The 72,089-nt window shown below is 43.2% G+C and overlaps 2 protein-coding genes and 1 pseudogene across 30 annotated transcripts in view; 1 reads left to right on the top strand and 2 right to left on the bottom strand.

Annotated features, from left to right (window-relative positions):
- Window positions 1–5,896, top strand: part of Ttc1 (tetratricopeptide repeat domain 1) — a 25,082-nt gene extending 19,186 nt beyond the window's left edge. Inside the window, exon 8 of the mRNA NM_001005529.1 lies at window positions 5,299–5,896. Coding sequence (NP_001005529.1) covers window positions 5,299–5,432 — 134 coding nt within the window. The 3' untranslated portion in view covers window positions 5,433–5,896. The remainder of the gene's footprint in view (window positions 1–5,298) is intronic.
- A 7,098-nt stretch (window positions 5,897–12,994) lies between these two features.
- On the bottom strand, window positions 12,995–52,701 carry Pwwp2a (PWWP domain containing 2A). 29 transcript variants are annotated; one of them, XM_087571604.1, is made up of 5 exons: window positions 52,638–52,701; window positions 52,080–52,245; window positions 28,652–29,595; window positions 17,949–18,068; window positions 12,995–15,207 (listed from the first exon to the last, which is right to left on the bottom strand). In XM_087571604.1, the coding sequence occupies exons 2-5, from the start codon at window positions 52,094–52,096 to the stop codon at window positions 15,194–15,196; spliced, it is 1,095 nt and encodes a 364-aa protein (XP_087427730.1). In that variant the 5' UTR covers window positions 52,097–52,245; window positions 52,638–52,701; the 3' UTR covers window positions 12,995–15,193.
- A 9,631-nt stretch (window positions 52,702–62,332) lies between these two features.
- On the bottom strand, window positions 62,333–63,174 carry Rps2-ps35 (ribosomal protein S2, pseudogene 35; annotated as a pseudogene).
- Window positions 63,175–72,089: the final 8,915 nt, after the last annotated feature.

Genomic DNA, 72,089 nt, shown 5'->3' with positions numbered 1-72,089 from the left:
TAAAAAAAAAAAAAAAATGCTAGGCAGGGTGGAATACATCTGTAACCCTAGCAGTGGGGAGATGGAGACAGGAGGATCCCTTGACCTCTGGCCTGCTGCTCTTACCGAATTGGAAAGTGAGACAGGAATAGAGGACACCCAGTGTTGACCTCTGCAGGCCTATGCACATGCACACAAAATGGGGCAAGGGGGGATTCACTTATCTCAGAGTTGCCAGAGCGGTTCCTAGCTGCAGTCAGAGCCTCTTGCTTCCTTTCTGCTTTACTAAGAACCTGTGGGGTTCCTAGACAGTTCTTGTCTCTGTGTCACCTTTCTCATGTCCCTGCTCCAAAGCTGCTGCACCTTCCTGATGAATACATTCTAAATCTTTGATGTGCATTGCAAGGGCATGGTCCTAAAAGAAAATGAATGTAAAATACATTGTGTGGTCATCTGTGGTTTGACATCAGTGTCTAGAGAATGTGCACAGACTTGCCAGTAGGTCACTCAGGTAGATAAATTAATGCACTTTTTCCACTCTTAACCTCTTTTTGCCCATAAAATTTTTACTTGATCCTATGCGTACAGATAGGTATATATTCAATCAAATATATATTCAGACATTCATGGGCTGGAGAGATGGCTCAGCAGTTAAGAACACTGACTGCTCTTCCAGAGGTCCTGAGTTTAGTTCCCAGCAACCACATGGTAGCTCACAACCATCTGTAATGGGATCCGATGCCTTCTTCTGGTGTGTCTGAAGATAGCTGCAGTGTACTCATACATGTACATAAAGTGCATAAATATTTTTTTTAAAAATTCATTGATAACAAATCATAAGTTTTATTTGAAGTAACTGTTTAAGGGGCAAGAGAGATGACTCAGCAGTTAAGAACATGTATTGATCTTGCAAAGAGCTGGGTTTACCTATATGGCAACTAACAGCCATTTCACCTTCAAAGGATCCAATGCTTCTGTGACCTCTTTGGACTCTTCCATGCATATGGTGCATATACATACACTCAGACATACATAATGTAAAATAAAGTTAATATTCTAAAAATGGTAATTCTTTACAAATTTGTGAGCAAATCTGAGGCAATTTGTGTGAGAAAGGCATTTTTACATAAAGAAACAAGCCCAGGCTGGATATCTGATGCTGCAGAACATAAAGCATATTCATCGTTTTCAGAGTTGCTTGATATTTTGGTTTTATGATTATGGATGCTGAGTTCGACACCTGACATACATACATGCTACAGAGTGTCAGGAGTATGTTTACTGCCATTGGGAAATTTTGCCCTAATCTCAAACCAAAATGATTTTTTTTTTTTAAAGTGAAAATCAAGTCAGCACCATAGGGTTTTGGTTTGGTTTTTTTTTTTTTAAGATTTACTTATTATGGGGCTGGGGATTTAGCTCAGTGGTAGAGCACTTACCTAGGAAGCGCAAGGCCCTGGGTTCGGTCCCCAGCTCCGAAAAAAAAAAAAAAAAAAAGATTTACTTATTATGTATATAGCATTCTGCCTGCATGTACACCTGTATACCAGAAGAGGGCACCAGATCCCATTTTAGATGGTTGTGAGCCACCATGTGGTTGCTGGGAATTGAACTCAGGACCTCTGGAAGAGCAGACAGTGCTCTTAACCACTGAGCCATCTCTCCAGCCCAGCACCATAGTTTTTTAAATTAAACATTATAATACAACAAAAGATAAACAGATCTGCTACTTACATTCTTAGACATGACAGTAGGAAAGTATTAAAAATTAAAGGAAATTTAACTATTGTTTTAGAAAGCAAAAAGCTTTAGCTCATAACATATGATAACTGAGTCTGCGTCTGTTTTCATGCCACATAGACATTTAGACATACATATTCTTGTAGTCAAAAATTAAATGCATTTATTTTACAAATAAATAAAAGTGAAATTGTCAGACATTTCAGGATTCTTGAAGCTCAGCTCTAGGAGGATAAGGATAAATTCCTAGCATTACTTCCCAGCTTTAGGTAGCTTGGTAAGCAAGACTCTCATTCCACATGCAGGATTTGTCGATGCGAGCCATTCTTAGCAGCTTACTGAGAGGGTAAGATGTGTGTACTTAGTGACCAATGATGTGAACGTGAGTCTCAGAACTATCTGATTAGAAGTAGACCTTTGTCATCGTCCGTCAAGTGCTTTATCCTAAGCTGTTCAGCCAGAGAACCTGAAGACTAGAGCTGTATGCTCTCGTGCTTCTCCCTGGACCCCATGTTCTATCAGTTATCTGGGCTCTGAGATACTCTGTTCCTCTCCTTACCAGAGATGGGTGGTTACAGGTAGTTTTTCAACAGTAACCAACTGCGAAAGGAAGTTGCCTTTGGAGACCGTTTCTTAAGACTTAATATACAGACCATGATCCCTGAAGAGTGGCCAAGGTGTTGCGCCCCAGACGCACTGAAGTGCGATTGGAGGTGAACCCAGCAGCCCAAGTTATGTTCACTGACCCTACTTGGGAATGTGGCTGCACTGTGAGGAGAGTTAGATGTGTAGGGGTGGAGGCAGCTCACATGGGAGGGTTGGGGCCAAAGTAGGATGTGGCCATACCACAGAATGGCCAAGGAGGGAAATGTGGTTCAGCTGAGAGGAATCTCCTAAACAGCAGGTCAGTCACTGGGTTTCATCTTTCCTTCTTTGTGCTGAAGCCACAGCAAAGAAAGGCATTCCTGCTTATCCTTGGGGGAAACGTCTCACACAGGGTCAGGTTCCTCAAAGAGATGTTTACATAATGAACCACTTAGAATGTTGCTTTAAGTCAGAGAAACTAAGATTAATCAGAGCTAGATCTCTAGTCCTTTAACAGCCTTGACAGTGCAAGCAGGTTTGAACTCTGCACTGCTGTAGGATCCTGATGTGATAGGTTCCACCTTCCAAGGGACTTGTTGTCATGTTTGTTTAGGATGCCAAGTTTGCTACAGGAGGGACTAAGAAAATCTTATTGCTGTCAAGGTAGGGAGATAGCATTAGCAGCCTGAGACAAGTATGACAGATAGGCTGCCTTGAAATGAGGGAGCTGCTTCAGCCTCTGAACATTGATACTGGCCTAAACAGCAGCAGGAAAGTGTGTCTGATTGTGTTTGAACACTGTCTTCACAGAAGTTGACTGCTTCTCTGCCGTCATCACAGACAGCAATAAGTGACTTTTTCAGACACTAAATCCTGAGTCTTTGAGTTTCCATTGGCTGGACTATGGCTTCAGACTCTTCACCAAGCATCATAGAGATGTTTGCTCCATGAATAAATGGCCTCTTGCACAATGCCATGAAACTGTAACTTCCAGAGCACCCTTAAGCTTTCCCCTTTGGTACATCACTGTCAGTGGGTTCCTGTGGCATAACAGCCATAGGACACCAGGCCTGGCTCAGCCTCCTGTCTTCTTCCTTGGAAGTGTGGCTCACTCTGCCTGTTTTGTCTTCCAGCAAATTCTCAATTTACATCTCTGTAGACCACGTTGTGTGTACTACAAAAGGAGCTGCACGTATGCTCACCATCCTTGTTAAGTGAAGTAATCCGTCTGAAGGTCTTGGATTTTTTTTTTCCTACGGAGAAATTTGACCTTGTGCTCAGTTCTGTGTTCTCCACAGGAGGGTCTCCCGCTGCAGCTTCAGCAAAGCCACTGGGAGCCAGGGCAGCCTCCCCTCATCAATCCCTACACGTCTAGGCAGCCCATGGGTGGGCCGATAGACTTTAGTTTTCTCTGCATTTTGAGAAGCATTGGAGTTCAGAGATCTTTATGCAAGCAAGTCCTTCCCCTAGCTGGGCAAAGTGAGGATCTAGGGAGGTCTGAATGTTTCACTTTAGCTTGGGGTGGTCTTTGAGCACCCACAGAACACTTTTCCTTTTGTACAGATCAGCCTAAAACACTGCACTGTGAAGCATGATGGCGTGCCCTTAGCTCACTTGGTCATCCGCATTATGGCGTGCCCTTAGCTCACTTGGTCGTCCGGGCTAGCTTGAACTCATGGCAGTTCTCCACCTCAGCCTCCTTAGTGCTGGAATCCCAGGCATGCATCAGCATACCTGTGCCCGTCATCACAGGATATTGTGTTTATGTGGCTCTTTTCTCCAAGCCCTCTCTTATCAGCTCTAGAATAGGCTGTGGGGCTATTTGTGACTCAGGTTCCCCAGGGCTGCCTGCTTCAGTTTTGTATGCTGTGATGCCCACCTGGACATCTGTCCCTGTGCCTGAGCTTCGGGGCTTGTGTCTACTTGGGGGTGCAGGTGCTCAAGGACAGCAGCAGTGAGCATGTGTGGGCTGGATTTTAGTTTGGGAGACCTACAAGAGTGATCACCCAGGTTCTGGGAGCTGCCTCCAAGAATGGATGTTTTCTTCAAACATGTTAAGTCTTCCTGGACAAGATCTCCAGATGAAGTCCAGAAGCTTCCATTGTGAAGACATGCAACTTGACTTCACTTGGTCTTTTCCTCTAGTGGGGTGACTCAGAGTGGCGAATGTTGCCAGCAAGGAACACGGAGGAGAATGTTACTGTGAGGCCTGTCTCTTCCCATCTTACCCTCCTGCTTATCTCCATTGGAAGCAGACCTGGAAGAAAGTTGATGCAGTTTAGAAAGCACTGAAACTTTATTCTCCCATCCCAGTCAAAAATTTCCAAAACATTGTTTTATAAATTCTGTCCACTACTCCATAAATCCCAAAATCTCTTGGGAGTTCCACATCAGCACACAAACTCCAAGGGCCTCTTATGTCTTAGAACAGCATAAGAATCCTTATTTTTGGTATATCTTCATTACTTGAGTGATGAATGAGTAAAGCTTGAAGCGGGAGCAGGGAACCCTGAATTATTGGGGTTGAAGACACTACACAAATGAACGAGATCTCATCTCCCCCAAAAATAACAGGAACGTTGTAAAGACTGAGTTGGGGGCCAAGAGTGCACTTGTGAGTGAGGGTGGCTCAATAGAAGTGCGCCTTGTTGGGTTGATGGCTACTGTTGTTTTCCTTAAAACAGATGGGTTAAAGAGCCACTGTCCTCCCATCCAGGAAGGCCAGCCTTGGCCAAATGCCTTCACCCAGCGCTTGGGATGGAAGTCCCTGTCCTTTGTAATTCTAGCCAGCCGGGCAGGAGATTTTCATCTCCGTGGAGGATCCTGAAGGACTGTGAGCTCCAGTGTCACTCAGGCAGTGGAGTGACAACACCCGAGAGGAAAGAGGCTGAAAAGCCTCCCAGGTGTCAGTCAGGTTCCTGACAACAAAGCCAACTGACTAGTGTGTCCTGCCTCTTTGTCCCAGCATTCACCTGAGTTGTTTTTATGTTGCAGGTAAACTAAAAGATCTTGGCAACTTGGTTCTGCGACCTTTTGGGCTCTCCACAGAAAATTTCCAGATCAAGCAGGATTCTTCTACTGGCTCCTATTCCATCAATTTTGTTCAAAATCCAAATAATAATAGATAACAAATAACAGTAGTCCTAAAGGCTGACTGGGAGGCCATGAGCGGTTCACAGCGAGCATGCTCTGCAGGTGTTCAGTGTAAAAGCATCTTATCTAAATAGACTATGCAGTAGAACCAGAGCCGCCCGCCTTCTTGCTCTTGTTTTATGATCAGGGTGGAATGTGCGTCCTGATGTGATGAGCCTCATTAAGTTCCATTTTAAGGTGGTGTCTGTGCAGCTGTTGTCCCTGGTTCTGGCTGTTCTTTGTCTGATGGAGAAGCCTGCTTGTCAAAGCTGACCTCTTGGAGCCACACAAATGTGCTAGCCACCAAAAACCTCCCCTAACCATGTAAGCCTGTCAGTTGAGTGGTGACCATTCATACTGGACAGGGCCCCTCCTGCTCACACTCGCTCAGATGCTGCAGGGCAGGGCTTCAGCAGGCTTTTGAGTTCCTCTGTGTCAATAAAAACATCCCGTGACAGTTGGGGGCTGTGTTGTTAATTTTGTTCCCATAACAGCAGCTGAAGCAGATTTTATATGACATGTGGAACCAGTTCTGGTTTCAATCAAGGTCACTGATTCTGAATCCCACAAAGTTAAAGTTTTTGCTGCTAGGCTTTCTTGAATAAATGATCAGTGAGTGGGAACTCGGAAATCCTGTTTCACAAGCCATGTAAGTCAATCTTCAGTTTTGTGAAGGTTGTGAAATTAGTGGTTCTGACCAAGTGTCAGTGCTAATCTCAGCTTAAAATCTCATTCCAAATGGTATGTTTGTCCCCAAACAGAACCTGGTAGGCTGCATAAAGGCAGAAGTTTCCAGGAGGGGTTCTTTTTACCTAGGCATCTGTTGATGGTAGTTTGGTTTTCAGTTAGTGGTTGAGTGTCACAGTGACAGGTCGGCTGTATTTTGGAGATGACCTGCCGTGTTATTTTGTGATGTGTGTGACAACTGCCCTGGAACTTACTCGATAGCCTCATTTGGCCAAAAGTGCCTAACACCAAGTGGATTTTAGCCAAAGTTTCTGTACAACTTGTGGTTTGTTTGATTTTCCTCTATACATACTCTTCTCAAGGAAACTAGATGCCAGATTGAACGTGTAGACCGCAAGGCTGAGTGTTGTAGCTAATACCTGTAAACCCTAGCACTTAGGATGTGGGGGCAGAAGGATTGCCACAAACTCCAGACTGATTAAATCTCAATCTAGAACACAGGCTGGGCAAACCAGTCAGCACTGCACACCTTCCCCTCCTAAGTTCCCAGGCTTTCAGGAAGCAAGCCCAAGGTTCCTACAAAATAGGCCCTCAAGTTCTGTGTGTATGTGTATGCTTGTGTGAGTTTATATACACTATGTGCACGCAGAAACTTACCTCAGAGGCCAGAAAGTGGAGTCATAGGAGCCACCACATGGTTGCTAACAGCCAAACCTGGGTCCTCTGCAAGAGCAATATGCACTCTTAACTGATGGGTCATTTCTTCAGCCCATTCTGAAGGATTTCTGGCCCAAAGAACCGGGAATGATATTGCCAGCTACATTACCTGATAGATGTTGCTGCAGGGTGTGGAGGTATCCTTTTGTGAATGCATGTGTACATGCAAGTGTGTGGAGGCCAGAAGTTGACTTCAGGTATCGTCCTCAATCACTAAGTAGTTCCTACTGGCCTACAACCGAGTAGACCATGCTAGTCTCGGAGAGATTTACCTGCCTGTGCCTCATGCATGCTGGGTACTTTACTGAACCATCTCCTGAGTCTAGGTGTTGGAGGTTTAGAACCCCTCTCCCTTCCTCCGGTCCACAACCTGTTAGAGAATGGGAAGGGAAGCCAGCATCGCGTGTACCAGGCAACAGCCATGGGCTTGCATAAAGGAAAGGGGGATGGGGCTGGAGAGATGGCTCAGCGGTTAAGAGCACCGTCTGCTCTTCCAGAGGTCCTGAGTTCAATTCCCAGCAACCCGTGGTGGCTCACAACCATCTGTAATCAGGTCTGGTGCTCTCTTCTGGCCTGCAGGCGCATACACGCAGGCAGAAAGCTGTATGATGTATATATACATAATAAATGTTTCTTAAAAAAAAGAAAGGGGGAGTCATGTGGCTGCCCAGATGTCCACAAGCCAGCCCCAAATCTAAGATTTTGAAAATGTTTAGCAATAGCAAAATCCTACGGAGGAACTGGGGTATGTGGGGAGCTGGCTCACGGCGCTCTGCCGCTGCTTCCTAACGATTTGAAAATCCTGTGATTGCTTCAAATGGCGCACACCTGCATTTACTTCTTTGGGAATGTTGGATTGAGAGCTACAGCCCAGTCCCCAGAGTTTTCATTCAATAATAAGGTAATAGGTTTTTTGTTGTTGGTTGGTTGGTTGTTTGTTTGTTTGTTTGTTTTGGAGACAGGGTCTGTTATGGCTAGGCTGGCCTCCCAAAGTACATTACATTACAGGCATGTAGCGTACAGCTCACCCAGTGACATGTATTCTAATTCTAGCAACATTGCAGAAGGTAAAACAAATAACTTTCAGTCTCCTTTTTAGAATCGTTTTGAAACAACCCAATACAGTGGTACATGCCCATGGTAACCAAGCACTTGGGAAGGGAAGATAGACCGTTGTTAACTGCATAAGAGTCAGGCAGTAAAACTCTTTGTGGGGAGACATTCTCCACAGTAAGCTGAATGGGGCTACTGCTCAGTGATAGAGTAAATGTGTGAGCCATGGGTTTGACTCCCAGCACTGGAGGAGGCAGGCTGGGATCTGTTTCTCACACTGATTCCTAGATTCTTAGCACCTGGAGATTCCAGAAGAGACGCTAACAGTGTGAATCCAAAGGTCTTCAGGGTGTGTCCATTAGTGTCTATTTGGGGTTGTTTCCTTTTTAAGATTTAGTTTATGAGTATACTAGTTTTCTTCAGACACACCAGAAGAGGACATCAGATTCCATTACAAATGGTTGTAAGCCACTGTGTGGTTGCTATGTAGGTTATCTACAAAACTTTCTTGAGACTTTCAGAAGTTCCTGTCTGCCGTGGAATTTCAGTGTTTCCACCCCACTGGCTATATTTCCACCATTTCATGTATCTACACCCACACCATATGGTGACTTTCACCTGGGTGATTTTCCACTGGTGGGAGTGTCTCCAGAGGCTTGGCCATACTTAGGGCTATTATACAGTAAATTTATACTCTTGTGATTCTGTATACCGTTCACCATAGATTAATTTTACATACATTGTGGACTTACACCATTCTTATATTCACCTTTCACTCTTAGAATCCTGACTGCCTACATTCTGTGCTAGGAATTTAACTCAGGCCTTGGGCATACTAGGCAAGAGCTCCACCACTGAGTTATAGACCTAAAGCCCTTGTGTCTTGGGCAGCTTAGACTTCTATAGCCCAGCCTAACAATTTGTGATCTTCCTTTTGCAGCCTCAGTTGACAGACGTGAACACCAGGGATGGTTCAAATCTGTTTCCTCTTTCTGCATGTGCCTGTTCTCACAGCACTGCAGCCAGTAAGGCTGGTAGTGCTTGTACTGTTAGCCAGTACCTGTACTTCATCCCGTCTCTCCAAAATGCCACACAGCTGTGCTTCTGAGTAAAGAACATTACACTATGTCCAGATACAGAAGTTAGGCAGCTGCTTGCTAAGCCTGCCTAGTGACTCATGTTACAGTAGTGGGCCTACTCTCAGCTTTAGCAGAATGCTCAGACATTGTTATTTCAAGGTTACTCAGGTACAAGACATCTGTGGAGGATAAAGTAGAGGGACGCTTTAATGTTGGCTGGGCTGACAGATTTGTTTGTTTGATGCTATGAGTCTCTGATCTTGCCACTAAAACCACCAGCACCACTTCACACAGTATTCAAGTCTCCAGGGCGATACAGGAAGACCAGACAAGGGCTTTTCAGTGCCGTTCTGAATAGACAGCAGGGTGTGAGCTAAAAGTAAGTGTTAAACATAAACCTGAAAGATGTGTTTCCGCCAGAGGCTACATATTCCCAAGTGCTAAGCTGGCCTGAAAACCCTGCCTTTCACAAGCTTAGCAGGGTCTAGGATGTCAAAATGGAAGAGTACGTAGGATAGGAGCCCAAGAACCAGACTGTTGAGACAGCTGTGTGAGGTAATGGTAGCTTTGTTGCCGGGGGTAAGGGTGAGCTTTTTTTGAGAGGGTCTCATGTATCCCAGACTTGTGTTGAACTTGGTATGTAACTAGGATGACCTGGCATTTTCTGTTGAGCTTTCTTTTCAGACAGTAGCTTCTATTGTAGCCCAGGCTGGCCTCAAACTCAAGATCATCCTGTTTCAGTCTCCTGAGTGCTGGGACCTGAGTGGAAGCTTTCCAGGGAGATTGTTCCAGTTCCTTCTAAGACCACAGTTCAGATCAAATATTGTACCACAGTTGTAAGCCTCTGTTCTTTCCTCTTACCGAGGCTTCCCTCTGGGGTTGTCCTTGGGACCAAAAGCACAGCCAGAGTTGCTGGGGTTCTACAGAGCTGTTCCAGTACCTACATGCACAGGCAGCAGCCAAGCCTGGATCTCTCTGTTCCTTTACCCTGCCTCGTCTCTTTTTTTTTTTTCCCCCCCCCCGGGGCTGGGGACCAAACCCAGGGCCTTGCGCTTGCTAGGCAAGCACTCTACCACTGAGCTAAATCCCCAACCCCAGCCTCTTCTCATCAGACGAGACCTTCCTATGTAGTCCTGGCTGGCTCAGAATTCACTATGAAGACCAGATTAGTCTCGAGCTCAGAGATCTGCCCCCCAAATGCTCAGTCATGTGACCTCATACCCAGTGTTCAGCTCTTTATGCTAAATTATGTGACAGTCCTATGTATGTATGTTTTGTGCAAATCTCCCAGAATTAATTTCAGTTTGGTGGTTGTGATCTTTCTCAGCCTGTCACTTCCACCGTCGATCAGCTCAATTCTAACATTTGGGTCCCCTTTGAAAACGGAAGTTGAAGGCTGAACTTGGTAGCACACCTTTAGTCCTAGCACTCAGGAGGCAAAGACAGGGAGATGTGTTCATTTGTAGCCACCCTGGCCTACAGGGGTCCAGAACAGCCAAAGCAACACTGTTTTATTTATGTCGAAGGAAGTTGTGAGGCAGTGCTGGAGAGATGGCTCAGTAAAGAGCACTTGTTGAACTTGGTGACGACCCAAGTTCAAGTCCCAGAACCTACATGACAGCTCACATCCATTCAGAACTCCAGAACCTACATGACAGCTCACATCCATTCAGAACTCCAGTTCCCAGAACTCAAGTCCCAGAACCTACATGACAGCTCACATCCATTCATAACTCCAGTTTGGGGAATTTAATGCCTTTTGACTTCTATGGAATCCAGGCATGCATGTATGGCTCAAATATACATATACACATATGTATCATTCACATTTAAAATTTAAAAATGTTTAATGGCCTGGCATGGTAGCATATGCCTTTTATCCCAGCACTCAGGAAGCAGGCAGACTGAACTGAGCTGAGGGCAGCCTAGTCTACATAATGAGATCCTGCCTCAAAAAATAAATGAATAAATAAAATCTAAGAAATTAAAGTTTGTGTTAGAACTACCGCTCTGTAGCAGGCTTGCCTAGTAGGTATGAGGTCCCATGGTCAGATTGAATATAACAAACGCTGTGTGTATGTGCCACTATACACACATACATACATGCATGCATACATACATGCATACATACAATAGAACCTTACCTGGACATATGGCTGTTACTGTTATCCTAAAACTTAGAAGACTGAAGGTACAGTGAACTCCTGACTTACTGCTCTAGAAAGTGGCTGGGATTCTGTCTCCAGTACACTGTACAGGGAACAGTATATTAACTGCTTCTAATCCCTTCCTGTTTAAGCTGCCCATGAGCCCACTCCAGACTTCATAAGTGGTCCTGAAAAATGGACTACTTGAGACCAAGAATCTGGTCTGAGCTAGCCAGAATCACTACATAAAAACCTCCAAGAGCTAAAATACCTTTTATATTTCAAAGCATCAAGAACTTCAATATCCTTGGTCATGAGCTGGTAACTGCTATAGCTAGGAATGATTTTTTTTTTAAGTTACCTTCTTTAAAATTACATTTATGTACAAGTGTATGCCCATGCCTGCCTGCAATAGTATAATTTCTCTCCCTCAACCATGTGGGTATTACAAATCAAACAAAAAGGCTGAGTAACAAGGGGATTCCCCTGCTGAGTCATGTGTCTCCGCAGTCTCTACATTTACAATTCTTTTGGGATCGTTATAATTTTTTTAAGATTACTTTCAATTTTTTTTTTACTTTCAATTTTGTACTCCTCCAAGACCTATAAGCTATGAATAAAGCCCATGCAGCAGCTTCCCAAGGCAAAACTTAAACACATCCCCTGCTTCCTCCCCCCTTTCACTCTGGGCACAGCAGGGCCTACTGCTCCCCCCAGTACCTGCCAAGGCAGCCTACAGAGAACAGGTGGTGGTGGTGACTGTCAGCAGGTCACTCCTCAGACACAAGTACAAGTTCCCCTTGCTAGAACTGCTATCAAGCACTGGGAGTCATAGGCCATTTGGTCATCACAACAGCCGTGAAGGAAACATCGGCACTGGGAGAGGACACTATCCTGCTATGGATGTAGTTCTGTGCTAGCACCCAGACTGGGCCATAACCTGGGCACACGCTTGGCACATCATGAGCAACAAGACACAGCTTCCAGCCGCACGGTGCCTTCACTCTGAAGCCAGAAATCCACTAAGGACTTGAAACAAGTGAACAGCTGTCTTCACTGACCAAGGATACAGGGACAGAATGAGGTAAAGAGGTAGTTAGGTGTTGAGGATATCTGTCTGTGGGATATGCAAGCACAGTCTGACCACCCCAGAATGATGTGCTATTGACAGCTCTGCCTGCCTCAAACTGACCCAGACTCCAGTGGCTTCTTTAATGGATAATTAGGTAAACTGAATCAAGCAGTGTTTAACATCGGAGATTCTACAGATCCTCTGCAGTGCCAGGAAGTCTTCAAATTGCTTTACTGAAATAGAGCAGTTTCTATGTTAGTCACCAAAAAACCTAACAAACAAAAAGAAAAACCCTCAATTGCCTGATCGGCTTTCATAAACTGATTTTCTTCCTAATGACAAAGCACTGGTGGTTCACAGTCAATCCTATAAACTATGGCACCAAGCAGTCTGTCTAGGTCGGAAAGAAGTTGGTATGTGTAGGATGACCTGGAACTACAGCCTTGAACGCTGAGATTACGACCCTATGTGCCATCATACCCAGCCAGCTATGGACTCCTTAAGAGTTAAAACCAAAGGAACCTACCTAGTTGTATAGTCAGTCAATTCTAAAGACAGGCTGCTTAAACCAGAAAAGCAATCTGTTGTGTACAGGGTCCTAATCAGACTATGTAGCCTGCCGGCCTCTCCCTCTACTCAGAAGAAATCCCATAAGACCTTAGTGACCAAAACCTGTAGGTCTTTCTTAGAAAGCATCACTACTTACCCAAACACAAAACTGGGTTGGATTTTAAAATTTAAAGAAAATATAAAAACCACTTTTTAAAGGTAACCAACCCCTACACAGTAAAACAGTTCTTAAATAAATTTAAAAAAAAATCAAAGACTTTATTGGATAACACTTTACACAACATTCTTTAACATTTAACTCCAAGCAGATGGAAGGGAGAAACAATTCAAGTCTACAAATGAAATAGGCCTGTGAAGATTTTAATACAGACAAAAGGTAGCATGAAGCAGAGCTTAAATATTAAGCAACTAAAGCAATAAAAAATGAAGTTGTAACATGGTAGGCCTAGATTTTAAATACCACCAAGTGTCCTTTCTTTTTTAATGAAAATCTAATTTGTAATAAAAGGCCTTTAAGGATTTGCCATAAGGGAAAAAAAAATACGTAAATTCTTAAAACCTGATCTCTCCCAGTGCTTTTGCCTTTTTAATATTATTTTTTGGTCAATTCCATCACTCTACAAATAAAGATTTCTAAAGCTTAAAGGTCTTCCTGATACAATCCATGCATAATTCCACATGGCTTGGGAGACACCTGGTTCCTGAGTGAGCATGAAAGGTACTGCTGGTGTTGGGGCCTAAGACGGGCCCCAGAGCCTGGAGCTGTGATTCAGGGCCTCCCCACAGCTCCCTGCTGTTAGAGTTCCTGAGCCCATTTGGTAAGATGACGTCATGGTGTGGAAGTCTCCGAAGAGATCATTGTAAAATGCAGTCAGGACTTCCCAGCACTTGCAGTGTGTTAGGATCTGAATTAAGCTCACTAGACTCCAGACTACCCGGCTTTTCTTCTTGAGTTACAAATCAAATCACAGTCAGGTATAGCAAATGATCTAAAAGTCCCACCCAGAGCATTTCCTAGTCCTGAGCAGTGGGCTGTTGGGTGCTGTCACCCACAGAGAAAGCTCACAGGCAGTGAGCTCTTGAGCCAAGTGCCCACTCGTCACTCGTGTTGCTTTGATGAGTACTGTGAGTTAGTTCTTTTCTTTTGGCTTTTTTTCTTCTTTTTTTTTTTTCTTTTTGTAGTAAGTAATCAATATGATGTTATCTTTCTGGTTTAAAAAATAAATCAGTATTGCCACTAAAAATCTTCAGTTTTATTATTAAAATTACGGCACCATCAAATATAAAATGCTTTAAAAATGTAGTACTAACAGGTCCATCTGATTTTCTCATGTGTTCTCCATTCATTAAACAAGAAAAATTAAGGGGTTTCATAGTATATATTTAGCAAAGACAAGGAAAATCTGTGGTCTCTGTCAAGAATTCATGTTCCATGCACCAAAAGTTTAGGCTGTTTCCATGGATCTGTTCTGCCACTTGTTCCCCAGGGCCAAGTCCTCCCTGACACCTGTGAGAATCTCCTGCACTGAGAAGTAGGGGTTCTTGCTGTGGAAAGTGGTCCAGATCAACACTGATGCTGCCACCTTTTCTGAACAGCACCACTCAGTAAGGGGAGAGGCAACAATAAAATCCTGCCCAGCTCAGAGTCTGAGCTGGTTCTTGGGAGTGGATGATTTCATTCCAAGCTCAACACTAGCCTATCCACTTGGGAGTCAAAATAGGAAAAGGTACGATGTAGTTATGAAAATGTGCACAAAATGTTAAATACTAGTGGCAAATAAATACATCTTAATATGTTCTAACAAGCAAACATATATTCAAGATAACACAGCCCTGTTTTATTAAAAGATCCACAGTTTACTTGTGGGTGGGGCGGGGCACTTAGCCATCCTTTCAGCAGGATGTCAGCTCCTCTTCCTCTCGTTTCTGCTGGCACCCGAAGGAAACACTGGCCTTAGCACACGTGACCATTGCTGTTTCACTGGAGCGCCATTTTAAACACACCTCTGCTCACTTCTGAACTGATAACCATAATCCTTGGGGAAAGCACAAAGGTTAGGTATGCGAACAGTTCTGACTTTCCGCACCATCCTCTGCCTCGTAGGCCTGTCCAAACTATCGTTCACATTCAACAGAAGCTACTGTCAGTGATTCCTCCGCACCACTCAGTGCGTCCTGCACATTGCTCAGACCACTTCCTCCTCACCTCATGCATAATTTATTGCAGCAGTTTGTTTCTTCTATATATAGAAAATATTCCCTAATACCTTCCTTCCATTCAGTCTACCTTGCAACTGCCCTTGTGTAGAGGACTGGTTTTGGTCACTGCCTTTACATAGACTTCTTAGTGCAGCTTAAAACTCCAATCTTATTCAGTCCTGTTGCTCTGTTGCTCTGTCACTGTGGTACACATCCAAGAAACCAGCAGTCGGCTAATGTCTTTGTGCTGAAATACAATAAACAAAAGGAAGAAAATGTAGTTAGTCATAGGTAACAGGAGAAAAAGAAGTCTTTGTTGTTTAAGCCCTACAGATCATGGGATTGCACTGCATTTCTTTTAAAACAAATATTTGACTTTTTAAAAGACAGCTTACTGCCACTGTAGACCAGTGGAAGCATTGTCTAATTTACCTGAGCACATCTGACCAAATTCCAACACACATGGCTATCACCTGAGTCCTTTTCTTCTGAATATTTGCCTAATAGCAGGAGAATTATGGCTTTGTCTTTATGTTACTTCTAAGTTAAAATACATCAAAGTAGCAGAAATAGACTCTTAGGAAACACCAGCCTTATCACCAGGCTTATCCTAGCCTTATCCCAGCACAGTTAACCTGCAGATTTAAAATGTTCTTTTAGACAGAGTCTCAACATGTAACTCTGGCTGGCCTGGATTTCATGAAGAACTGCCTACCTGTGCTTTCTATGTTGGGATTAAAGGTGTGAGCCTCCAAACCCAGCCTTACCCCAATTCCTCCCCTTTTTTGAGTCTCTTGTAGCCCAGGATGACCTCAAACTGACCTTGAACTCCTGATCTTTCTTGCCTCCATCTCTGAGTTCTGTGATTAAGGTGTACATCATCAAAGCTAACTGGGTAGATCACGGTGTGCTACTTGCAGAGCTAAGGGGACTGGAGGGAGCCTCCCCAGAGTCAGAGCCATTGGAGGGCACTGAGAGTGCCGTTTTATCACTAGACACTTCAGTGCATTGACCAGTGTGCCCTCATTACACCTGACCACCAACATGACAATCTTTAGTAGCCTTTTGAGCAAAGGCAGGGCCCAGGCACGACGGGCAGACAGTGTGACTTACGGAAAACACTTTGAAGCAGCAGAGCCAGTCTGCCCAGGGTTAGCAAACAGCGAGTACACAAATTAGTGGGAGCCCAGTACCACTCAGTTCCTAGCTGTGCCCTCCACACGGGAGCTTGAGACCCAAGAAAGACGATCTTTGAATTAAATATATTATTAAACCGAAGATAATGCTATTTCAGTGGAATAATAAAACACACAAAGAATGCAGAAGGAAGAAAAAGCACTTATCTTTCCCAATATTTAAAACTTCGAAGTCTGTCTGTATCTTTCTCATGGTTTGACAGAGCTAATTTTTTTTCTTAAGATTTATTTATTTCATGTTTGTGAGTACACTGTAGCTGTCTTCAGACACACCAGAAGAGGGCATCAGATCTCATTACAGATGGTTGTGAGTCACCATGTGGTTGCTGAGAATTGAACTCAGGACCTCGGAAACAGCAGCCAGTGCTCTTGACTGCTGAGCCATCTCTCCAGCTGCAAACCCACATTGTAATGTGAGGCCCACTGAAGCTCAGCTGAAGACCAGAACCAGAACGCCACGGACCACAGAAGTATAGGAAGCCAAGCCTCTCTCCCCAGATGGTTACAGTAAGGTGGCTACCATCCCTATTTAGCTACAAGTCCAAAATTTTGACACAGTATTCAATGCAAAATGTTTGATTTTGAACCTGTATCAAAGTTTACATGCAATGATAAAATTCTCTAGGAGCTGCACACACAGCAGGTCAAATAGCCCTAGTGCATTCCCTGTCCCAGAAGACCAAAGACTTTTCAAATAAAAGGCACATTCAGGAGCTAGAGACATAGCTCAGAGGTTAAGGAAACACTACTGCTCTTGCATAGGAGTATCATTTCCAACATCCACATCAAGGACTGGATGCCTGTAATTCCAGTCCAAAGGACATGTGCCCTCTTCTGGCTTCCAAGGTCACCTACCTGGCATATCCTCTCTCTCTCTCTCTCTCTCTCTCTCTCTCTCTCTCTCTCTCTCTCACACACACACACACACAAATGAAAATAAATGTAAAAAAGATAAGTTCAAGAGGAACAACCCAAATCTCTAAACGTTTCCCACCAAGTAAGAGTCCAAAGTCAATGCTGCACATTATCCATTAAGTCACACACAATTGCAAGCAGAGTTTGGACCTATCTATCGTACCACCTCTAGAGTCTCACTCACCGTATACAAATGACAATGAGTTTTAAGATTTACTTCCTACGTATTCACGTACACGTGCATCTCTTTTTCTTTTTGGAGACAGGGTCTCACTTTGTAGACCTGGTTTTCCTGTCACTCCCTATGTAGACTAGGCTGGCCTCTGCTTCCTTTAAAGCCATGCACCACCATACTAGACCTCACATACATATCTTACGCATTTCCTCAGACTCACTAGGATAAGGAGGATGATCTTGAGCTTCTAACCTTCCTGCCTCCACCTCCTGAGTGCTGGGATTGGCAGGCATGTGTCACCACGCCTGCCTGGCTTACTCAGTGCTGCGGATGCACTCAGAGCTTTGTGCACTCTGCCAACTGAGCCACGTTCCTATCACCTATACAGTGATACATAACAAAGAATTTAAATGACTAATATTAGTGAGAGATTGAAACTGAAAAAATAAGCCAGTCCCTGATTTCCAGGCAGCTAACATAAGCTTACAATGTAACACCTGACTCCACAAGGCTGCTCTCAATACAGACACTCACAGGATACCTACTCTAGAAAAGTTGTTCTTGGTTCCTGGAAGTTACTGACAACTACCAAGGTCAATGAAAACTAACGAGTTTCTGAAGGCTAGCCTAATCTACTTCAGGGATGTTAAGTGACAATGTAGTGCCCTTTTCACTTCATGGCAGGGCTTAAGACAGACAGACCTGCCCGCTTCACTGTTAACTTCAATGCTCCCAGTCTGAATCCACAGTGGTCTGTCAGACACTGTAAGGGAGCAGCAGGACTCGTCACTGTCTGATGTAATAGCTGCCATTTGTTGAGACCTATGGTAGAAAAAACCAAGTTAACAAAAATAGAGCAGACAGTTGCGTTCTTTTTAATCCAGCTTAATGAGAAAAAGAGAAGAAAAGTTTAAATAAAACCAAAATTAATTTGAATTTTCCTAACGAGTTTATTCTGGGTAACTTGCCAGTTTCAGACTACAGTGTTGGTAACAGAGAGCCTGGAAAGCCATGTGGGTAACCCAACAATGGCCAAGAAAGGCATTCTTACATGTTATTATTATCTTACATCCCATAAGATGCAGTATGTAACCTGGCAAGGTGTCTGCCTTCCAATAAGCCCATAAATGAAAGAGGAAGTGCTAATTCACAATAGGTCCCTAAGCGAAAAGGAGAAAAATGAAAAAAATTAAAAAAAAAAAAGTTACCATCTAACACTAGCTAGTTCTTGGAGGGGTCCTGATCTAGATGGTCCATAGGGCTCAAGTTTTCACCCCACCCTTACCACATTATTCAGGAGCTCAAAGACCATCAAAATCCCTTTGTCTCTGAATGTTAACGATCCATCCATCACCCTTACTTAGCTTCAGGTTCTAACCAGCTGAGAGCATTTTTTTTTAAGCTTTTTCTCACTTAGGCTTTCTGTTCTGAACAGAACCTAAAGTGTTGAGCATAATTCAATGATAAGACTATTTTTAGAAGGTTCCTGTTCTGCTTGAGGCAGGGTCTTACACCACAGCCTGTAGCTGGTCTAGAACTCTCTGTAGCCCAGCCTAGCCTCAAACTCCTGCCTTCATTTTCTGGGTGCTAGGACAGGTGTGAGTCAGCACATCCTCCTTTACATTTTATTTCTAAACATATTTGGTTGCATACCTACTTCCCTAGTTTTAGTGTAAACAATTCTCTTATCATCAGCACAGCTAGCTCTGGGATCACCAATCAGGCAAATGCCAGGCATTGGTGCTGGCATGCCTTTAATCTTAGCACTCAGAAGACAGAGGCAAGCAAATCTCTGAATTCAAGGACAGCGTGGTCTACAGTGAGTTCCAGGACATCGAGAGCTATAGAGAGAGATGTCGTCTTGAAAAACAAAACAAGCAAATCACAATCAGGCATGCCTTTAATCTCAGCAGAAGCAGAGATTAAAGCAGGTAGATTTCTGCATTCCAGGCAAGCTTGGTCTACAAAGCAAGTTGTAGGAAAGCCAGAGCTGTATTATAAGGCCTTATCTCACTAAATTAATTAAAATACCAAACCAGAAGCAGTAGAGTAGTAAATAAAACTTTTAAAGTAAGTTATCCTGACATTATAAGCACAATCACCTCTGAATTCTAGGTGAGAAAAGTAACTCTTTAAAACGAGGTTCAGTAGTAAGGTTTTACACAGGCCTCTAGGTGTATTGTTACCAGAGGCAACTGCAACCACACAGGACAGAAAAGGAGCCAGTGCACTAACGGCTGCTTTGGGGAACTTCCATCAGACTTCCCTCTCACCCTCCAGCCACAATGGCTGAGGGAGTTAGTCAGTTTTCTTTTTTCTTTCTTTGTCTGTTTCTTGAGGCAAAGTTTCTATGTGTCTTTGGCTATTCTGGAACTTGCTATGTAGACTAGGCTTGCTCAGAACTCAAGATATGACTGTTTCTGCCTCGCAAGTGCTGGAATTAAAGGTGTACACCACCATGCTAAACACAGTCAGGTAGGTCAATCATGATCCACTGAGTGAACACCAAGGGTTATAATAATAAATTTAAAAAGAGGGCATGAAGTTGGTAGATGACTCTGAGAGTAGTTGGGGTTAGAAGGGAATGAATGAGACCAAAACAGATGAACAAACTCAAACATTTTTGTGATGAGTACTGTTACTGCACAAATGTGCACCATCTGACCGCCTAGTGCCCAAGGAAGTCAAAAGGCAGTATTGGAACCCCTAGAACTGGAGATACAAATGGGTGCTAAGAACCAAACCCAGGCCATCTACAAGAGTAACCAGAGCTCTTAACCATACTAAGCTATCTCTCCAGCCCCAAATAAATGTACTTTTAAAAAAGAACGCCTGGGATGTGCTCACCTTTCCTGTTCATTTTTCTTCACTACAACTCTTAAAATGCTGCATAAAACCTCAGCCTGTCAGTCAATACAGAGGCTGACTGGAGCTGGGTGTTAATGCTGAAGATGAGCTTCCCCTGGATATGTCACGTTTTCTTTGGAAACTTATCCCCCACCCACCCAATACAGGATGTCTACCATGAAGAGCTAAGGACCCTGTCTGAGATGCGGTAAAGGCAAGGATCCCCCATGGAAAGGCAGAGGTCTCAAGCTCAGTGAAGTTACATGTCCTCTAAGATAAAGCCCAAATGTGACAATAGTGCTCTCCTACAGGCAGCAAGGATCAGGGGCCAATCAGAAGAGAGTAGTACATAATAATCTCCCTGGTAGAGTCAATGAAAGGATGAAATAGTGCAAAGCCCAGAATGAAAAAGTGAAAGATTCTGACTGTATGCATGTACCTATGATTCCACTAAAGACTCATAAACTCCAATGTGTATGATGCAATGTGAGCAAGAAGGAAACGTAGAGGCGAAGTCTCATTTGTACATTCTGGTTTCTAACCTGTTACTGATTACATGTCTGAGTTTTAGACTAACCCACACAAGTTCTTCCCAGGATACTCAGGACAGTGCCAGTCCCAGACACTAAAGTGGAGGGAGAAGGACTGGCCATACAGTTGTAGCCAACAGCATCTCAAAATGAGCCATGGGTAACAGTGACTATCTGGGAAATAAGACCACACACACACGGATTAAAGCCAAGTATCTCCCTCCTAAGTCTCCCATCAATACACATGCAAACAGATTCCACTCTTTGCCATTAGATGAAATGTCAAGGCCCAAGAGCATACAGAAACTGTGCAAACTGGCCAACTTACAAGATGACAAGTACAGCTGATAGCTTCTAACAGGCTTCTGCTGTAGAGACCCAAGCTCAGATTCTCCTCCAAGCTCTGGAAAGGATTTGGGATATGCAGATTTGGAGGTGGTGACTAACAACATGCCTGAGTCAGTCTTCCTCATTTGTTTATAAGAAGATGACCATTTCTTTTGTATGCACACATAAGAGCCTATGTTTGGAGATCAGAGGACAATTTAAAGTTGTCAGTTCTCTCCTTCTACCTTATTCCCAGAGACCAAAGTCAGATCGTCAGGCTTGGCAACAAGCTTCTCTACCTAGCTCACCATCTCACCAGCTCTAGATGAACATTTCTACTTACACCTATGCTTGCTCTGAGCAGAATGGGAGAATACTAGGTAGTCTTCTAAGTACGTGAAGTTAAATATGAAACTATAATAAACTTTAATCGTGGTTTCTATATCCCATACACAATTCCCATGACCTCCAATAGTTAGCCTCTATAAATACCAGCTAAAACCAGCCAATTTACCCAGACATGGAGGCAAAAAAAATGGTAATTTCAGAAGTCAGTGAAGTAAAAAGCAGGATCAACAGTTTGAGGCCAATCTCAAAACAAAACAGAAGTCACCTAAACCCCAGGGACTTTATGCTACCTCTAGATATGTGTGGCTAATAGTGTTACTATTGAACAGAGAGTATCAAAACTACAAAACCAGTTTCTCTGCTACACATAAGTAGCTGGTAACATGAGCACTATTTACACAGGCTTATGCCAGGCACTCTTCTATTGCTCTAAAGTTTACCCTCTGAGGCGGCACTTCCACTCTCTCCATTTTGCAGATGATGCCATGAGGTAACAGCCTACACTGAGAACACTATCAGGCCACACTACCTGTAAGGAGCAGATCAGAGTCAGACTAGGGCATCTGGATCAAGAGCTCATACTTTCAAACACATGCCTAAAACGTGAAAGACAATATTCTTTGCTTGATAAAAGCCTGCTGTTAAGCAAGGCCGATGCAAAACTGCTAATGCTCCCCTGCATCTTGTGCTCTCATCTGGATGGTACTCTTACCTTTCCACATAAACGATCTCTTTAAACTACCAAAAACTTCCATTTCGTTTTTCCAGAGGGAAAAGTATGCTTCTCAGGCTTTCAACAGTTTGGTTTTGTTTTGCTTTATGGGGGAACATAAAGTCAGTCTACTATACAACCTGGGCTAGCCTCAGATCAGGATCAGAGTTCCACACTAGACTTCTTCAATAGCTTCTAAGAAAATCTTACCTGAGCGTTAAGAGACACCAATGGATGCAAAATACCTTGAACAGTTTGAAAGGACACACTTGCTAAAATTTACGATGCACTGTAATTTTGATCCCCTCCCTCTGGACAGGGTTTTCTTTATGTATCCTTGGCCACCGTAGAACACATCTGTAGAGCAGGTTGACCTAGAACTGGCAGGGCCATCTGTCTCTGCTTCCCAAGTTCTGGGGTTAAAATCCTGTGCCCCCACTGCCCAGCATGAGCTTACTTCTTTTTTTAAAAAAAGCCTAACCAAAAAAGCCAAAGACTGGAGACCTAGAGGGACAAATGACAGGAAACGGAGTCTGAGTCAGAAACAAGAGGATGTCAGGTTTGAAGCCAGCCTCGGTTACATGAGACCTGGTCTCAAAACAGCAGCAAAACCCTAACATACTTATACATACCTACACACACTGGGTGGGAGGGTGGCACTAATACTTCAGCTATGAAGGACTTGGCGTTTCTTTCCTTACAGACATGGATACCAGTATAAAAACTATGAGTTTCCCCTTTTTAAGACAGGATCCATGTAGCCCAAGCTGGCCTCAAACCTGTTATCTACCCAATGCTGACCTTCCTGATTGATCTTTCTTTTCACAAAACTTTTACAAAACATTGTAAAGATTTTGTCTTTACACTATGCCTTTAGAGCTGGGTGGGTATAGTGGTGCAGATCTAGAATCCTGACACTTCAGAGGTCAGAAGTCAGTCCGGTATCCTGGAACTAGAGTTACAGGCTGTTAGGAGCCACCTAGGCTGAAGTAGATGTTGGGTACAATACAGTATGCACTTACATCTGTTGACCCATCTGTCCAGCCTCCATTATTATCAAACTAATTTAAATGGCTCCATTATTCACAAAAAAAAATATCTGAGCAATTATTACTATTGAAAGATTGTTGTAGTCAATGTAGTCAAATTAATTCACCTAGAACTAAGGGGTGGTGGACAGCTGTGGTTCTCAAGTATAAAGCATTGCTTAGTGCTGCTATCTAGAGACTCTCTCCATACAGGACACAGCAAGGAATCCTGGAAGCGAACATTCCTGGTACCAATTCTCAGTAAATGTAAAACTCTATAAAAATACTGATTACAATGATTATAAGTCACTCTTGCAATCCCAGCATGTGGGAGGCTAAGGCAAGACTGTCCTGGGCTAGAAACCAGACTTGGGTTAGAGTGACCTAATTTCAAAAAAACAAAATTGGGGGGTGGGAGGGGGGCAAAGCAAAGCATCCATATTACAAATAGACAGTGGTACTATATAAACACACTTAACACCTTTAAAGTGGACAACTGGGGACTGGAGAGATGGCTCAGGGCTCCAAAAGCTTCAGGCTCTTATTTTGCAGCACCTAAATCAGGTGGCTCACAATGGCCTAGCACACCAGCTGCAGACGATCTAATATCATCTTTTAGTCTCTGAAGGCATTTATACATGAGGCACGCAGGTGCCCCGACACACACACACACACACACACACACACATCAGGGCTTTTTAATTGTACAATTAAAATTGATTTTAAGATGGTAGGCAAGGGCCAGCCTGGTCTACATATCATGGCTACACAGTATGACCCTGTCTAATTTTTTTAAAAAGACAAAACTTTACACTGGCTATGGTGGCACATGGCTACGATCCCAATATTAAGTGGCTGAGGTAGAAGGATCACTACATGTCCAGACAGCCTCATCCATACAACAAAATCCTCTGAGATTCAAATATGCCCCCGCAATGGCAAAATTTAGGTCATATCTAAGTATGCATAAAATTATAATTCACTTTAATACAACAAAGTCAATATTATTTTTAACTAAAGACACAGGGAAAGTAAAGGAGGTAAAGTCCTTTGAATATCACAGCTGGGGAGTGCTACAACAGCAAGCACCACAAAACCAAATTTTAATGGTGTCCCTTTTTGAGGATAGATTAAACTTAGAATCAATTATGGCAAAACTTACCCAGATTCTCTGCAAAAGCTATAATAAACCATTTACCAGTGTGCAACTGTGGTTCAATGAAGGCCTGAGTACAGTAATATACACAACCTGTGGAAACACAGTGAGAGCCTTTTACGTCAGAACCGGGCCGAAGTAAACAGACTGGCTGCTTACTGTCCCCTGGGGTGAGATGGCTCCAGCCCAACTTTGGTTCTCGATTCCAGATTCTTACGTTAAAGTGTTAATAGCTATATTAGCACAGCTGCAAAACAAAAACTGAATCTGCCCCTCCTTAGAAAATGATCTTTACTGACTGGCTAGTTCCCTATTTGAAACCATCAGTGAACATAAATCTTTGAATTAAAACCTTCATTATGAACTTTTCTAGACATGTCAGTGTGCCACTGACTACAGAACATTCACAACTTAAATGAGAAAAAAAAAATCTAACTTTAAATGTATGCTATAAATTTCTGATTTTCAGATTCTCAATTCAGTTATTCTGTATAAAGGAAAACTGGCCACTCTCCAAATGTCTGAACATGTGTTTCCTTCAATAACTTTAGAAAGTTAACAGTCTCTCTTAATGGGATAACATCCAGACCCTAGATGTCTACCTAAGCTGATTTTAGTGTCAGCTCTGTTGTCTACCAACGAAAGATTCCTGTTTGCTCCACATAGTACTAAGCTACAGTAACAACCATTAACATTTTGTTCCCAGCCACGTGTTGTAGTATGCCTATGCCTATAATACCAGCACAGAAAAACCCAAGGTTAGCCTGGGCTACATAGAGTTATGGGGCATCCTGGGCTATGTAGTAAGATCCTGCCCAAAACTTGGGGGAAAAAAAAAAACAACAAAAACAAAAATATCAAAACCACTTAGGAGGAGACTGGGGATGGATGCCAATCTGTTTGTATAGTGCCTTGCTAACACAAAGAAAAAACTGGGTCCATTCCTCATCATCACAAACTGGGTGTGGTGGAATCTCGGCATGAGAGGTGGAGGCAGGAGGCGCAGAAGCTCAGGTAGATTGTACATAGGCTAGCTTGGGGACACACCATTAAGCCTGACTGTAGAGAGTGAATCCTATACAGGTCTTCTGTTCTGTGGGAATAAACTAGAATCTGAAAAACCTTTCTTCTAAAAGACCAGTCCACCTGCTGATTTCTAAGCTCTAAAAATGAAGAGGGAAACATGAGGTTGTAAATTTCTCAAGTCGCTGCTTGACATCTTTCTCATTTGGCTTCTGCCCTTGCTGATCCTTGTGTTTAGCTACTTTTCAGACATTGGAAATTTGTCTAAGTCAATTTTCTCTCTGAAAAGAGAAACCAAACAAAGAGAAAAAAGCCCATTTGGTTCATTACCATACAAAGAGTGTCTTTTACCTTCTCAAAGAAAACTTTGCATCTCCAGATGCAGTAAGTATCAGATGGTCACCTTGCTTGGAAAATACTGGAATATTTTTAAAAATAGTATCTCACTACATAGCGCTGGCTGGCCTCAAAGTCAGAGAACATGCTAGGTGTAAAAGCATGTACACGGAGCTAAATACATCTTTATTTTCTGGACAGGAATTCATTATGTACCCTGGTCCATCTCAAGGTCACTCAATCCTCCCAAATGATGGATCACTAGAACACACCATCATGCCTGGCTGAAAGTTATTTACATACCCCACAATCACAGATTATATTTTCCCATGTAGGTTCTGAAATAGGACAAATAGTTTATGCCACAAAGATACATTTTTGCTAAAGCATCTGACTGTATTAGCAACACCCACTTTCAAAGTCACTCTACAACATCCCAGATCACACACTTCAAATTATTTTTTAGACAACTCTTGTATAAATCGATTTTTCAAAGATAAAGTACTCTAATCTGAACCAGTTACTCAGAAAACCTAGAAAGAGATCTCCCTAAGCCCCCCATCACACTGTGAGCTTTCAGCCTGTCATAATCACATTAGTTTCTGTTTGCAGGAAAGAATATGCATCTTTTTCTTTTATTGTGTGTTTATTAAAATCAAAAAGCATTGACTAAGTTCCCCAAGAAGAGATTCTATTTTCCCCCCAGAAATAATCAGGTATCAAGCTTCAAGAAGCTCATTTCCTAATTTTATTAATCTTATTTTTTTAATTAATCTTATTAATTACGTAGCAACTAACATTTATCTCAACTGGATTATTTTAGAAATCCACAAAAGTCTTATCTTTTGTATCTCAAGTACCAAACTGAAACTATCAAATTTAAGAAATCAAAAAGCTTGGAAGCAACTTAATTGTGGAGATCACCTTGCCTCTGCCTGCACTCAGGAGGCAGTGGCAGAGGCAGGCAAGGCTCTGAGCTTGAAGTCAGCCTGGCCAGCCAAAGTGACAGTGAGACTCTTAAAAAACATCATAGGGATGGGTGGACCATGTAGAACAGGAAGTTAGATTACTAGTCCCAAAAGCAGTGATAGCTGAGGCAGAAGACCACAGAGCAAACCAACTACAACTACCTAATTTTTTAAAGCATGACAATTTATCAAAGTGGTTGATAGGAACTAAAGTTCTATCAGATGGTATTACTATAGAGCCTCACTGTACCTCCTGCTATCTGAATTTTACCTATTCTCCAATGTTTTCCCTGACAGGGCAAATAAAAATAAGTTTGATTTCTCACCTTTTCTAATCACTGATACAAAGACTAATTTTCTATTTTGAAACTGTTCAAAGCTTTTTGAGAAACACACACAAATAATTTGGATTTAGTTGATTTTATTTACAGCTTTTTTTGTTTTTTTTTACATTTCAATGCATTATACAATTACATTTCTCATTTTCTGACCTGCAAACAGATTACCTTAACTGGAAAATGCTTCTTAAAAACTATCAAATTAGGTACATCCAAAATGCAACAATTACACATGACATTAATTCACAAAGTGTTAATTACTAGGACCTGTCCTAAGAATTTAGGAACAGCCAGTCAGGAGAAATCTGACTAAATTTTCACTCAACTATTTATATACGCCAAATAAAACCTATCGAAATGTCCCAACTAAGTATCTGTTTTACAACCTAACCGGACAAGAGAGTGCTGACTCGAACTTGTCTAGTCTTAATAGTTTTAATCCCATACTGGGCGATGTGTACAGCCTGGTCAGCTATTACTAAACAGCAAGCATCCCAATGTGTCACAGCAAGCACCTATCTGTCAAATACCCAGGACCAAGCTTTTACACCATTATGTGCATAGAGAGTCTAAGTGTTCACTGTTATAAAACAAGTAATCATTGAGTAGCCACCGTTCCCCAAGCTCCAGCCCTTACTAAAACCCCAAATATTGCAACCTGTGTCACATGGTGACAGACAATAGTTTATACATGTGTATGTATGTAGGTGTGTTGTTGTGTGTATGTACATGTATTTATATGCACACACACACATACACTAGCTACAAATGGCAATTAACAGTCCCTGCAACAACTGTTTCATTTGAAGCTATGGCTTCTATGCCTTAGGATGGTTTTCAATTTCAAAACTGGAAAATATTCTTAAAATCCTACTTCTTGAAGAGGAAATTTGAAGCATGTTTCAGTTTTAAGCTTCTTAGTCTAAAAATGGCTATATATTACATATAAAAAGCCAAGTGAGTGCAATTTCTCTCCAGTTTGGCTAAGCTAGCTAGTGGAAACGACTCCTAACTAGCCAGGGATCTGCAGCAGCTCCAGTGGTTCTTGCCTACCTTACTGTCCATGTTCATGTTTCAAATTGTGTCAACAAAGCCCGCACTTCAGGGGTCAGCTGCTTAGCAGCCTTAGCCGCCTCTGTGATAGCCCTGCGATACAGACCCTTTCTCTTCTTATTAAACCGTAACTGGAAGTTTTCTAGAAAGGGGGAGAGTTGTGACAGAGCAAGGAAAGATGTTGTTGGAGATGCAAACCATGAAATACGGGCCTCCTGCCGGGCTAAAAGGCCGTTATCTCTCCGGCTCACAGTTATAGTAAGAATACGGGCTGGCCACCATGGGAAGCCATATATCTTGGCCCAAACAATGTCCCCTACGCATATGGTCCTGCCATCTGGTGTGATACATTTAGAGACGTTTTTGGAAAAGATTTTCATTTTCAAGGAATTACTGAGGCCCTCCTCTTCCTTTGAAGAGGAGGAAGTAGAAGTGGAAGAGGCAGAGGGTGCGTGCATACAGCCGGGAGGAAAAACGCAGCTCTCAGAGGAGCTACACTCAGAGTTGGAGGATTTCAAATCATCCATGCTATCAATGCTACACACTGAAGCACTGGAAGAGTCAGATTTCTCTTGGTTTATGGTCAGGTAAACAGATATACTGCTTTTGCTGCCCTTTTTGCCCAACGTCCGCAGCTCCTCCTGCTCCCCAGGCACATGCACTTTGCTTGTGTCCTGAACCTCACTGGGGGACTCTTCTGGGCCTTCTGAGGGGCTCTGTGTTTCTGAAGGGGCCTCACCTGCTGAGCGGGTGGAGGTACATCGAGACTGCGGCTTAGGGGCCAGCTTGCCACTCCGAATTTTCTCCAGTCCCGTCTTCAGAGAAGAGTCGTTTTCTTCATTCCTGTACCGTTGTGGTTTTAAGCGCACTCGAGGTGGGAGAGAACCTGAGCTAGGATTCTGATACCGGCGTGTGAAATGGACTTTCGAGTGCGCATTTTTGGAAGTGGAGGTTTCACTTTGCTTCTTCTGTGCCTTTTCTTTGGCAATTTTCAATACTTCCCGAGCTTTTGCGTGATCCATGTTCTTGCTCTGAAGCACTTTCTTGGTATTTAACTGAGCTTTTGATGTATTTGCCTGAGCAGAAACCTTGACTACTCTGCCCCTGCTATGAGGGATACTGGAAACCCTCACCACAGCATTCCTTCTCTGGCTTTCGTTTTGGTTTTTCCCATCCACTTTATGGTCAGTTTTCAGTTTTTTGTTCACAGTAGCTACACTATCGTTTCTCCGTTTTTTATCTTCATACCTAGAAGAGTCACTGCTACCTTTCCTAATTTCCTTCTTTTCTGCAACAACACTGTTTTTACACTTATCACACAGGACTTGCCTGGGACGTAGCTTTATCGCATTCATTATTGAAGTGGGTTCTTCCCTGTACATTTTTCGTTTGGGTCGCTTAATTTTCCGGGGAGGAGGCTGAGGTATTGATTGGTTATATGTGTCCCTGATAAACAAGGGGGGAGGATAAGGTGCTCCTTCATGGAAGAGAGGAGGTGGTTTGGAAGTCCACAGGCAATCAGGAGGAGGGACTGGAGAAAGGGCATCGGGAATAGCACCATTCACTTCCCGCTTGACTTCTATCCCTTCTTGGAATGTGTTACTTTGAAGCTGCATGGCGTCCGGTTTGTCCTTACATTCCCTTTTGGGAAATACTGTCACAGGGATCCCATGGGGCCCAAACCTTTGAAGAAAAGGGAAAAACAAAAGGAAGCTAGTGAGTTGATATCTGTACCTCAACATCTTAAATATAAACAACTTCATATGCATCTATACAACAAGAATCTAAAATATGCTACTGCTGTCTCCAAAATATCAAAACTCTCCACTTCTTTTGGTTTTATATTTTAGAGAAAATTAGAAATAACCTAAATGGTTGCCCTAGACAATACTAGACTAACTGGAATAACTAGTACTAACTTACTTAAAATGGATCTTTCTGTTACCAGACTAATATGAGATGCCATGTGGTAATAGACTCACTGAACCATGTACATTTTTCAGTAAATGCACCCATATATTAAATGTAATCATTTTCCTCTGGTCATAACATCTTTCAAACATTTAATAAAATGCAGGGTAGTAGTACCTGTCTGTAATCTCTGCACTCAAAGCTAAGACAGCAAGACTTCAAGTTCCAGGTCAGTTTGAACAGCACGGAATTCAGATGTTCAAACTATTTCCAATGCTGATAAGAATAGAGCTTTGTGGTTTCAATGTTTTTTATTACTATGTATATACTGGTGTTTTGGCTCCATGAATATCATCTATCTGTATCTTGAGTGCGATGCCTTTAGAAGTCAGAAGAGAATCCGTGGGACTGGAGTTACAGACTATTGTGATCTGCTATGTCAGTGCTGGGGGCTGAACACAATTCTAGAAGAGAACTGATGCTCTTAACTGCTGACTCATCGCTTCAGTGTCCCTGAGTTTCAAACTTTTTAAAATCACATACTACATTCAGAAACCATTTCAGCTAGCACGGATCTGCAGTGGCAGTACCCAGGAGGGTGTGACAAAGGATTCTGAGTTCAAAGCCAATTTGTACAACAGAGCCAAAGCCTCTTGTCTCAAAGAGAAAAAGCAAAGAATAAAGGAAAAATTTTCAAGTGTAATCCAATTTAAAACTAGTTTTATATCCAGTAAGCATGTATAGATAAATCTCAGCTCCAGTAGGAAGCGGAATGAGCTGAAAATAAGAACTGTTTCTCAGACAAACCTAGAAATATAACTGGCTTAATGTAACTTGGTTGAAATAAAGAAACTTTAAGCTAAATTTGTTGTGTTCATTCCTTTACATAGAAACAAAAGCATATTCCAAGTATCTTAGTGTATGCCACATTCTTATTTTAGAACACTGAGATGGCAGCATCTAGCACAGGACAGTGCCAATGCCAGTCTCATAAGGCAGAGTTACAGAGAACCCAAGGTCAGCAGCAGGCTGTCAGGCCAGGCAGAACCTATGAATTGGAAGAGAATGTTTTCTATACATCAGTTTTCACAAAGAACAAGTTTTTGGGTTTTTGCTCATTTGTTTCTGTGTTTTATGTTCATGTTCTCCAAAAGGTTCAGAATTACTTGTTAAAAATAAATTTTTGGACAGTTGTGGTGGCTCATGCCTTTAGTCTAATCTTAGCAATCAGGAGGCAGAGACAAGAGGATCTTTGTGAGTTCAGGGCTAGCCTGATCTACGAATCAAATTCTAGGACAGCCAAGACTGTAGAGAGAAGTCCTGTATCAAAAAAACCAAAAAAAAAAAAAAAAAAAAACAAAACAAAAACAAAAACAAAAACAAAAAACAAACAAACAAAAAGGATCCTCTCATGTTTATCACCTAATAAATCTGTAGGCTGGAGAATTTAAGACATAATAATATTTTTTTCCGGGGCTGGGGACCGAACCCAGGACCTTGTGCTTCCTAGGTAAGCGCTCTACCACTGAGCCAAATCCCCAACCCCAAGACATAATAATCTTAATGACTTGGTTTACTTTTCGAAATCATGTTTCGCTATGTATTTTAGGCTAGCTTAGAAGTTGCTATGTAATACACACTGGCCTTAAACTCAAATCCTCTTGCCTTTGCATCACAAATGCTGGGATGACAGACATGTCCCACCACACCCAGTCAATCTACAGCGAAGTTCTCAGAGTTCTTACCAACTGTAAATATTAGTTTAGCATGTATAAAATAATGTTAGTTTCCAGTTCATGGATTCAGGTAATCCTCAACAAACTCATCAACAAATATTAGGCATAAATTTTCCCTCATTTCAATAGTTTTAGACTTTAGTTATGTCTGGACGGAACTGACTTTAAAGCGGAGGGTGGAGGCAATGCACACACGCGTGTTGGTGTCTGAGCAGGACAGGTCTCAGACACCCTGGAGCTGGAGCAGCAGAAAGTTTTTTTTTTTTTTTTTTTTTTTTTGGAGCTGGGGATCGAACCCAGGGCCTTGCGCTTCCTAGGTAAGCGCTCTACCACTGAGCTAAATCCCCAGCCCCGCAGCAGAAAGTTTTAAGCAACCTAATCTGGGCTTTAAGGAACCAAACTCAGGTCCACTGGAATAGCTCTTAATCACTGAAACATCTCCCTGACCCCCAAAATATTTAAATAACTACAAAATTACCTCAAGGAACCAGAAAAATAAATGACTTTTAGAAAAGAGAGATGATACATTCTCAGTCATCATGTTGCCACCTCACATGAGCAGTGAGACATGAACTTATGAAACCAATTTCAACAGTTACACTCTGATTACATCAACATCGGTATCTAAAAACAATGAGATAACTACAGTATATCTGTTCATGTATACATAGATAACCAGACATGAGTATTTCTTCTTGGGAGGTGAAGATACCTGAGACCCCCTTCCCTGTACAGACACATACATATTTTTAACTAAACCTAAGTTTGAAAACCATTAACCTAAGACACCAAAACATTAATTTGCAACACTAAGCTAGGCACGTGTAGTCCTAGCAGTATCAAGGCTGAGGCCAGCCTGGAACACATAGTGAGATCCTGTGTCAATGAGCAAAGGATAGGGTATACTGTGTAGGGCCCCGACCTCGAGTTTGATCCCCAGCACTGCCAAAGAAAAGGAAAGCAGCAACATGATCACAATCAAGTTTAGTCAATGAAGAACTTCATCCCAATCCCCTGGAGGACCTGAAAACAGAATCCTGCTCTGTGCCATGGCACTAAGTCTTCTCTAAACATAACTATAATCTGAACTTTGTATAAGCACAGTTCCTTGGGTTTTTCTAAAGCAGTTATTTATGACCCACATCAATGATCAATAAGGACCACCTCAGCAGAGGGAAATGAGCAGGGTGCAAATGAGAGGTGGGAAGGAATCTCTTGCATGAGCTTCTTCTTAAAGAACTGCTTGCAAACGCTCCAAGAACTAGGTGGTATGCTGAGTATCTTCTCCATGTGTGGCACAGCACTTAGACATTGGTGACTCATTCTAACCCATCTCATCTTTCGTCTTTAATTACCACAGAAAGATTCTGACAGGGGCACAGCTGAATGGCGGAGTATTTGCTAGGCCCAAGGGCTTCAATCTTCAGCTCAAAAAAAAAAAAAAAAAATCTGTCAGATATGATGGTACATAGTGGGGGCTAAGATAGGAGAATCTAGATTCTAAGACATCTTAGGCTATATTGCAAGTTTCTATCCACCCCCCCACCCCCCCCCACACACACACGGCATAGGTTATAGATCACTGCTTGCCTGGCATAGATCCCCAGCACCACACAAAATAAGTAAATAAAAATCATTTGTGAAGGAAAAGTAGATAATGATCCAAGAGACCTCTATACCAACTTTGCACTTCCTGTGGCTACAATTATTTTCAAATTGTTTTCAAAACTCTTTCGAACAAGTAGCAAGCACCAAAGTTAAAGGAGGAAATGAACCTTGGTGTTTAACACTTTTTTTTGCTTAGGACTAGGACATCGGTGAAGCAGCACAGTCTAGGAGTTTAGGGATGTAGCTCAGTTAGCAGAGAACTTCTGTAGCATGATCAAAGTCCTGGGTTCAAGTCCCTGCAATGCAAACACTGGGCATGGTAAAACGTGCCTGGCTTACACTAGTAACCCTAGCCTATTTGGGACACGAAGGCAGGAGGGTCCAACATTCATTAAAGACCCTGTCAAACAAACCAATAAGCAAACAATCCCTATCACTTCTGTGAGTAAATGACAGTGTCAAAGTGACATGAACTGTGAATGAAAACATCAGTTACCCCAGACTAGGTCAGGCTGAGGCAGGAAGATCTTCTGGGGTCTGCGTGGGCTACATAGTGAGACCCTGTCTCCAAAATCCAAAAGAAATGGTTTATTTCATTCTAGGTTTTGAACCCCATTTAAGATAAAGGTATTATTCATGATTTTGCTCATAATTTCTAATATTGCTAATCAGTCTTATACTTTTTTGCTTCCTGGATTAAGCTCAGAAACATAATCAAAATTACTTTCCAGGAGAATGCTTGAAACCTAACTGAAATGTTTACCAATAACTACCTATTTTAAACCAGGTATATTTCTCGGTTTATCTTTATAATTTTGGGTTTTTTAAGGCTGACTCTTGTACCCCAGGTTTACCTGGGACTTACCATGTAGCTGAAACTGTCTTTTAACACATGGACTTCTCAGTGCTGAATTCCAGGCATGTGTCACAATGCTCACTTCAGAGTAGGAAAGTTCAGTTTATTCCTTTTTATGATGGCAGTGTTAATCTGCATGAACTTACCAGCACCCTCAATCAACTCATTTCTGACCTCAAATTAACTATTTTCCCTCTATGTAGAACACTTCAGCAGAGTACAACTGATTCTCCTTTGTTTCTCGCCAATTCTTTTTGCTAAGAAGTACATGTAGGAAGGGATTCTTTTAAAAATTATACACAAAAATACAAAATGGAAAAGTATTATCTATAGGCAAGCATGGGAGTTAGAAGACACTAATGACTCAGTGAGAGTTAGTTGAGAAGGCCTAAGCACTCTAGATATATCAAACTACCCTCAGCAAAGAGGTCAAGAGAAGAGAAAAATGAAGACCCCCTGCACACACACACACACACACACACACACACACACACACACACACAAAACAGGAAAAAACAGTTTAACCACTTGGAAAATAATATCCAGATTTATTTTATTTCAAGCAGATGTGTTCAGATACTACCTCTCAGGTACTGAGATGATAGCTCAGTCAGTAAACCAAGACTACAGAAACATGAGGGCCTGAGTTCAATCTCTATCACCATAGAAAACACTGGGTGTGATGGTATATATATAATCCAAACTCGGGAGAAGATGGGTAGATCCCTGGATAGATCTCGTTCAGCTGCTAGCCTAGCCGAATTAGTGAGTCTTGGGTCTAGTGAAACCCTGTCTCAAAAGGCAAGATAGGAAAGAAAGAAAAAATAAATAAAAACAAGGTCAATGGCTCCTGAGGGTGACCTCTGCAACTACACACACACACACTTCTTCTTAAAATCAGTGACAGGCTAGGTTATAAAGACAGGAAAGTGTGAAGCAAGCTTGTTTTGTTTCACATTTCTTTGTAAGATTTTACTTAGATCAATATTTAATCAGGACCAATGAAATTAATTCAACAGCACCTAAATGCAATAGAAAGTTTTACCAACAAAATTGCATCCATTCCCTTTAAAACAGAATTACCAGTTGGATATAGGAGCACATGCCTAAAACCTGTCTCAAAAAACAACACAACACCATAAATCATGTCACTTCCCTACACCATGTGGGCCTCAAGGAGATACTTAAGTCCACTTATAGGATGTCTGTAAGTACAGCAGCCTCCCATACCTAGGTGACTTTCCAGTTTCAGTGCTCCATATAATAATTTTGTTACAGTATATTGTCCTAGTTATGGTAAGTCTTTACTTTCTCAAATGTAAAATATATCTATTATAATTGTAGGCTAAACACGGTACACATGCCTATAATCAAATCCCAAAACTTGTGATGTAGAATCAAGAGGACCAGGTTGGGGTTGGAGAGATGGCTCAGTGGTTAAGAACATTACTGCCCTTCTAAGAGAACCAGAATCTGAGTGTCAGTTCCCATGTTAAGTGACTCACAACCTACTAGGAGATCCTACTGCTCTGGCCTCAGTGGGCACTTACTCACACAGCAACATACAACTACAGGATCAAATATTAGACAGGGGATCGGAGAGTCACAAGACAGTGGCAGCATAGCAAGCTGGGCAAGTGAGTGCTAAGCAAACTGGAGTGGGGGAACATGGGGGTGGTTGGCACCATCAGGCTGCAGAAACAGCTAGTGTACAAGTTACTATTAAGTACAACCAATGGAAGTCACAGTACAGGACAGACATGAAAAAAGTAGCTGTTGTACCTTAGCAGAGTCAGATATGCCAAATGAAGTCAATATTGATGATGAACTGTTGGAATTGGACAGTCAAGAGGAAAGAAGATGCAAAATCCAGGGGCTCTTGGAGTACTACACAAATCCAACAGAGGGCATCATCCAGGAGCTGCTGGCCAAGCTGCACGGCATGCATAAGCAACCACAGCCCAGCCAATCAGATGACTATAGCCCAAGTCCCTGCCAGGACTGGACACACACTGCCCCACCCTGATTGTTGCCTGCATCTCTCCATTCCCAACCCCCTCCCCAAATCCATATTGTTATTAATGGCTCTGTAACAGTGTTATTTTTATTTAATGGTTCTGTAACAGAAAAATAAAAGCACACATACACACATAAACATTCACACATATACACACACACATGTTGGCTACATGAGCTCAAGATTAGCTTGTGCTACCTAGACTTTGTCTCAGTAGCAGCAGCAGTAGTACTAATAGTAATAATAATAACAATAATAATAAACCCTAAGTAACCATTAATTTCCAGAGAAGTCTAAGAGGTAGAAAACTATAAGCTAGCACATTTTAGAATCCTGTGCATCTCAGCTTGCTGAGATGTGCATTACAGCATTATCTGTTTTCTCACAGACCAACTTTATAGTTCACCAAGTGTCTAATCAACAGATCCAAAGGCCTTTCATTCTTTGTAGAAATGAACTACATTTATGAACTTTGTAGAAATGAACTGCATGTAGCTTTGAACTGATGTTCAATAATTAACATTTTAGCATTTGTATGTTTAATAAATACCTGCTACCTAATATAGTATGAAATTAAATAAGTTATCAAAAAGACTTATGAAAACCACTTGTAGCATTGAGATGTCAGAAGTGATAATTAGAGGGACTAAGTGTAACCACTCAGTGATGAGGCCCAATACACATATGGCCCTGTTTGTCAACATCCCCCAAAACAAGTAAGTACTTTATTTAGAACTACATCTACAAACGTCTTGATTTTTAAAACTTCAGAGTATCTAAAAATTAGAGCTTGTAAATAGCTTCTCACTATATAACCTAAGCCTACTTTGAATTCATGATCCTCCAGCCTCAGGAGTTCTGGAATTACAGGCACATGCCACCTAGAACTCTGTGCTGTTAAATAGTAAATAATTACAAGCTTAGTTAATGCCCAAAGCAGAATAAAACTGATTAAGTTACACTTAATAGTGACAACTATGAAGACAAACCTATTTTTAACTTCAAATTAGCTAGTTACCAAAGAGTTTTTAATCATATAAACTTGAAAGACTTTTGGGTCACTACCCAAAAACAACAAACTTATTAAGTGTACAGAGGGAAAAAAGCCAATTTACATGGGCTTCAGTTTCAGGCTTCCAGAATGTGGTGCTTTGAAAAATGAATGGCCCCATAGGCTCATATAGGTATGGCCTTGTTGGAGAAGTACATTGATGAGGGGTGGGCTTTGAGGTTTCAAAAGCCCATCAGGCCCCCCCATGACTCTCTGCCTGCTGACCTGGATGTAGCTTTCAGCTTTCAGCTACTATTGCAGCACATACCTGCATGCCCTATGCTGATATTGGACTAAACCTCTAAAATTATAAGCAAGCTTCTTTCACCACAGTTGCCCTGGTCACTTCATAACAGAACACCAAGATATAAGTTGATGCCAGGGACTGGAGTACTGCTATGACAGGTCTGATCATGCGGTTTGCTGGGAAAATAAGTAAAACTCTTGTACTTTAGAACACCAGGTTGAATGCTCTTGAGAGGGGCTTATTGGGCCATCCTAGTAGAAGCATGGAAGGTGGTAATGCTTACAATGACTTGAACTGTGGGGACCACTAAAAGTTTCAGAGGGGAAGAATATTAATAAGTAGCCTGGAGACCATTCTTGTGCTATCTGGCAATAAATGTGGCTGCTTTTTGTCCTTGCTGTGAAAATCTGCGTGACACTAAATTGAAGAGTTTTAGATTAATAGCACTGGCAGAGGAGATTCAAGACAGCCTAGCATTGATTGTGTCATGTGGTCATTAGTAATCACTTACACAGACCTACAATGAAAAGGAACACTTGAAGCAAAGAGATATATAAAAGGTACAGCTTTTGAAGAAAAGGAACAACAGGAAATGTTTTGCTGGTCAAGTCTTATGCTCCAGGAAATAAAAAGTTTAAAGACAAGCCTGATGCTAAACGGAATAAAGGGCATGATGGTAACCTCAGGACAAGACTACCCCACCCCAAGCTAAGCTTCCAACTTGTGAAAAAAAAAAAGATTAAAAGGCTTAAGCAGTGAAGAGACCCATCAATAGAAAGCTGAATGTAAGTGTCATTGAAAGTGGGGGGCCAAGTTCCAGTGTCAGCAAGCATCAGAACTTGACTGCTTTGGCCATGACCACGAGGCCACTTTACAGCTTTTACCAAGATACAAGGAGTTTATAATCTCTTTTTTGCTCATCAAAGTTGCTGAGGCCAGAATATGTTAGAGGTATCTCAGCATGGGAGCCCAGAGAGGCTATTACATGATGCTGTGAAAGTGAGGCATGGACTGTGTTGGGAGATCCCAAGATGTGGGAAACCAGCCTAAGAGAGAGGAGTGTGTTGCAGTCAACTGAAAGGACCTGGAGATCTTTTTTTTTTAAAAAGATTTATTTATTTATATTATGTATAGGAGTACACTGTCGCTGTCTTCAGACACACCAGAAGAGGGCATCGGATCGCATTACAGATGGTTGTGAGCCACCATGTGGTTGTTGGGAATTGACTCAGGACCGCTGGAAGAGCAGTCGATGCTCCATCTCTCCAGCCCAGAGCTGGAGATCTTAAGAGACTTTTGACATCAGACATGCAGATGTAAAATTTGTGGAGTTTGCCCTGCTGGGTTTTGGTCTCGCTTGGGTCCATTGCTCCCTTTCCTCTCTTTTGAAATGGTCCTTTATATTCCATGGCACTGTATGTTGGAAGTATGTGATGCACCTTTTGACTTTGATCTTACAGGAGATTAGAGGTAAAGAGATTGTCATGAGTCTCAATAAAGATTTTGGACTTTTAAACAGTGCTGAGATTATAATAGACTACAGGAACTTTCAAAGTTGGACTGAGTGCATTTGAGCATTATGATGTAACTGGCTACAAAAGCCTATGAGGGCTAGGAGTGCAATGTAGTAGTTTGAATGAGGATGGCCCACAAAGGCTTATTAGGTGTGTCTCTGAGAAGTACCTAAGATAATTGGAGAACTTGAAAAATATCCCCCATAGATAGAGGGGATTACTCTACTTAAATAAAAAACAAGCAGAAGCAGAGTAGACATAGTGGTTGCCAGGCAGGTTCTGGGGAAGGAAAACAGGGTATCTGTTGTCTAGCCAGTTTTAATTTGCAAGACGGGAGTAATGCTCCAACAAGGTAAACATGTTTAACATCACTCAACTACACACCCAATGGCTAAGATCCTAAACTCTGTATGCAATTTTTACATTAAAAAACAATTAATTTGAAGCCAGGTTGGTGGCTCAATTAGTACTGAGGAATCTGAAGCAGGACTGCTTCAATCTAATCTAAGTAGTGAATTCCAAGCAAGCCTTGCCTGTAAGTATGAGACTTGGTGTCAAAGAACAGAACAAGAGCTGAGAATGTATTCAGTGACAGTGCTTACCTAGCATGCACAAAGCCCTGGGCTTGTTCCTCAGCACAGCGAATATCAAATATGTTGGTGTATGCCTGTAACAGCACTTAGGAAATGGAGGCAGAGGGATCAGTTCAAGGCCATCTCTAATAGAGTAAATTCAAGGATACCACTGGCCATGAGACCTCATGAGGAGACCCCATCTCTAAAAGCAAACAAATAAAACAGACACATGTAGAATCTACCTAGATATAGAAGATACAGTGAAAACTATCATACTTGTAATTATTAGTATATGAAAAATAATTTCTCAGTGGAAAAAAAAAAGATGGCATCTGGTAGCTTTAAGTGTAGAACTCTGAAAACATTATTTTCTTTATAAAACTCCGATTAAGTAAATTGGACAAACTCAAGTTGAGAAACAGGTCCTATAATTTATGGATCAGATTGCAACTAAATATATAATGATGATTTGGAGGATGGAATAAAGGAAACTTAAGCTATTCCCTTTTTTTTTTTTTTTTTTTTTTTTGGCAGCAGGGCAGGGGGAATTGTTGGTTTGTTTGTTTCAAGACAAGATTTCTTTATGTAACATCCCTGAAAGTCCTGGAACTTGCTTTATAGACCAGGCTGGCCTCAAACGTACAGAGATCTGCCTGCCTCTGCCTCCCAAGTGCTGGGATTGAAGAGTGCCATCATGCCCTGCAGTGAAGTTAATTTAAAAACAATGAAAGGGGATAGCATACTTGTTATTAGAGGCTTCAGCCAGCAACTGATAGGAGTAGATGCAGATACCCACAGCAAACCACTCAGTAGATGGAGGAATCAGAGAAGTGGAAGAACTACTGTAGGAGCCAGAGGACTCAAGGACACCACAGAACAACCCACAGTATCAACTGACCAGGGTCACAGCTGCTCAAAGACTAAACCTATAATCAGGGCACCTTTATGGGCCTGCCCTAGGCCCTATGCACATATGTTATGGTTGTGTACTTTGGTTTTCTTGTGAAATTCCTAACAATGGAAGTAGAGGCTGTCTCTGAATCTTTTGCCAGCTTTTGGGACCCTTTTACTCCTATTGGGCTACCTCATCCAGCCCTAATATCAGGGAGGTGCCTAGTCTTACTACAACTTTATATGCTGTACTTGGTTGATATCCATGGGAGGCCTGCCCTTTTCTCAAAGGAAAGGAAGGAAAGTGAGTGGGGGTGTAGGGCAAGGAGGGGAGAAGGGAGGAGAAACTGCAGTCAGGGTGTAATATATGGGAAAAATAAATATTTTCCTTTAAATTACAAAACAAACTAAAGGGAGAGAGGGAGGGAGGGAGGAAGGGCGGGCGGGAATGCAAAAAGAGAAAGAGAAAAGAAAGGCAAGGCAGGCAGGCAAGCCTATAGAGATGGCTCAGTGGTTAAGAGCACTGGTTGCGGGGTTGGGGATTTAGCTCAGTAGTAGAGCGCTTGCCTAGCAAACGCAAGGCCCTGGGTTCGGTCCCCAGTTCCGAAAAAAAAAAAAAAAGAGTACTGGTTGCTCTTACAGAAGCCCTGGGTTTGATTCCCAGCACATGGTGGTTTCCAACCATCCCTAACATACCCCTTCCAGGGGTATCTGTGCTCAGACACATGCAAGCAAAACAATCACACATAACATAAAATAAATAAATGTAATTTAAAAATTGGCTCAGCGAGTAAAGTGTTTGCCATCATCCAAATCTGACAATGTGAATTTAATCTCTGGAAGCCAAGGTAGAAAGGAGGAAAGAATGAACTCCTCAAAATTATCCTTTGACGTCCACACATGTACTGTGGAACACATGAGCACTCATACAGAGGCACACATATTATACCTAACAACAATAAAATGTTAAAAAAATAAATAAAAATGAGTTAAAAATCTGGGGTGTGTGGTGTGTTATATGTATGCATAAAACACATCTGAGAATGCTGAAACATTTAGGGAAAGATGTTTATATCAATAATGATAAAAACAGGGGCTAGAGAGGTGGCTCAAAGGTTAAGAATGTGTGCTGTTTTTTCCAGAGGACCAGTTTGTACATTACCCTTATCCAGCTGCTCACAACTTCGTGAACTCCAGCTCCAGGGGGAGTTCACACTTCTGGTCTCCTTAGGCAGCTGCACACACATGCATACACCCACACTAGATATACTTTTTTCCCCATCTTTTTTCCCCCCAAGACAGGGTTTCTCTATGTAGTCTCAGTTGTCCTGGAACTCACTCTGTAGACCAGACTGGCCTCAAACTCATAGAGATCCACCTGCCTCTACCTCCCAAGTGCAGAGATTAAAGATATGCACCATAGCTGTCCAGCCTATACACATAATTTTTAATAATAAAAATAAAAAAATTTAAATGGTAAAACAGGATGGAGAAATGGCTCAGTGGTTAAGAGCATCTTGCAGCTCTTATAGAGTACCCGGGTTCAGATACTGAGTGGTTGCTTACATATATCTAAGGAGCTCCAATGGCTACTTCTAGACTCCTCAGCACAAATCATGCACATGGTAAACATACATACATGCAGGCAAACATTTATACACATAAAATTTTTTAAAAATTTAAACAAAGATTGATAAAACAAAAAATTAAGGATAAAGCAATGCGGCAAAGTTTTAAAAATTATTGACTATCAGGGTATAGTGATGCATGTCTATAATATTAGCAGAGGTGATTCAGTGCAGTCATCCTTAGGTACATATGTTCCAAGCCAACCTGAGCTATTAGGCAAGAGACACACACAAATTTAAAAACCCCAAGTAAAAACTTTACAATAGAGTTTTCTACAATGATTGAAAATTTCACAATAAGCCAGACAAAGTGGCACAAGTCTTTAATCCCAGTATTTGCAGATGTCTTTTAATTTGAGACCATCCTGGTCTACTAGGGAGCTCCAGACAGCTAAGAGCTATAATATAGTAAGACCCTGTCTCAAAAACAAAAACAAAAAAGGAAAAGAAAGTTAACTGCAAAAATACGGTTTGGGGGCTGGAGAGATGGCTCAGCGGTTAAGAGCACCCAACTGCTCTTCCAGAGGTCCTGAGTTCAATTCCCAGCAACCACATGGTGGCTCACAACCATCTGTAAAGAGATCCGATGCCCTCTTCTGGTGTGTCTGAAGACAGCTACAGTGTACTTATATATAATAAATGAATAAATCTTAAAAAAAAAAAAAACACGGTTTGGGGACACTCAAGTAGATGAAGTGCTGCCTTACCAATAAGAGAACATAGTTTGATCCCCAGAACCATTTGTGATCCCAGCATTGGGGAAATGGAGGCAAACAGATCTCTGGAGCTCACTAGCTAACCACCCTGGTCTGAACTGCAAGCACCCAGTCCCACTGAGAAAAACTGTCTCAAAAAGCAAGGCAGGTGACTAGAAGATGGCACTTGCTGCTCCTCCAGAGGACCCGAGCTCAGTTCTCAGCATCCACGCCAAGTGGCTCAACAACAATCTGAATTCTAGTTCCAGAGGATCTAACATCTCTGGCCTATACTGTCACCTGCACTTGTGTGCAGACACATACATGAAAATATAATTGAACATGAAGCTAAAACTTTTAAACAAGATAAACAGTTCATGAAAAATGACACCTGAAGTTGTGATCTGGCCTCCACATGCACCTGCAAGCACACGTGTGCATGTATGCAGGCATATGCTCTCTTGTAGCCATGTGAACACATCCCATCATTTACATAGCACTGTAGGGAAAATAGTTTGCAATTAACACACCATTTAGATACCCAACTCCCAAAAATAATTAAAAATAGGTTTTTAAAACTATCTCATCTTTGGACTAGAGAAATGGCTCAAGATTTAAGAGCCCAGATTGCTCCCTCCAGAAGACCAGCATTTCATTTCCAGCACTCACTTACACCTACTTATAACTCGAATCCCTGATGATCCAACACCCTCTGTTGGCCTCCATGGGAATCAGTCACACAAATGGTACACAGACATATATGCAGGCAAAACACTTAAACACATAAAGTAAAACATAAAGATTAAAAGATACTACCTTAAGCTAGAAATATAATCATGATATGTACTCAATATGTCTAAGACCCTAAACACAATCCTTAAAGCCACACACACACACACACACACACACACACACACACACACTTTTTTTTCTTGAGGGGGTGATGGCTGGCCCAGGACAGGGCTTCTCTCTGTAGCCCTGGCTGTCTTGGAAGTTTCTCTGTGACCAGGCTGGCCTAGAAGTCACAGAAATCCAACTGCCTCTGCCTCCTGAATGCTGGGTCTAAATGTTTACACCACCTACACTACCTATACCACCTATACCACCTATACCACCTATACCACCTATACCACCTATACCACCACCACCACCACCACCACCACCACCACCACCACCACCAGGCCAAAGAAATAATCTTAATCTTAAACCAAAACCATTCTTTTTCTTTTTGACAGGTTCTCCTTATAGATAGCCCTGGCAGGCCAGAAACTAGCTCTATCTGACTATACCAAAGCTCTTGAAGGAAATAAAACAATTTGAATTGAAGCTTATCTAGCAAATCTGACAACCTGGATTTGGTCCCCAAGACTCACAGTAGGAGAGAACAGAATCCCAGAATTTGTTCTTTGACTGACACACAAACCATGGCATGCACATACATGCATGCACGTGCTTACATGCACATGAGCACCCACAGCTACTAAAGTAAATAAAAGTAAGTTTTTTTGAAAAGGGGCTCAGGATGTAGGCCAATTGGCATGCAGACAACTTTGGATATGCAGAATAACTCAAACTGGGTATGGTGGTGCTCTCCTGCAATCCCAAGGTTTGGGAGTTAGAAGACAGATGATAGGGAATTCAAGATTCACTTCCCACAGCTACTAGAGAACTTTAGGGAGACTAGGATAAATGAGACCCTATTATTTTTTATTTTAATATTTATTTATTATATGTAAGTACACTGTAGCTGTCTTCAGACACACCAGAAGAAGTCATCAGATCCCATTACAGATGGTTGTGAGCCACCATGTGGTTGCTGGGAATTGAACTCAGGATCTCTGGAAGAGCAGTCAGTGCTCTTAACCACTGAGCCATCTCTCCAGCCCCAGATCCTATTCTGTAAAAATAAAAAAAAATTAAAAAAAAAAAAGGAGGAGGGGGAAGAGAAGAAAGTCACAGCATACTGTGATGGCACAGGCCATTAATCCCAACACTTGGGAGGCTCAGCAAAGCAGATCTTTATGAGTTACAGGCCAGCCTGGTCTTCACAATGAGTTCCAAACTAGCCAAAGGTAAACTTAACTAAACCTTGTTCCCACCCCCCTAAAAATACCCATACATAAACAAACACAAAAAGGGTCAAGCAAGGTGGTTCACAGTTCAGTGGGTAAAGGTGCTGGCCACCAAGCCAACAACCTGAACTTAACCGCCATGGTAGAAAAAAACAAATCCTGCAAGTTGTCCTTTGGCTTAGTCTCAAAACACACTATCAAGAAAAAAAAAAAGCGGGATTGGGGATTTAGCTCAGTGGTAGAGCGTTTGCCTAGCAAGTGCAAGGCCCTGGGTTCGGTCCCCAGCTCCGAAAAAAAAAAAAAGAAAAAAAAAAAAAAGAAAAAAAAAGAAAAAAAAAAAAAAAGCGCAGGGTTAGTAGGCTGCATTGTGGCTACTGGGGTTAGTGCCAGTAACTGGTTAGGATAGAGCAGGAGAACCCTAAGTTACAGGTTAACCTAGGCAACACACTGTCAGTGACAAAATAGTCAGTGACAGGGTGCTCCTCTCCTCTGATGTGCACGCAGCCCTGGATTCAAACCCCAGCACTGGGCACAAAGAAAATCACCTGGGGACCAGAGCATATGTCTGCCATCTCAGCCCTTACGAATTAAAAGCAGGAGGTTCAGGACTTCTAAACCAGACTCAGCTGTCAAGTTTGAGGTAAGGCTAGACTTTATGAGACCCAGCCTCAATAAAGAATAAAAGAAATAAATTTTCAAAAAGAAAATAAATAAAAGAAACAACAAATAAATAAATGATAAATGTAGAAGAAATAAAAGTTCTGTAATGCCAGAACTTAGAAGGCTAAGACAAGGCCAGCCAAGGTAAAGGTCCCTGCTTCATTAAATAACAACACCTTACATATTCCTACTAACATTTACCATTTGTAATTTTAATCAATTTACTTAATCTGGCACTATGTCTACAAATTTAACACTGAAAACCCTTTCAGAGTGAAATGAAACAATGTACACAACACAGAAATGGCAACTGTAGGAGCTTGTGAAGTAGCCCAATTGATTAAGTGCTTACCAAGCACAGGTGAAACCTGGACTGCATCCTCAACCTCTAAAAATAAGAGGTGGTAGCATGCCATCTATAATTGTAGCACTCAAGAGACAAAAGCAGGAGGACTGAAAGTTTGTGGTCATCCTCAACTACACAGTAATTGAAGCCTACTTAAACGAAAGACCCTGTTCTCAAGAAATTAAGAAAATAAAAATAAATAAATGACAAATGCAGTGTAATTATTAAATTGAGAAAGTAAAGCTTGGCAGCTCTGTTAGGTAACAAAAATATGAGGAGAGAAGGGAACTACAGTTTGGCAACTAAAAAAGTTGATTAAAAGAGATAAAGATTAAAAGTTACAGACAACTTACATGGGCAATGGGTAGCTAAAGTTAAGAAACCACTTCCAAGTGTACATACCAGCTTTTCAACAAGAATCTGGATACGCTACCCAAGTTGTATACCTTCCAAATGCATTGCTTAGTTTGCAAATTATTACTATAATTTTATAAAAATATAATATATATTATGTATTAATTATATATATAATTTTTATAAAAAGTTAAAATGACTTTTTGTAATAGGATTATGAAATTTTGCTTGAAGTAAACTCTCCCTAAAAACCGGTGTCTCCTAAATGGTCCTGCATCAGAATCACACTGAGTGAAAGTAAAACTGATGGGGACAAGGTGAAAAGTTTGTGCACTTTAAAAAATATTTTATATGTAGGGGTGTTTTGCCTGCATGTAGACTTCATGCATACAGTGCCCTTGGAGATCAGAAAGTTGGATCCCCTGGAGCAGGAGTCAGACAGCTGTGAGCTGTCTTGTGTGGGCTGAGAACTGAAGCTGTATCTTCTAGAAGAGCTGAACCATCTTTGCAACCCCAGAAATTTATTCACTTCTGAGAACTACTGACTAAACTGTGTTTAGCAAAGTCATTGTATATTAAATCCAGGCATAATGTAACTAAACTTTCTTACTTCTGCATCTAGCAGTCACTACAGCAAGCTTCTTTCTGATAATATGCATCTTAATTTAGAAATTTAGGGAGAGCCAAACCACTAAGAAATGATGTACTTGAAAGGCCAAATAACTAAAAACATCTTTCACCCTTTAGCATCTGAAATCAGCCACAACAGGGAAGATAAGCACTAATATTCAAATTATTTAACAGCTCCCTCCCCTAAGCCCCATCCAGAAAAAGTTGTTCTTTCCAACAATTTCATCATGATTTTAAACTAATATACAGTAAAATATGGTCTTATTTACATTTAAACATCTGAAAATTAACCTTAGAAACTCCAGCTAGAATGGTCATACCTGAAATCCCAGCACTCAAAAGGTTAAGACAGAAAAGACCATGGACAGTTTAAAGCCTGCCTGGGTCACAGAATGAGATTCTATCTCAAAGAAACAAAAGCTTCAGGTCCAATAAGGCATGTCTGGCATTAGTATGTAAGCACACCCAGTTACTAATGTGTAGCATTTCTAAGTAGATGTGGTGACACAGGCTTCTTATTGCAGCACTCGGGAAGCTGAGAGGAGAATATCTGAGTTCAGGGCCAGCATGGCTATGCATCAAGCCTGTCCACACAGACTTTTGTGGGGACTGGAGGTGGGAGTGTTATATATAATATAAAAATATATCTAATAAAATCGATGGAACTTTATTTGAGAGCTAAACAAGTATATCTCTGTAATCCCAAGACTCAAGGAAGCTTAGGCCGACAAACTACAAGGCCAGCCAGGGCTGCACAGAAAAACTCTGTCTCAAAGCAAAAAAAAAAAAAAAAAAAAAAAAAAAAATCACAATTCTTTGTTCTCAGATTCAAACTAGATTTTTATTTACCAACAACTAATTATGCCTGCCCACAGAAACAGTGAGATTAAAGCACCATGCAATGGAGGAAGTCACTCAGGACAGCACAGTACAGTATAATACTAATATGTAGTGCACATCCTAGAAGTTGTCTAGACCAGAAAGTGATTGGCACTTGCCTCTGCTACTTTACTTACTATACAAAGCCCTCTAACACCTTTCAAGTTAAGATAAAACAACCAATAAATTTAAATGTTTTTAGGAACATACAATTTAACCCAGCCTTTATGCAAACTACAAGAGCCTATGTCCTCAACCTCAAAGCTTTAGTATAAACTACTGACACCACTACTCACTGCTCCACCAGAATGGCTGTATATTTTTCCCACCAAAAGTAGGGCTATTGCACCATACGTTCATGGTCTCTGTAAAGAAAAGAAATCATTGTCTTGGTTTACATTTCCTTTAAAAACAAGTAAATGTTCTACAAATTTAAAGTCCTAGGCAGTAAATGCTGAAGTTTTCAAAAGAATCATTCCAATCTTTAATAAGCAGTCCCCCCTACACAGAATGATACTTATAAAAATACAGTATGTATGAACCACAAAAATTAAAATATATAAGCCTTTTTAACATGACAATGCTACTTCATGCTTCCTTAATTCAGGGATTCAGAAATATTTTTCAAGGTTTTAAAGTAGCTTTTTAACTTTTTTAAAGATAGTACTAAATAAAATAATCCATCTGAACAAGGCACACACCAATAATCCTAACAGAAGTGAAGAGGAATCCAATCTGGGCTACACGGCTAGTACAAGGCCAGCCAAGACTACACATAAGACCTTATCTTTAAGAAAAAGAGGGGTTGGGGATTTAGCTCAGTGGTAGAGCGCTTGCCTAGGAAGCGCAAGGCCCTGGGTTTGGTCCCCAGCTCCGAAAAAAAGAAAAGAAAAAAAGAAAAAAGAGAGAGAGAGAGAGAGAGAGAGAGAGAGAAAGAGAGAGAGAGAGAAAGGGAAAGGGAAGGGAAAAAAAAAATCAGACATGGTGGCTCAAGCCTGTAATTCTAGTACTAGGGAAGTAGAAACAGAAAGAACCAGAATTCAAGGCCAACTTGGACTACATAAGACCCTATTTCAAAAACAAACAAACAAAATCATGTAGAGAATATTCTTTCAGGTATCGACTGAGAAGGTCTATGGGAAAATAATATTTATTCATAACCACATTAACTAATTGGAATTCCTAGAATTCTGGTTATTGGTAAAGCCCGTATCTTTTCAAAGAGGTAAGATGAAATGTCTATATATATATGTCTCTGGGATTTCATTCAAAAAGCACCCAATGGAGGCAGTTACATAATTTAATACATTTGACTAAACTGTAATAAATGTTGAAGCAGGACAGTGTACACGTACAGGCTCATATTTCATGATATACAGCCTACCAAAAAGTTCGTCAGGAATTTAATATTGTCTAAAATAATCAGATAGTTTAGCAAGTAATCTAAAGTATCTAAGAGGAATGGGTATAAAAAGAGTGAATGAACTTTATGCTTTACTTAAAGGTATTCAGTATTTTTTTAATGCTATGATAAACAAAACTTGTTTTTGACGAGATATTGAAACTACCCTCGTTTTAGGCTAATGATGTCATTTAAGGCCAAGCCCTTTAGAAGTAAGGGATGGTATTGTTTATGCTGCTTAAAGGAAGTGTATACCCTGAGAAGTAACTTGCTGAAAACATTATGGTTTCACTCATACAAACTAGAGAACTATGAAGTCACAGGATGATATAGTCTTCATCAAAAGTACAGTCGGTCAACAGTAAAGTCTGTCCTTTTTGGTAAACCGAGAAATACAATTTATATGCTTTATGCCTGTTTGTACTCATGTGAATTGGCCAAACAAATTACCCTCAAAAGAACAATAGGGGTTGGGGATTTAGCTCAGTGGTAGAGCGGTTGCCTAAGTGCAAGGCCCTGGGTTAGGTCCCCAGTTCGGGGGAGGGGGGGACGACAATAGGGGTAGAAGTCATACTTAAAACTCATGTTTAAGACCTCTGATTCAATCCTCACCAAAAAGAAAAAAGAAAATCCCTAAATAACTAAATAAATGCAGTAAGTAACCCTGTGGAAGGCTAAACAATAGCATAAATACACTGACACATTTTCCCAATTATCTCAGGGCAAAACACCAATTTCTGAAATTATGTTATATGCCTTCCTATATGCAAAGAAAGAAAGACTCTCCAAAGCAGCCTGACTAGTAAGGGACTATTCTGCTTGGCTTAAGACCCATGGCCCGTTGCGGCACCCTGCAGTGTTGCTAGAAATCTGAAAAAGCACTGAATCTGAAAAATACAATTCTTTCCTTCTGCTTAAAAGAAAACTTGCTACCCCACTTAACTTTTCACATATTTAAATCTTTGCCAGTCACAAACTAACTGGTCAAATTAAATAAGCCTTAATAGCCTCCCATGTAAAAGGTGTACTATCACTAGAGTTACAAAGACTCTAACTTACATGATACAATGTCTACAATGTCTGCCCTTCAATCGGGAGCTCTTGTTACTTTTTACCAGAAAGTATATATAATTCAGTGGTCAATTCAAATAAGATACAAATTATTTTTAAAGTGTCTATTGAATACAGTGTAGCCATGACCTGAGTACAGTAGATAAAAAGGCAGGACACAGATGGCCTATATTTCCCACTACTGGGAGTGCTGAGGCAGGAGGAAAGCCGAGACAAGAGGATCAGCTTGAGCCCAGGAGTTCAAATCAGCAAGACTAAGATTCCATGTCTTTTCAAAGCTCCTCTGACAAAAATAAATCATTATATACAAGAAGTGCTGTTAGCAAACAAAATAAACTCAAACTCAAAATGACAATTCTGTAAAACTGACATAACGAGCACCTCAACATGAGAAATCACGATCCACTCTATTTCCAAAAACTTACCTTTTTGCACCTTTCTTTTGCAGATTTGAAATTCAGATTCTCACAATCACTGGCCTCTTCTTCTGTTTGATTCAATAGCATACACATTAGAGTGTCTCTCTTTCTATTAAAAACACCAGTAGAAAGCAATTGATTCAGCTTTCTAACTATGAAAACGAAAGTACTAACAAAAGCACGAACCCAAAGTCAGTCGATAAATAAATAAAATCAAGGACCCTGAAGACTAACAAAGTACACTGAGTAACCAAACAGGTGGCCAACATAACATCCTCCCCAACCCCCCACCCCTGCCATATTCCAATATAAATTTTACATAGCTGTTTCCAGGTAGAAACAAATACCCGTGTCTTGACAAGAAGTCAAGGAATTTAAGAGTGAAGCATAAGCCTGGATATTGGGATATGATGGGAAATGCCTGTTGTATCAGTACTTGGGAGAGGCTGAGTCAGGATGATTGCAAGTTCAAGGCAAACATGGACAACTTAACCCACACCATGTCTCAAAAATAAAGAAAATCTGGAGAAGGCTGGGGATGTGTAGCTAGATGGCAGAATGCTTGCCTAGAATGCAGGAGGCTCTAGGTTCAATCTCCAGTACAGAAAAAAGAAAGGAAAAATAAATACATAAACATATCAAACACACTAAGCCATTTCCAAACAGGTGAGACACCAGAGTGTGTGTGCTGTTGCAGGAAACAGAATGGAGAGCCATGAATGGGAGTCTCTGCACTTCCTATCTGCAAAAGAAAAGAATAAAAAGGTTAACTCTAAACTGAAAACAGATTATCTTCTTTACCTGTTTAAAGTAGTGCCCAGAACATTTTAAATCAAAAGGTGAAAATATATTGGATAAGATAGAGGTTTGGAGATGAACTCAACCTTCTGGTCATAACATTAATTTAACTGTAAAACATAGTTCCAGGGTCATTAGAGATTCAATCCCTACCACTGCCAAAGAAAAAGTCATGCGAACATTTCTTTGCAAACCCACCACACTTTGATAGTAAAGGTTCAAAAAACAAGGGACTCATCCCGTCTTCAATATTTCTTTAAGCTATAAGTAAAATTAGCAAAAGGTACCTCCTTATTGAAGAGTGATCCTCCGAGAAACTATTTCCAGCAGTTCTTAAGAACAGTAAAAAGGGTTCATTAACTCGAGGCTCTTGCTCTTTTAACAACTGACAGGTAACCTTTAGGGAAGCCCAAAGCACACACCCCTTTCTCCAGCCCCGCTAAAGTTAAAGGTTGATTTGAGGACAGGCAAATGCCTCAGCAGCACCTCTCTCCCCCGCCCAGCACCCGGTTCTCTGGGGATCCATCTGCATTTTGCATTAACCCATCTGCCCCAGTGCGCAAGCCAGAGGGTCGCAGAGGGCTGGGGATGAGGAGGCGGGGTGTGCCAGCCATCTGCACCCGCGCGCGTCCCCAGCGGCACACCTGGGGCCCGGCCCGCCCTCCCGGGTCGCGCGCGTCTGCCCCACGCGAAGCGCGCCCCCCGAGGAGAGCGGCGCGCAGGACCCGAGGGCGGGGCGGGAGCAGCCGGGGTTTGCGCTCTCCCTCGCGGCGGAGCGGACAGCTTGCTGTCGGGGGCCGGCGGTACCTTTTAGACAGGTCCATGAGGACCCCGGAGAAGAGCTTCTCCCCGAGGCGGAACGACACCACGAGCGCGTCCTCGATGATGTGGTCCAGCGTGACCCGCACCTCCGAGCCCGGGATGAGGTGCGATACCGCTGAGTCCCCGCCCGCCGGCGGCACGAGCGCCGGAGCTGGCGGCGGCCGTGGCGCGTCCTCCGGCTGCTCCGGGGCGGCCGGAGGCTGCTCGGGCGGCGGGACCGGGACAGCCGCGGGCTCAGGCGGCTTCGCCTCCTCAGCCTCGGAGCTACCAGCCAGCTCCCCCGGCGGTGGCGGCGGCGGCGGCGGCGGCAGCGGCTGCTCGTCGGCCTGAGGGGCGGACTGGCGCCCATCGGCCTCGCCGTCCGGCACCGCCGCCTCCGTGGCCGTGACCGGGAGGGGGGTGCCGGCCTCACTGCCCGGAATGGGCTCTAGCTCCGGCTCGGCCTCACCGGCGCCCCCGTCCCCGGGGGACGCCGCGGTCGCCGCCGCCTCAGCAGCCACGGCCGCCATTTTCTCGCTGGTTTCTCCCTCCTCCGACTCGGGCTGCGGCGGCGGCGGCAGCGCGGCTGGGATCCCGAGGCCTTCCCCTCCCTCCCGCTAACACTCTCGTCCCGCCCTTTCCCTGATGCTCGTGATTGGCACCGCGCCATTGGCTCCGCCTTCCACCCCCTTCCTCACTTCTGTCAACCCATTGGTCAGGAGCAGACGTCTGTCGCGGGCTGGGTCCCGCCCCCTCCCTCAGAGTAGGAACTTCCCATTGGTTAGGTGAGTTGTCAAGTGGCGAATCTAAAAGGAGTTTGAGGGGCGGGCCGAAGGATGGCAAAAGCGGCGCCCTGTGCTTACAGCCTGTATCTATTGGTTGGGAGGGAAAATACCGCTTTAGGATTGGTTTATGCTCCTGCCCATACTCGGCCTGTTCTTCGGAGGTGGGAGATGGGAAGGAAACGCGAGTCGTGCCAGTTCTTTCAAAGACTCCCCAAGGGAGGAATAGCGGGAGAATGCAGAAGGGGAACCACTTCCCAAGAATCTTTGCGCAGAGATCCTTAGAATAAATGTTATTTCTAGGCGTGGATTTGCTTGTGCCCAAGTGTGGGCACAACAGGCTTCTGTGGGAAAGATAACTAAAGTTCCAAAATAATCCTCAAACACTTTCTGGGTGCCTATTCTGCTAGACAGATTATGAGGTGCTGGAAATGGGACGACATACAAGACATTCTCCATAACCACATGACAGGAACTCCAGCATGCACACAAGCAGTGCTTTCCTTGGTTTCACTTTTTAGAAAATAAAGGACTAATCTCTAGGGACCTGCTAGTTTAAAAAAAGGAAAATTCTAACGAGAAGACAGACAACTGACATGCTAAGTTAACTGAAGTCCTTAAATCCACGGAAAGATTATTGGAGCCTTTTCTTTCCTTGCCCTCTTCCCTGCTGTGTGCAGAAAGAAAGAAGAAGAAAAAAAAACTCCATCTAGGCATGGAGCAGCACTTGGGAGGCACAGGCAGAGATGGCAAAATTCTAGTCCACCCAAACTTAATAATGTTTTTGGAATAGACTGGGTGAGACCCTGTCTCAAGAAAGGAGAAATGAGGGGTAGGGGTCCCTCCAGTGTCCTAATGTCCTTGTTTTCCTTTTGGGGGTTTTGTTTTGCTTTTTGAAACAGGGTCTCTGGCTTGCCTGGAACTCGCAGAAATTGGCCTGCCTCTCTCCACCTCCCAAGTGTTGCGTTTAAAGACTAAGTCTATTTTAAATCTGTTAAGTCTAGAAGGAGCCACTGTGTTCATTTCTTGCAGAATTGTTCCTCAGCCAGCCCTTTCTTGTAGGAGCGATGAGAGGCACTGAGAACATCTACAAAAGAGAAAAAAGATAGTTACCGATGTGGAGCGAAGAATGAAATGGAGATGATTCATTGAATACCATATATCAATTTCTAGTACAATCTTACATGGTCCTTGCAATTAGACAAGTACTATTATACCCATTTTATTTAAAAACTGAGTCAAAAAGGTTTCTAGTGTCATTTAGCTAATTACACAGTCATAAATCCAGTATTTTCTATAGAAAAGACAAAATGACAATAAGCAAATATTAGCCAATGCAGGGGTTGGGGATTTAGCTCAGTGGTAGAGCGCTTGCCTAGCAAGCACAAGACCCTGGGTTCGGTCCCCAGCTCCGAAAAAAAAAGAAAAAAGAAAAGAAAAAAAATATTAGCCAATGTTCTATTTAGAGTCTAGCAGTTCTGAGGAAAGTGGAAGTCCAATAGAAGATGCCAGTCAAGGAGAATTCAGAATCTTCCTGTAAGATAACAGGGAAAATGGAGTTTGTTTAGAGATCACTATGTAACACTGATTTTCCCATAACCTCTCATTTAAAATCCTGTATTTTGGGGGCTAGAGAAATGGCTCAGCAGTGAGGACCATGTGCTTCTATTGCAGAAAACCCCAGTTGGTTCCAGTCCCAAGAGCAGGTGGCTCACAACCATCTGTAACCCTAGCTCTAGACAATTCAGTGCCCTCCCCAGCCTTGTGCACAAACCTACTCTCGGGCATACATAAATGAATAGCTAAAAGTAGTAAAACTAGCCAGGCATGGTGGTACATGTTTTTAGTGAAGGAGACAAGCAAATGTGGATCTCAGTTCAAGGCCATCTTGGCTTATATAGCAAGTTCTAGACCAGGTAGGGCAACTATCATAATGAGACCCTATCTTAGTAATCAGTTTTCAAAACCCATTAAATATGTTTTAGCTCTCTTTACAGATGAAAAACTGGGCCTTCCTCAAACAAATCTGTGCTTGCTAACATGCACACACATTGGTTTTGATACCTAGCAGAGTAAGAAAGCCGAAAACCTCTCTTATGGGGATTACATTACGCTTACACTTAAACATGCACAGGTCTTTCCTTACAGAATTTTCATTATGACACTACGTCTGTAGTTCACCACCATCAGCTAATTAAACAATAACATACAGTCTGTGAAGCCATGACACCCTGAATCCTCACACTGTATAATCTCCCACAGTGATGAAAATAAGACTTGGGTCCCGGTACCTCATCACTCCTCAGCATAATTACAAAATTCTGCAGTGACTCGATTAAACCTCTGATATATCACCGACTGTGGCATGCATAACAAGGCACCCTCCAGAGCCACAGTTTTCACTGCGCAACTCAAGAGACTCTAGTCACCTGGGTTCCCTTCGGATCGGCTCTTCTGCTTTGCCATTAAGACCTTCTCTCCAATCTTATTCTATCCAGTCTATTCTCTACAAATCTTCAAGCTTTCTAATACCAGGAAGGTCCAGTCCGCATCTTTCTCCTATTCATTCAAAAACATCGAAGGACTACTACACATCAGTAAACAGTGAAACAAGCAGAAGGCACACCATAAGAATATATATATATATATATATATATATATATATATATATATATATACTGCCCACATGGGCCTATTTCTCTAATTGGTGAGTTATAAAATAATAAATAAGATGATGGAAGAGTCTGGGATTCTATAAGAGAAATAAACAGGCTGGGGTAATAAAGTAGACAGACAAGGCAGCAGCAGAGTGCACCCTTTGAAGAAGTTGGGCACAAAAAGGCCTCTCCGAAGACGGGACACTTTACAAATGCAAAGGAACAGACAGAGACAGTTCTTTGCATTGCTGGCTGAACATTCAGGTCACAGAAGAAGAGCAGTCTCTTAAAGCCCCAAGGCCAAAGAGGGCTTCGCACGGTCAGAAAGAGAAGGAAGCCCATTGGCAGATGAAGACAATGGCCACGAGGATAAGTAGGTAAAATGAGGATGAAAAGAAAACAGGACTTAAATGATTATGCCTTGTAAGAAATTCTCCCCGCGGGGACCCCAGATCTAGCAGAGAACCTGGCTCTTAGGTTTGCAGTGTAGCCCAGGCGCCTCTGCCATCAGATTCCTCCTGGAATGGAATTGTCATGGAGAGATCCTCGATAGTCGAGTGCTAGATGGGTCTGGAGAGGTAGGTGGTAGGATGGATAGATAAATAGTCAGAGGCTTGGACACATGGATAGGTGGGAAGATTAAGGAATCCGGCAGGAGTGGCAGTGCTCCAGAGAGCTGGTGTGGACTGTGCGTACTGTGCTTTCACAGTGGCTTAGCTCTGTGTTGTGGCACAGCCCCAGGGAAGATGGATCCTCCAGCCTGGTTGGTAGCTGGGCTGTGACAGGTGTGCAGAACCTCTGAATGGAAACTTTGTTAGTGTGCGACACCTGGATAATGATCCTCATTTAACATCTGTCACCATAGTCTAACATTTCACAATGGTCTTGTGCCCAGGGAGCATCTAGGCAAGGTGTTGCTGCCCATAGAGATGTCTTGCCAGGTATCCAGGTATAACGGTGGCATCAAGGACCCTACACCCATGACATCTTCTCCACTGGACATGAGCAGCATCCCCTAGAAGCCAGAGATTCCAGAACACACATACCAGCACCTCTTCAAGGAGAGGAAGGAGAAGCCATCGTTACCTCTCTACTGTGAGAGGACTCCATCAGTAGCCAGCGACAGTGTGGACAAAATTACTATGGTGAGAACTAAAGCTACCCACATCCTAGTGAATTATCTCACCGCAAATCAGACCTAGGAGAGCATCTGGCATTTTGAGAGACAAGCAGGATTGAGAGCTACTTGGCTATACACAGCACAAGGGCCTTTGCACTGAGACCAAGCAGCTTTGAAGGGCAGAAGCACTCCATTAGTTAAAGCCGCAGAGTGTTCTCTCCACCACACAAGACACCCCTCCCTCGCCCAGTAAGCAGAAGTCAGCAGGCTGCTTCATCTTACTTCCTCTCCGCCTAATCTGGCCCAAATCCTAGCACCATGGACCACGGAAGTGGGAATGATAAGAACTCACCAGGTAAACAGAGCTCCTTTAGACCAAGACCAACCTGTTACTCTGGTCGTGAAGGTTTTGCCAGCTAGCCCTACAAAGGAGCCCAGAGTCCTCCCCAGAGGCTGAGACATATCCAGGCCACCTGAGTAGCTGAAGATCCAGCAACCTTCAAATTGCCCAAAAACGATGTCCCAGTGATAGAAGGAAAAAAGCAAACACTGAGCCCGTACGCTCAGACCCCATGACTTGAGTTCATGCTCATTTCTTTCTAGAAGGCTTTGAGCAGTCCCAGGAACTCTGCTGAGTAACCTCAGCTCTGAAATAGGGATGTAGTATTTTTAAGTGGAGGCTAGAGCGACATTCCTCAAAGAGATTATCCTTTGTGAACGAAGCTGTTCTGTGCTGGATGGGGAAAAATAAAATGTTAGCTGTGCTGACTGGGGGACCTTGTGACCTATTTTTGTATCTCTTGTCCTAGAGAGGGACATTAAGCCATGACTCCTGAGTAAACAATGCTTACATGATTCCTAAACCTAGACTTCTCGATTCTTTTCCTGAGATCATCACAAGCGTCAACGGAGATGTGACCCTACTAACCTGCACAGCAGTGTCTTCCTGATGTTTCCTAGCCTGGTCAGCAGGACTGACCCTATCTGAGAGCCGGGTACAGCTCACAGCCAGACTTGGTAAGACCCCGGCTCTGCACACTGAAGCTAGAGGCTATGTGTTTTTCATTAGCCTGATGGGCCTCTGCTGTTAGTGCCTTGCTATTAAATGTCACAGAACAAATACTAGTCTCCCAGGGCCTCTCCTGAAAGTGAAATTAGCTTAGCTCCAATTTGGTCAAAGAACTTCCTATGGGAAAAAGCTGAGTCTACTAAGTCCATATTGGTAAATGCATCCTAACTGGGCTTGTTGTGGTCTTGTGTTCTTCATTCCCAGAGCTTGAAGCTCATTCGTGCTAAATAGGTGCTCACTAAGCACCTGTAGGTACTGGATGTATATTCTTAAGAGGAAAGATAGCAAGTAAGGAGGTAAGCTTGAGGTTCACTTGAAATCACCTTATTTCAATTACCTTATTAGGTCAAGACCTGGGATTTTGTTTGTGAGAGGAAGAGGAAAAATTCAGATCTCTTCTATAGCAAAAATATTTCCCACCAAGTGAACTGCATGCTTTGTGTTACACATCTTACTGAGGAGAGAAAACAAGCAAATGCCTTTTTTTCTTTTTCCTTGCTGTGCATGGGCCTATTGTCTTGAACACTGTCACAAATGCTTGCTGGATTTTGTTTGGGGCAGTAATATGTTTTACTTAATGAGCCAATCTCACAAAGAAGCCCTGGAGTCTAAAATTGTCATAAAAATTAATCTATCTGTGTTATCTCCTGTATTGACAATAAAAATCCTTGCTACTATCTCAGAAGGAGGGAGGGAGGGAGGGAAACAGAGAGAGACAGAGAGGGAGGGAGACAGACAGACAGACAGACAGACAGACAGACAGAGACAGACAGAGATCCACCTAGGGCTGAGCATGGTAGAACATGCCTATCATACCAGAGCTAGAAGCCATTGGATCAGGAACTCAAGGTCTTGGGTCCTCTTTGACTTCACATTGGGTTCAAGGTCAGCATGTCAAGCATGAGACCCTGTTTCACAAAAGAAAGAGAAAAGAAAAGAGAAACCAGGCAGGCCTAGTGATACACACAACACTCAGAAGATAGAGTCAGGAGGATCAAAAGTTCAGAGTTCAAGGCCAGACTGTAATGCATAAGGCCATGTCTAAGTAAGAATCAAAAAGAGGTCCAGATGGATGGAGCAAGGCCTCATGGCTCCCACACATAGTTCCAGTACTCAGGAGACTGCAGTAGGAGGGTTTTGACAGCTTTGAATTCCAGACTCAGCTAGACTACCAGCTGGTCCTGACTGCCACAGACTTTAGCTACAAGCTCTGTATGGTGCTAGAGTACTGGCCAAGTCTCAAGAATGTTTAAACTTCAAGGCTGAACCTGTGTCTGCTTCCAGCCAATCTCTCTCTGTCCAAAATCTCCATGATCTCTATGATAAGTGATTTTACTGTTTGTCCAGTTACAAGCTACTTTTTAAATACCGACTGTTTAGAAGATTCCTTTGTAATTACGTCTGTTTATATGTGGGTAGTACACTCACATGCAGATGCCCTTACAGGTCAGACGCTTTGGATCGTGTGGAGCCGGAGTTACAAATGGTGCTGACACGGGTGCTAGGAACCAAACTCAGATCCTCTGGAAGAGCAGCAAGTGCTCTTAAACACTGCGCCATCTCCCCAGCCCCTGCATATTTTGTTTAATTTCACATAATAACTACCTATCAAAAGAATTTGGTTGTGTGTGTGTGTGTGTGTGTGTGTGTGTGTGTGTGTGTGTGTGTGTGTGTAGACACCATGAGCATGCAGAGATCAGAAGAGAGTAAGAGTGTTTGAACCTGCAGAGACCGGGAGAGAGCACTGGAGCCTGCAGAAGTCAGAGGAGGACATTGAAGCCTGCAGAGACCAAAGGGTGTCATTAGAGCCTTCAGAGGTCAGAGGAGAATATCAGATCCCCTGATACTGATGTTTGCAGACGGTCGTGAGTGTGCACTGACACACGGATGCTGGGAACTGAGGAACTGATCCCAGATCCTCTTCAAAAGCACCAAGTGCTCATGATCACCAATCCATCTGTCCAACCCCAGGATTTGGTTTTGGGTCTTCTGCTTTTTAAATTATGTAACATTATTTTCTTTTGGGTGTATTTTGGAATACACACCATATGTATTCCAGGCCAATCTGACACTTTTGGTGATCTTCTTGCCTCTGCCTCCCAAGTACTGGGATCACAGGACCATCCTACCGCGCCTGGCTGCATAGTATTAAGTGTATAACGTAGATCTCCAATCACATTATGAGTTATTTTAAGAATACTAAGTTATTAACAACTAGATCCAGAAACTCAATCTGATTGGTGTATCTTGGATTAATCATACATGGTTGCTGCTGGACCCTGCCCCCAACCCCAATAATGAAACCTGAGAAAGACTTCTGAAAAAAAAAAGCCCAAGCCTTAGGGTGTTGGCTCACAGAGGGAAATATGCTTAAGTATGGCTTAGAGCTTATTTTATTTTCTCTGGGCATGCTTATTCTGGAAACTGAGTAATCGGGAGAAGACAACATGGGGCAGAGACCAGGGTAAAGGGAATGGCTTTAAAGACTCCTGGGATGTATGGTGCAGGCAGAGTTGTGCAGTGACGTTTTCCTCCGCTCCTGGGATTTCTGTCTGGAAGCTGGTATTTCTGTTCTAGAATTAGTTTACCTGCTCCTAGATGGAATCAGGAAAGCTCAGCCCCTGGCAAATTTGTCAGGCACTGGTTCTCTTTGTGCCTCAGTGATTCTCAGTGCACTTTGGAATTCGAGAATCTGCGAGAGCTGCCTGCACACGTGGTATGAACCCATCTAGATAAGATAGAAACAACTAGGCCAGGCATAGCGCTTCACACGTGTGGTCCCAGAGCCTGGGAGGCCAAGAAACTAACAGGAAACGTTAGGGGCCATTCCTAAGCCTAGTCTCTGTGTCTTGGCCTGGATACTGGTTACACAGGTTCTGTTAAGCTTTTTATAACGCCAGCTTTGCTCTCCTGTGTACCTTTCTGCAGGTAAACTGTATTGACTACAACTGCTAGTGCCATCGCTTCTTATTAACGGTAGTCAGGTATTTTATGGCTATAAGTCAGGACTCTGACTTAACCCCATCCTTGTGCACAGGGCAGCTGTGGAGGCACCAGCAGGGATTGTGTCCCTTCTGAAAGCTCAACTAGGGAAGAGGCCATGTGGTGTTTGATTGACCTGTCACTGAGGGGAGCCCAGACCATCATTTCCAATGTGTCTTGGAGCATGCTTTTAAAAGGGGTTAGCATTAGAAGACAGCCTTCCCTGGAGTGGCCGAGTGTTACCTAGTCCTTCAAAGGCCTGATGGGCAAGGCAAGGAAGAACCCACCTTTTTGCTGCTTGCCTGCCTGCTGGATCTGAGATACCAGTCTTCCTTGGCCCTTGAACTGGCATTTACACCAGTGGCTCCCTTTGTGATTTATAGGACCTTGGTGTACAAACAATGTTAGCTTTTCTAAGTTTCCTGCTTGCAGGCAGCTGGGTAGGGTAAGTTTTTCGCCTCTATATCAAACAAGATAGTTGTTTTTAAAAGAAAAGACTTTATATTGCTCAGACTGACCTCAAACTCCTTATTGTGCCAGAGAATGACTCTGAACTCTTAGTCCTCCCACCTCCACCTCCCAAATTGGTGTTTAACACCATGCCCAGTATATGCTGTCTTTGTCATTATCGTTACTGTCTGTGTATGTGCACACTTGCTTTCTGTGGACAGCTTCTTGGAGTTGGTTCCCTTCTAATTTTCTGTGAGTTCTTGGAATTGAATTCAGGTTGTCAGGTTACTAAGCAAGAGCTTTACCTAATGAGCCATCTAACCTGCCCCACTGTTTTATCTCTTTTGAAACAGATTCTCCCCCTATAGCCCAGCCTAGCCTGTTACTCACTATAGAGCCCAGGCTGTCCTCCACCTCTTGGTGAACCTTCTACTTCGATATCAGTGCTGGGATAGTAGGAGCCACCAAGCCAATATCAGTTCCATTTCCCTTAAGAATCCCGATTAATGCAGACACTTGCAAGCCCATGTGAATACCGACTGCATTCTGTTCCTGGGTGTTAAGCAGAGGCAGCCCACAGCTAATGGCCACAGGAGCCTGCTCCATAGGGCCGTTTGAAATGTGCAGCTAGCTCCATAAAACCAAGCTGAGATAGAAGTGTAAATATCAGAGAAGACACATTTCTGTGCCCCAATCTCACAAGCCTGTCACTTCAGTGCAAGAGTCCCAGGAAAGGGGAGAGGATCCCTCAAGGTATCCTGCAAGAGCTTGAGAGCACAGTAACGAGGCAGAGCTCACCAAGATCCCCTCAGAAGCAAATGCACCATGGCTTTAAGGTTTAAACAACACATGGAAGGATAGCTCAAATTCCCCTCCCACACACACCTCTGCAGACCGTTCAGAGCTGCTGATGCTCCTGGGAGCACCGTCTTTCTGTGCTTCCTGCTTATGGTAACGTAGCCTCACTCAGACCAGCAGATATAAAAGGGCCAACGCACTGCACAGATAAACACTGACAACAGTCTCCATCATGAAAGCCACAATTAACTTTTGGTGAGTACCTACTGTGTGCCAGGCAGATGCAGCCACCAGGTAAGCTTAGAGAACTAAGCACTGTAAACTGTAGGCGCTATCCTGAGACTCCTTCATACCCTGGGTGTTAATTCCTCCTCCTCTCCACCATGCTTTGAGTGCACACGTGCATGTGCACCCACACACACGTACACACTTTAAAATCATCATCATCATCATCATCATCATCATCATCATCATCAGACTTAATTTACTTATTTTTCTTGTATAAAACTTTTAGCAGCCACAGCTGGAGTCTGGGTCCTCTGAACGGAGACTCTGGTGTGGGTTTCCACAAGATGGTCAGTGAGTTCCTGATCAGGAATCTTGGTGAACAGATTCTTTTTCCAGAAGTCAGGGTTGAGGTAGCTGCAGGTTTTGAAAATGGCATCAAAGGTGGCCTTGGCAAAGCTGCCCAGGGTGGCAATGCAGCCCCTGGCTGATGTACAGTAGTCATCCATACCAGCCATCAGCAGCAGTTTCTTGGGCACACGAGCAGGACGATGCCAGTGTCTCCGAGGCAGAGATGAGCTCCACCTGTGAGAGTCAAAGTAGCCTGTCACCTTACACAGAACAGTGTGGGGCTTGCCTGTCTTGTGCCCCCTGTAGCCTCTCCACACTGGGACAACGGAAAGCTTGGCCAGGATGCTGGCCCCTCGGATAGCAATGGCCACCACCTTGGAGCACTTGGCACCAAGACCAACATAACCATTGTAGTCCCCAAAGCCACCAAAGGACTTAAACCTGGTCCAGTGGCCAGCCGCAGTCTGCTTCTGCACCGGCAGTCTCTTCATTCTTTAGGGATGTGCCCAAGAAAAAGCCAATGACCTCGGATTCCTTAATGGGCAGTGAGAACAGGTAGAGCTCCTCCAGGGACTTGAACTTCATGTCCTTGACCAGGCGTCACCGCATGGTGACAAGGACCCATTCCTGGTCTTTGGCTTTACCTCCACAAGCCCCTCATCCTGGTCCTCTGGGCCACCCCTCGACACTGGCATCTTCTGGGTGTTTCCCCAAAGAAGAAGCAGCCTCACGTGTACTTTTGTAATGTCTTGTGTGGCCCAGTCTCATCTCAAACTCCTGGGTTCAAGTGATTCTTCCAACTAAGTCTGTAGATGTGTAACACCATGCAAAAATGTGACTGCTGTGCCAACATAGCTTTTTTTTTTAAATTGTTTTTGTTTTTTGTTTTGTTTTTTTTTTGTTGTTGTTGTTGTTGTTCTCGTGTGGAGCGGGGAGCAGATGTATGCCATGCTACATGTGTGCATCACAGGACAACCTGCAGGGATAGGTTCTCTCATCCCATCATGTATTGCTTGGGAATTTTACTCAGGCCACCAGGCTTGGTTACAGGCACCCTTATTCCCTCTCACAGGCCTTCAGTGTAGTTTCTGTTTGTTTGTTTGTTTGTTTGTTTGTTTGTTTGTTGTTTGTTTGCTTGCTTCCTTGCTTCTAGATTCACCTATTTTATGTACATGAGTGTTCTGCCTGCACATGTTTTAAACTTGACCTTTTAAACTGAGGGTCTGGAAAGAAGCCACACCTTGTACCGAACCTCCTGCAAGGTCGGTTAACTGATTCACACTTCAATGATGGCACCGGGGAGATGACTCAGCTGTTAAGAGCACATGGTGCACTTGGAGAAGACCTGGGTTTAGTTCTTATCACCCACGTGGTGGCTCAAACCATCTGTAACTGCAGTTCTACGGGATCTGACCCCATCTTCTTGGCCTCTTTGGGAATCAGGCACAAAGGTGGTGCACATACATACATACATACATGCAGACACACACTCATTCACATACAAAGAAGTAAATAAATCACTTTTAAGGAAAAACTTAAATGATTTTGGAGAGGTTGTAATGTTGCAAGTTCAGAGCTTAATTACAATTTATCTTGACCTGTCTTTAGCCTCCTAAATAGAGATCCCTTGCCTACCTCTGTATCTGAACTAAAATTTGTGTGCCTATAGGAAAAAACAAACAAACAAACAAAACCTTTTAAAATGTATTAATGCTAGTTCCTACCACCCAAAAAGCTAAGCCTGCCATCCGATAGCATCTGAAACCTTTGGCTGAGATGTCCCTGCTTTGCTGTAACCCACCCACTCAATATTTCCACCAAAACATTTGTGAGAGTACTTTCTACATCCTAACCACTAGACCACCAGAGACGCGACCACCAATGTATTTGCACAGTGCCTCGATGTGTGACTTTCTCTTCTGGTACTGTAGAAACTTCAAACTGTCACCATATTGGAACATGGAATCTGCTCAGAATCCGTGTTCCTGTGTCGTAGTCACTTACAGTTGGCTTCAGAATAAACTATTTCGTATCCCCTTGGAGGTGAGAATTGTTTGATTTTTGTATGATGATCCCAGAGATCCTACTCTGGGGACCAGTGTCTCCCCTGCCCATATTGGCTTGCCAGAGAGACTGATGACGAGGGCTGTAATTCAGTGGTAGAAGGCACCAAGCTTGTGTGAGGCCTTAGGTTCATTCTCTGGTGCTACCAAGATTAAACAAATAAACAAGCGGAACAGTCAGGCCAGGTGCGGAGGAACAGGGATGTGACCCGAGCACTCAGGAAGAGCTACCAGTGGGTTCCGGGCCATCCTGGACTACATGAGATCCTATCTTGAAAAAGAAAAGGGAAAAAAAAATGTAAAAATGCTATATGCAAGCCGGGCAGTCGTAGTGCAGGCCTTTAATTCCAGCTCTCAGGAGGCAGAGACAGGTATATCTCTGTGAGTTCAAAGCCAGCCTGGTCTATAGAGGGAGTTCTAGGACATCCAAGCTTACAGCGAGAAACCCTGTCTCAAATAACAACAACAACAAAAATCTATATGCATACAGCTCTACATAGAAAAGACCCCTGTGTGGCCAGTAGGGCAGATTAGTGGGTAGTAATATTTCCTTTAAAAGCCTGAGTTCCATCCCTAGAACTCTCAAATACCCGCCTTACAACGTATGCACACACGCATGCAAACACTAAGTACAGTGAAATTACAAAAGTCCCATGGAACTTTAAACACAGTGAAAAGCTCCGTGAAATCCGTCTCGGCCACCGCCGCTTCCCTTGCAGGCTGTACAGAGCCTGCATACAGGAAGCTTTCACAGCATCTGTAGTATTAGCAAACAATTGGCTGAAGAACTGATTTCTAGGTGGTAGATCCCTGTGGGCTTGCTTTCTGTCCAGGTACGCGGTTCCAGTATCCCAATCGTCTAACTCTTCTACAGTGAACATGGATTTCTTAGGGAGGAAACACACAGAATGCTCGGAATGTGGCTTCAGTGGTCGAGAACTTGCCTTGGTGTGCTGATGGCTCCGGGTTCCATAGGAAGCCGGACAGGGAAAGAAGGGAGAGATGGAAAAAGGAAGAGGGGGAAGGGAGGAAAAAATAAGTGGAGAAAATAGAGCCTGGGCTAGACTTGATGGTTCATGCCTGAAACCCCAGCTCTTGGGAGCTAAAAGTAGGAAGATGAAAGCTAGCCCTGCCTACAAGAGACCCTGTCTCAAAAACAAAAGTGGGGGAGTGCCCTGAGGTCATCTTCTAGCAGGAGAATCCCAAATCTGGTGCCTGAATAAGTACAGAGGGTGACTGGGTTCCCAGAATCTCCTTGATCTGATTCCTAAGAGAGATGAGAAGTGGGGAGTGAGGGGGGATGGGGGAATGGGGGGGGATAGGGGCGGTGGAGCGTGGTCCAGCAGGCTGCCCTTGCATTTCTGTGGGTCACAATACATTCTCTGCTGTGGTGGGTTTGCTGGGTGAAGGAGAGAAGCATGTCCCAGAATAGCTTCGCGAGGACTCTAAATGATTCATAAAGCACGTTTCCTTTCCAGCAGAGGCAAGGCCTGAGTCTTGGCTGACTCTTTCAGGCTGCTTTGGAGGCGGCCTAGCCGCTGGCCCTGGAACCTTTAGAAGCAAACCCCTTCCTCTAGAAACCGGCCCTGTACTGTTGTGTCAAAATCCATAGTCCTTCCAGACCCGGGCTGGCCCAGCCCAATCCATGAATGCTGAGGAAGCCAGGAACAGTCAAGCAGATTTAGATGTTCTCTTGACCTTGAGGCAGTTAACTCGGCAGAGCTATCTTGTGGGGCCCAGCAGAGTTCTGGAATAAAAGAGGCGAGACCTCGTTGGCCTGTTGGAGCTCTACTCTTTCGTTCAGCTTTGGTCACCATAGTGACTTCATTCTGAAGCCGCAACCCTGCTGTTATTTCCTCATATTCATTTATAATAAGACCACCCTTGAGTTCTCCGCCCACTGGGGAAGCAAGTACCGGATGCATTGGAAAACGAGAGGCTAATGCAATGGGGCCTAGGATGGTAGGAAGGTCCTCTGCTGGGCAGAGGGGCAAAGGTCAGAGCTGGGAGGGAATTCAAGTGCCTCTGGGTCCCAGCCCCATTGTGGTATAGCCAGGTTTGAAGCAGAAGCCCTGAGCCTTGGCCTTGTCGTTCTCATTGCATTTGGTCACGATAGAAGCACAGAGCCCTAGATTGCTTGGCTCTTGGTCTTTTGCACCAAGCTGGGTTCATACTTAGCAGGATTATCAAAAGTTGTGGCAATCAGATCCTAAGCCTTTCATTAGTGGCCTAAACTAGAACTTTTGTTGCCAAAGACGCACATCTGACACAGATTTGCAAGTGCATTAGCTCATTTCATTCTAAAAATTATAATGCTCTTTAAAAATGAGAAGCCTAGGGGCTGGGGATTTAGCTCAGTGGTAGAGCGCTTACCTAGGAAGCGCAAGGCCCTGGGTTCGGTCCCCAGCTCCGAAAAAAAAGAACCAAAAAAAAAAAAAAAAAATGAGAAGTCTAGCTGTAGGTAGTTCAGGCTGCAGGGTCATGGTGGTCCAGGCCTGTAAGCTCAACATTAGGGAGGCTTGGGAGGACTAGGAGTTCAAGGTCATCCTCAGCTACTTTGTGGAGGCTGCTTGGATACACAAGAACCCGTCTCCAAAGAAGATGGGGGTGAGAGCTTGAGAAAGTAAGAGCAGAGTGCTGCCAAGTGGTGGTGGCACATGCCTTGAATCCCAGCAGGCAGGTGAATCTCTGTGTTCAAGGGCAACCTGGTCTACAGAGTGAGTTCCAGGACAGCCAGGGCTACACGGAGAAACCCTATCTCATATTAAAAAAAAAAAAAAAAAGTCTTAAAATTAAAACAAAAAACAAAACAAACCCAACCTGGAGCGATGACTCAGCAGTTAGAGCATTTTTAACCCATGAAAGTTTGGATCTCCAGAACACACTTAAATGGCTACTCAAGGGCTCAGGAGGCAGAGAGGAGGATCCCCAAGTCAGCTAACTAGCTAGAGGAGCCATATCAGTGAGCTCTGGGATTAACTGAGAGACCTGTCTTGATGAGAGGTAGAAAGCAATCAATGAAGACTCCAGAAATCAACCTTGGGCCTCCACAGGCACCTGCACGTGCATATCTGCATTCGTGCCCACAAATAAGAGAACACTCAGAAACATACACACTACACACCTACAAAAAACAAAACAAAACAAAACAAAGCCTGAGACTTACAGTCAGGGACAAATGGGAGTCCTGACTATTTAACAATACATGATTACACACACACACACACACACACACACACACACACACACACACACACACACACACACACACTTTGGGGAATGAAAAACCACCAATATAAAGCTTTACCACACAACATGTGCAGATTGGAGGGTGTTTTGTTTTCTTTTGTTTTGTTCTGTTCTGACAGTCTTTCTGTGTAGCCCGGGCTAGCCTTAAACTTGGCATCCTCAGGCTGGAGAGATGGCTCAGCAGTTAAGAGCATTGACTGCTCTTCCAGAGGTCCTGAGTTCAAATCCCAGCAACCACATTGTGGCTCACAACCATCTGTAAAGAGATCTGATGCCCTCTTCTGGTGTGTCTGAAGACAGCTACAATGTACTTATATATTAATAAACAAATAAGTCTTAAAAAAAAAAAACTTGTCATCCTCTTGCCTCTGCTTCCTGGGTAGGATTATAGGCCATTAGCCCTGGCCCAACCCAATTCTTTTTGTTGTTGCTTGTCCCTTCTTTCACTTGACTTCTGAAACAGGCCTTCCTGTAACCCAGGCTGGCCTTGAACCCCTGATACTGCTCCCTCAGCCTCCCTAGGGCATATTCTGACAGCCTGCAGGGCCATTCCTCACTAGTGACTAGGAGTGTCACGAAGCTCATTCATCCAGGCAGTGACTTTGGAGTCTCTAAGCTGTGTGGTCCGTTCCTTGCTATAGTACTTCACGCATGCGCATATAACTTTCCTGAGCCCAGGAGACCATGCTTCATCCAGTGACTGTGAAGATTACATGAACATGCATGAGGACAACAGCACTGTGAAGTGGGCTTAAAGCAGTTTCTATTATTGGAAGATCTGAAAGTGGTTTCTTCCTATAACTACAGGGAGGATGTGACTGGTCTCCATTCTACTCACCCTGTTGCCCAACCAAACCTACCCCAAGGTCTTCTTTTACTTCAGGACAACCAGGAAGAAACAGAGGCGAAAGGTGAGGGGGTAAAAGATACACCTCAAGCAAGACTAGTCTCAGGAGAGTACAAAAAGACACTTGCATCATTAGCCACCCGTTAAATGCAAACTTCGAGGAGACAGAGTTACTCACTGGATAGCTATGGAACATCAACAAAAAGACGAAGGATCGGTTGACTGCGCCATTCAAATGAACGGTCTGTATATGCAAATCCATTGCGACTGAAAATAGTTGGGTAGTAGCCTAAGGCTGGGGTAAATTTGGAGATAGTGAATAAGCTAAGGCCTTTTTGGAGCTAAGGCTGTAGGTGATTAATCCATTCTAATCTCTCTGGCGATAACGCCTCCCCTCCGATACTCCTGAGTCATTACTTACTAAAATCTATATTTCATCTTTGCTACAATGGGCGGGAGGGACTGCTCTTCCCCGGTTCTTACATCATTGGTACTCTGTTCTCTGCAGCTCTCAAGCCTGCATCTTATTCCTTTCCCCAGCATGGCAGTTCTGCTTCTTCTGGGCTCCCTTGCCCACAAATCCTAAAGTCCCGCCTCTATCTCTCTGTCCAGCCAACCATTGGCTGCCGGCAACTTCATTTACCAATCAGAACCAACTGGGAGCAGGGACGCTCCGCATCTCACATGCTGGATTTTCGTGCAATTTTGGGAACCCAATTAACATAATACAAGCATTAAACCAAATCCACAACAGAGACTTAGCTACATCACCAGCCACTTCCTTTGTGCTTTGAGACAGGGTCTCCGTAAGTCATCTAGGCAGGCCTTGAACTTGTGGTCCCCCTGCCTCAGCTTTCAAAGTAGATATCGCCTGCACCATCCCGTTATTCCTTGCCCATATGGGCAATTTGTGAAACTTCTTCCTGCCATCTCCCCTTTATCTTTCTGGTGGGATGGAGAGTAAATATCATTTCCCTTCCTGGTAATGCAATAGTCAGTTTCTCAGTTACAGACACACACAGCCAGCTCCTCATAGAGCCATGGACTAAATACATAGTTTTGGTCCAAATCCCTAGGAAGTTCCCATATAACATTCTATATAAACCTGGTAGATGAGAAATGAAACCGCTCATTGACGGGGCTATAGAAAACTCACACTCTGCCTGTAAACGGTCCCTTGAGTGTCTTCATGAGTTCATGGCTTTCCCTGTGAGAAACTCAGCAATCCAAGTAAACAGCAGGCTTGGGACACCCATCTCCCAAGAGCTCACTGCCAATCTGAAGGCCACAGGGTGTTGTTGCTGTCTAATCTTGATCGGGTTCATTTCTCTGCCAGTTAAAGAATTAAAAGGCAGGAAAAATCTCGAGTGTCACAGGTAACAGTGAGGGTGGAGGGTTAGGGAAGCTGAAACACTTAGACAGAAGCACATAGAATCAGTGGCATTGTATCTCGTTTTGTCCAGCTTGGGCATTGTCTCTTGGAGGCCTGCTCTTTTCAGAGGGGAAGTGGTGGGGGAGTGGATCTGGAGCAGAGGGGAGGTGGTGGGGCAGAGGTGAGGAACCTGGAAGGAGTGGAGCGGGGGAAAATTGTGGTCAGGATGTATTGTATGAGAAAAGAATCTATTTTATATAAAATAAATAAAACGAGAAACAACAGAGGTGGGGAAAGAGCTTTTTACTAGGGGTGAGGAAATGCACACATACAGGAAACACAGGGAGAGAAAGACTATCCATGAAGCAGGTTTACAGGGTGGGGTACGGGGTTTCGGAAGCTGAAGTTTCTTCAGGCTCTCCTTGGAGGGCCTTGTGTTTTAAAGCCTTTGAAGGGTCTTCTTCCCCTGATTTAGGGTTGGTCTGTTTGAAGACAATGAGGATAGCTAATTGGCCCACAACTGTCTTGTAAACAAGTCCTGATCTGGCTTGAACTTGCTGATCCGGTTCATGGGTAGGAGACCCTGCCAGTAGGAAAAAAGCCCACAAGGCCTGTACTTAAAACTTTCCTGCCTCAGGTCAGAAAGGTGAGAGAGAAGCCATCCATCTTGGAAGTTTCCATTTTTATACTACCCAAAGTCATGGCCCTCTCCATATCTGTCAGCCTACTAGGGAATCGGTCTAACTCCCAGTCTCCCAGTATATGTCTGAGCTTAAGTCTGCTAGCTGCTGTCACCAGGCTCTGAGTCAGACTGAGGTGGACGAAAGGAGAATTCCTGCACTAGAGATCTGCCTACTGTCCGAAGCACTGTACCACCAGTGGATCTGTATCTCACTTGATACCCATTATTTCCTTTAATTTGTGAAGTAAGGCTTACGGACCAATTCTGAGGTACCTGAAGCCAGATCTGTGTTCTAACACACACATCCTTGCCATAGTGGCTGTCACTTATTGATGCCATAGGCAGAGTCCCTCTGAACTCATAGTTCTCATAGTCTACCACCGACAGATCCAAAGCAGCCCTCAGACACATGTTCTAACCATTCGTCTGAATGGTTTCTAAGGCCTACCCAACTCTATTCTGGGTTACTCTGAACCTCTAGGTCTGCAATCACAGTAGGAATGGGAGCTGTAAGAACATGGGCATTAGCCAGACCCAGTAGTACCAACCTGTAATGCCAAGCTATTAGGGAGCCTAAGTCAGGAAAATCATTGTTCAAATGTTCACAGGCTACATAACTTCAAAACCAACCTGGATCACATGAGCCTGTAACTCAGTCAGTAAAGTCCCTGACCCTTTAAAACAGGTACCTGATTCCAATCCCTTGAACCCAACTTACAAAAGAAAAAAGAGTCAGGCATAGTAACAGGTTTGTGAGCCCAGCATTAGGAAGGTAGGGAAAGATAGTTCGTGGTGTTGTGTTTTACAAAAGGCCAGGAAATGTTTGGTGGGGTGCAATATGGTGCAGTGGGAGGGGTGCCTGGGTGGGCCCTGGCTGAGGCATTCCTTCCTCCTGAGGTACCAGGTATAGTGTAGAATACATTTTATTTAGGGCATGGGAAGGGAGAGAGAGAGAGAGAGATTGGCCAGGAACATGTGGAGAGAGGGGGAGGGGAAAGGAGAGGAAAAAGAGGGTTAGGGAGAGAAAAGAGTCAGAGAGGCCAAAGGGCAAAGAGAGAGAAGGCCAAATAGTCCCTTTTATAGCAAAACAGGACAACCTGGCTGTTGCTAGGTAACCACTGGGCAGATCGGAAAAGGAATGCTAACACCTGCAAACTTGCTGGCCATCCAATGCAGACTATTTGGGGATGTCTAGGCCACTGAGGGACTCTGTCTTTAAATAGATAAATAAGTAAACAAAGAATCAGGTAGAGGTCTCTTGAGGAGTGACAAGGATACCAAAGTTTATCCTCTGGCCTCCACATATGCATGGTCACACTCACGTGCACACACCCACGCAAAAGGGGTGGGGGATACGTGGAGATATAGC

This window comes from Rattus norvegicus, chromosome 10 (assembly GCF_021556685.1).
Source record: "Rattus norvegicus strain SHRSP/BbbUtx chromosome 10, alternate assembly SHRSP_T2T, whole genome shotgun sequence".
NCBI classification, from domain to species: Eukaryota; Metazoa; Chordata; class Mammalia; order Rodentia; family Muridae; genus Rattus; species Rattus norvegicus.
The sequence above is the reverse complement of the archived record's forward strand: the minus strand, read 5'-3'. Positions and strand labels throughout refer to the sequence as shown.